Raw genomic sequence first — 72,089 nt, forward strand, 5'->3', positions numbered from 1 at the left:
TCTCCTTCCTCCTCGCTCGGGGAGAAAACAGAGTCATTTTTCCTTTTCCTCAAGTCCAGCTCCTGGGAGCACTGAGGGGAAAGGGGTGCAGCCGATGCACCAGTCTCCTCTTCCCCCTCACCCACCAGCTGCTGCAGATCCTCCGTGATGGACTGGATGGAAGAGAGGAGGGCATCTGTAGCACTTGCAGAGTCTGATAAAAGCAGCTCCGCTGAATCCTGGGTATCCTCGCTGGACCCGCTCCACCGGGGGGCCCCACACTGGCCCTCGTTCTGAGGAGCAGAAGTGGGGGAGGGGTCCTCGCTGTTCTCGGGGGTTTTCAAACCCTCGCGCTTGTCTGGTGCAGACTGCGGTTGTGGGGGCGTAGTGGATTTCTCTTCCACCGGCCCCGGAGCCACAGCAGGACTGATCCTGGCTGGAGGCAAGGAGTCTTTGTCCAACAAGGGTTCTTTGTTTGACTTGTTGTTTGCTTTGGATTTTCGGGCCGGTTTGGCTGAAACAAGCACTGCCTCATCCTTTCTCATTTTGAGTCTATTGGCGTAGGTGTGAGGGCAGTTCTTAAAAACGTGTCCTTCCGAGCCACATAAATTGCACTTTGGCTGCATTGAACAGTCAGAGGCTAAATGTCCCTGTTTGCCACAGGTCTTGCAGCATTTCACAGTGCAGGACGATGCCACAGTGTCCCACAGCACCACAGCGCCGACAGCGCCGACACACCTTTGGTTGTCCCACATAAAAAACATAGCCATTGCAGGCGCCCAGCCGGATTGTAGAGGGCAGGTGCCTTAAGCCTCCATTTACATTGTCCAGTAGCAAGCGAACCTCGAATTTCCTTGCTCCTGTTTTTATACCGTCAACATCTCTAACCTCAGTTCCATGGTGGACAGTGCAGTACTGGTTAAGCCAGGTGTGAATGTCCTCCGTCTTTGCCAGTTCCAAGAACATAACAACATGCACCGTTTTCCTCTCTCTCTGTGTCAGAGGCTGCAAGTCGATCTTCTCAAGGGCAGGAACTTTCCCTCTTTTTGCCTCAAACACATCCACACATTGTTCAAACAGAGGATAGGTAGCAAAAACAACCTCAAATGCTTTCTGACCTGGGAGAGCGAAGATGAAATCCAAGTGCCGAGGTTCAAAGCCAAGTTCCTTCTGCAACACTTTTCTGCTGAACTGCATACGATCCATGAAGAGGTCATCCAAAAGCTCAAAACGCACAGCATTCTTGCGGGATCCAAAAGTTGCCATTTCGTGAACTGCTAAACAAACACTGCTTCCACAAAACAAGGAAAACAATCCAACTACTCCACCTACAGGCTGATCAAGGTATCTCCCCTGCCAAGTAAGTATGAGCTGTACAAGCCCCTGCAAGCGGCCCGCACCCACAGCACAAAGCGCGCAGCCTAGGCCAGCTCCTCGCCCCGCACACCACCGCCTCCTGCTGGGCCCACTCTTTCGCACACTCACACGCCACACTAACACTCAAAAGGGTGGGCAAAACAAGAAAATGAGCGCGCCGTTTCCTACACATCTGCAGTCGCCAATGCCCATTCGCAGCATGTCCCGGGACGCAATTCGGCCTCATTTGCATAACACCAGAGCGGCAGATCGCTACGCAAGCTCGCGTCGTGCGCCTGCCACACACCGAACAAACACTGGAGCCATTTCAGCAATTTCCAAAAAACCTGCTCCCCTGCCCACAAGGCTCCGTCTCTTACCCGCTCTCCAGAGCCTGCTGCCTTCTGTGCTGTTCTCTCGGCACCGCTGCAGCGCACACAACTCCTGCAGCGTGGGGAGAAAGTTTCAAACGCTTCGCCGCAGGGAAGGCTCGCTCCGTGCTCACACGTCCTTTCAATGCCAGTTCAACAAGTGCTCCGCATTAGCAGCGTCGGGGCTCCGGCGTGTCGCACCTCACCTCACCTCGCACAGCCCTCTCCTTGAATGTCTGGCGCTGGGCATGCCCCGCTCTCCTCCTGGGTGAATCTATTTTTTAAGAACTTTATTTTCTTTTCACAAAAAAATACAGGACATCACAAATTAGAAAGCTTTACATTAATATACATACTTAAAACAGTATATATGATCACATCTCATTACATTTTGACACGGTACCAGTTACATAGCAACAATTTCTTTTTTTCTGGTGTAAATCACATTCTTTACTTAAACGTGATAATGTTTTCCACAGTTTCTTGAGATATTGACCTATGCTCTCTATTTCCCACAGATTTTCTGCTTCCTCCCTCCTTTCTCTCCACAGATCTCTGAGGTAATAGTTCTCTCGGGTGATGAACAAGGCCAGGCTACCTGCTGCCTTGACTGGGACCTCGATGCCTTTGAACAGCCCCATGTTCCTCACTCTCCACAGGGCGTCTTTCCCACTGTTCACCACGGCCCAGATCCTGTCAAACACGTCAGGAGGAAGTTTGACAGGAGAGATGCCGTTGTAGCGGCAATGCTTGTTAATAAGACAGAATTAAGCGGTGGTATGCTGTCCTAAATGAGGTGACAACTGCTGTTGTCTGCAAAGGGACTTGGACTTTGTTCTAAGCGCAAGGCCGAGGATCCCGTACTCAGAATTCTACCAACGTGAATGCTCCGCTTGATCAACGGCAGCCTACAGTTGGACCCTCGTCGACAACCTGAACAGCTTATTCAGAAGCAGCGCTGGACCGGGAACGAACCAGCTTCTTCCCAGACAAAAGAGTGACTTGTGAGGACTCGCGGTCACACTCTGTGCATAGAGACTTTCTACTAGCCAGCTGGGCTGCTGGTAGATCTCCTCGGAGCAACGACTGCCCTGCGCGCCGCAGTCAGATTCCTCCGCCCGTCCTACTCCGAGCTGTACTTCAACTGGTTGGCCGGTAGCCAGAGGATGCCGGGACAACGCCCATTGGACAACCGCTGGAACATTGGCTGCAACAGAGCCTGTCAGCTGGCTTGGTGTTCGTGCCGGGAAATTCCAAATCCATAAACAGTGGATAAGTAAACCCCATGTTCTACATTATGTCTCGAGAATTCAATTGTACTTCAACACAAGTTGTTATCAATTTAATTCATGAGTAGTGTATTTACTTCCGAGTTTAGAGTAACAGTGGGTAATAACACTGATTAGCAATTTAGTAACCGAACGATATATATTGACATATATTCTCTGTTGTGTATCTCTTTGTGTTGGCATCTCTTCGAGATTATATACCTTGTATATTGATAACCCTCACAGTAAGGTCTGCCGCTCGTATCCAGGCAGACTAGTATATGTTTGGTGCACAATTTATATGAATAAATGTATCTCGTGTATTGAATTGAGAAAACATCAAAAAGCGAAAGAAGAAGCACTAGATATGTTATTCAAACTAGATCGTTTTCCACAGAGCTCAGATGTCAAAGCACAGCAGCAGCTCTCCACAGCGATCCTGTATAGCGCCCTTTCTCCCGCAGCTCCGTCCTCATTGGAAGGAAGCAAGAGTGAAAGGCTGAAGTGAAATAGAGCGGGGACGAAGGCAGTGAAGAGAGAGAACGTGGGAAGAAGAGAAAAACGCAAGGGAAAAAAAGCAGCGTCGTAAAAGAGGTGACGGAGCTGTCCTCTCTATAAGAAGGGTGCCTACGAGCCCTGTTCTAGCTCACGGCCACACCCCCTTGAGCATGCCTGATCTTGTCTGATCTCGGAAGCTAAACAGGGATGGGCCTGGTTAGTACTTGGATGGGAGACCGCCTGGGAATACCAGGTGCTGTAAGCGCAGGAGGCGCCCTATCCCTGCTCGCTTGCTCATTCCCCTGTTCACACGTGCAGTGCGGCTTGTCCTTTACATTAATATACATACTTAAAACAGTATATATGTATATATGATCACAATTTCTTTTTTTCTGGTGTAAATCACATTCTTTACTTAAACATGATAATGTTTTTCACAGTTTCTTGAGATATTGACCTATGCTCTTTATTTCCCACAGATTTTCTGCTTCCTCCCTCCTTTCTCTCCACAGATCTCTGAGGTAATAGTACTCTCGGGTGATGAACAGGGCCAGGCTACCTGCTGCCTTGACTGGGACCTCGATGCCTTTGAATAGCCCCATGTTCCTCACTCTCCACAGGGCGTCTTTCCCACTGTTCACCACGGCCCAGATCCTGTCAAACACGTCAGGAGGAAGTTTGACAGGAGAGATGCCGTTGTAGCGGCAATGCTTGTTAATAAGACAGAATTAAGTGGTGGTATGCTGTCCTAAATGAGGCCCCATCTCACCCTCCATCTCTGTGGTGCAGCCACAGAGAAAGTATTCATGCAGGCTGATTTAAGATGTTTTCTTTTGATAAGGGACAGCTCCCAGATGGGGATGCACTTAGCTAAGCCTGGCTATCATGATCAATGGTCATCCATTGGCGCCTATCTGTCTAGGGAGTGCCAAATGGACATCTGGACTGCATTCCTAAGTGTCAAGAGTAAGTGACGCATATATCACCTTGATCAACCAATCAGGGACTGGCAGGGTGTGGTAATACCACGTGGGTCTCCAATGCCCGCCAAACTCTCAACCAATCAGCACACATCTGGGTCTTGATCAAAAAGGGAGCGCAAGCTCAGTTCTGGGCTCTCCTTGGCCATTTTCGCGCATCCTCAGAGACAATCATGTGACAACAGAGTAAATTATTTTGGCAGTAATTAATTTACACGTGTATAATAAATATAGTAAATATAATAAATTAATTACTGCCAAAATAATTTACTTTGTGCACTGTGCAGAGTGCCGTATACTCCTAGTTGCGGCACACACGATACATACAGTAAAAAGCCTCAGGCACTGTGTTAGATGTGTTTTCGACGTTATATATGCGTTTATTCATGTCGTCAATTTTACGGTTGCAATTCGACGTTGATTATACGTCGAGGCGACGTATATATACGTATAGACGTAATTTCGCCGTAAATATACGTATATTCGACGAATCAATGCCCACAGCTTGGCATACAAGGGTTTTGCAGAGGGGGTCTTGCCACCTGCCTGAAAAAAAACAGTAAAATGTTTGAGTGCCTATAGAGTTTCTATTTTTATTTTCTTGACAAAAGTTGATACCATTTCCTGGACACCCCGTCCCCCATCAGTGCGCGGTGCCCGGGGAAAAATCTGTAGGGGGGCGTCTGAAATTCTGAGGGGGGAGTGATATTTCTGTTGAAACGGAGCTGTACGGTGCAGCTACCCAAATGAAATCTCGCAGCTATGCCATTGATTAGTGCTTCATGATAGAAGATAACGACTAGCAATCTGGTATTTGCGATGAAGTTCAGTTTCACATTTTTCGTCACTCTCACGGTTTGTATTGCCTGGAGCGAAGAGTACCATAAGCGTTCATTTTTGCAGCTACATGGACGTTCTGAATCGTTAAGAAAAAAATGTTGTAAAACCAACAGAAAGCACAGACTGCTATAACTAGTCCTAGTTATATAACGATTTTAAGTATAATGATAAACTAGTGCAAGGAATCGGTCCACCTGAGCAAACAGGATCGTAATGTTGATACTCAATAACGACACTGATATGTGCAGTTCCTGGACGGATAGCCCTCCTGCCCATCAAACAGACTGAGTGACTGTTCGTGTCATTTAGTGTTGTCTGACCATTGACAAAGTACAACTATTTTTTAGGGCGCAAATTAAGTTAGGTAAATCTTTTTGCCCAAAACTGAAGGGGAGATATTCCCCCCTCCCCCCGCGATGCCAGGACTGTCCCCATCCTATTCCAAAATGTCATTATATATAATACCATACAACAGTGACCGATCCTTACTAACTGCATGCGTTAAAATTGCACATCAGCTCATAGCAGGGGGCACATAGCCGCGATGTATTATCAATGTTAAATTTCAACCATAATATCGACAACATTATTAAACGCATACGTTGAGAAAATATCGAACCCAGCATATTTTCCGGTTATATACCACAATGCATTGCTAGTATTCGTTGGTCACCATTTTGGACACGTTTTTCAAACGTAGAAGTATATCTGCAAATATCTCAGCAATCCTCTTTTGACGAGTAAGTATGAACAATAATAATACTATCTGAATACATACAGATCTTTCTTAATATTATTTTGATTAAAATAGTACGTGAATAAGCAAAAAAATGGCACATAAAATAGTGTGAATGGGGAAGATGACACAAAATCGTTTTGCCGTTTCTCTTATTCTTATTCTATGTTGTACTTTCAAACTTTGGGTACTCTTTAATTAGGACAGACTTTATTGCTCAACTGCTATGATGCAAGCCAAATTTTATACATTTATTTCAGCTTTGAGCTTAGTAAACTGTTCATTTTTTAGATTATACTAAAGAAGATATTAATCATCATTTATTTGGGAAGTAATATTATATAATTTTCTCCTAGCTGCGGTGCTGAAGTCCCACCCTACATCAACAGAAAAAGAAATAAAGGAGCACGCAATGTGTTACTTGAAGAATGCATATGCAAGGCAGGGGGCCAGGAGATCTGGACTCTGAAAATAATAGGTTTTTGGTTCTAAATGTTAGGACAATTAGACAGGGTTTGCAAATAGTGGACAAAAATCGTCTTAACTTCCATTGTAATATTTTTTTTTCTTGGAAATATAGAAGTTCTACATTTTAAAATGTATATTTGAATCAAAATGTGGTTTTGAGTTAGTGTGTTAATGTAATTAGTTTTGTGTTTGTCATTACTATACTGTATATTGCCATGTTACCAGAATTTGTAGCTGAAGTTTAAGACTAGTTGTGTTTTTTTATGATTATTGCCCATATGTTGATTGTTGATTGATTGTATACAATGTATAATTTGAAATACGTATGTTTCAGGTGTGAATGTGTATTTTCAGAATAAATTTCTAAACCTAATCATTGGCTTGGTTTACTTGTTTCTACACCTATAAAATCTATCTTTGATGTATAATAGACCTCTACCCATATATGTATAATAGACCTCTAATGTTATCCGTATAATAGACGTCTAAAGTTATCCGTATAATAGACCTCTAACCATATACGTATAATAGACGTCTAAAGTTATACGTATAATAGACCTCTAACCATATACGTATAATAGACGTCTAAAGTTATACGTATAATAGACCTCTAACCATATACGTATAATAGACGTCTAAAGTTATACGTATAATAGACCTCTAACCATATACGTATAATAGACCTCTAAAGTTATACGTATAATAGACCTCTAACCATATACGTATAATAGTCCTCTAAATTTATCCGTATAATAGAACTCCAACCATTTATGTATAATGAACGTCTAAACATAGACGTATAATTGACGTATAACTTTAGACGTATATTAGAATTTCATTCTAGACGAATTGTAGACCACATTTAGACGTCTAAGGTATGCGTTTAATAGACGTATATTATACGTCTTTTGCCCACTGGGTAAGCTGATCACGAGATAGAAAGATCACCCGTTTTTCGCGCATAAAAAGTGGCAATTAACTGGGTGAACTGTTATTAACTGGAGTCAACTGGGTGAAAACACATAATATGAACATGAAACAAAACAAAAAATAAAAATAAGATACAATCTACAGACATTAAAACCGGTGTCATGGAAATATAACTATCAAGGAAGCCACAAGAGAGAGTTCTCACCTGAGTAAGGTCTTTATTTCAAGATTGGGAGCAACCAGAGACTCAATTTGTTACAAGCAGTACAGGGTTTTTATAAGACGTTGCGCTGTAAAAAAGCTCAGCGCTTTGTCCCTTCTAAAACTTCCACTTTCCCAAAGAGAAAACAGATTACATCAAAAAGCGAAAGAAGAAGCACTAGATATGTTATTCAAAGCTTATCAGTTACTTTCAGCTAATTCTAACGACCCATATTGTTTTGGTACATTGTCTTCTAAAGTAACCTAAACAGTGTACTTTGTTGACACACTGTTTTCTAAGATTCTGCACGTACTGTAGCACAGCAATTACATCCTTGAAATATATTATCTAAAAGCCCCAATATATTTCTTTGCAAAGCTCTCTACATTTTAAGAATCAATTTACTTATTAGATTTCCACTTCAAGACTTGTTCGGCTGGCGTTCGGGGAGTCGCGTTTTTCAGAATTGTATTGAGATCGTTTTCCACAGAGCTCAGATGTCAAAGCACAACAGCAGCTCTCCACAGCGATCCTGTATAGCGCCCTTTCTCCCGCAGCTCCGTCCTCATTGGAAGGAAGCAAGAGTGAAAGGCTGAAGTGAAATAGAGCGGGGACGAAGGCAGTGAAGAGAGAGAAAGTGGGAAGAAGAGAAAAACAAAAGGGAAAAAAAGCAGCGTCGTAAAAGAGGTGACGGAGCTGTCCACTCAATAAGAAGGGTGCCAGCGAACCTTGCTCTCGTTTACGGCCACACCCCCTTGAGCACGCCTGATCTCGTCTGATCTCGGAAGCTAAACAGGGATGGGCCTGGTTAGTACTTGGATGGTAGACCGCCTGGGAATACCAGGTGCTGTAAGCTTTTAAGCGCAGGAGGCGCCCTATCCCCGCTCGCTCGCTCATTCCCCTGTTCACACGTGCAGTGCGGCTTGTCCGTCTGTTTATTTGTCAGCTTTGGCGAGACACGGGTGCTTGTGTATTAGCGTGAGCGTTTTTTATTCTGATCATGAACAGTTTTACAAGTCCGCAAAGGATCGAGGAAAGGTTTATCGCCAGCTGAAAAGAGACACAGCGCTTCGGCTGTGGAGACTTGTTCGGCTGGCGTTCGGAGAGTCGCGTTTTTCAGAATTGTATTGAGATCGTTTTCCACAGAGCTCACATGTCAAAGCACAGCAGCAGCTCTCCACAGCGATCCTCTATAGCGCCCTTTCTCCCGCAGCTCCGTCCTCATTGGAAGGAAGCAAGAGTGAAAGGCTGAAGTGAAATAGAGCGGGACGAAGGCAGTGAAGAGAGAGAACGTGGGAAGAAGAGAAAAACGCAAGGGAAAAAAAGCAGCGTCGTAAAAGAGGTGACGGAGCTGTCCTCTCAATAAGAAGGGTGCCAGCGAGCCTTGCTCTCGCTTACGGCCACACCCCCTTGAGCACGCCTGATCTCGTCTGATCTCGGAAGCTAAACAGGGATGGGCCTGGTTAGTACTTGGATGGGAGACCGCCTGGGAATACCAGGTGCTGTAAGCTTTTAGGCGCAGGAGGCGCCCTATCCCCGCTCGCTCGCTCATTCCCCTTTTCACACGTGCAGTGCGGCTTGTCCGTCTGTTTATTTGCCAGCTTTGGCGAGACACGGGTGCTTGTGTATTAGCGTGAGCGTTTTTTATTCTGGTCAGGAACAGTTTTACAAGTCCGCAAAGGATCGAGGAAAGGTTTTTCGCCAGCTGAAAAGAGACACAGCGCTTCGGCTGTGGAGACTTGTTTGGCTGGCGTTCGGACAGTCGCGTTTTTCAGAATTGTATTGAGATCGTTTTCCACAGAGCTCAGATGTCAAAGCACAGCAGCAGCTCTCCACAGCGATCCTCTATAGCGCCCTTTCTCCCGCAGCTCCGTCCTCATTGGAAGGAAGCAAGAGTGAAAGGCTGAAGTGAAATAGAGCGGGGATGAAGGCAGTGAAGAGAGAGAACGTGGAAAGAAGAGAAAAACGCAAGGGAAAAAAAGCAGCGTCCTAAAAGAGGTGACGCAGCTGTCCTCTCAATAAGAAGGGTGCCAGCGAGCCTTGCTGTCGTTTACAGCCACACCCCCTTGAGCACGTTTGATCTCGGAAGCTAAACAGGGATGGTCCTGGTTAGTACTTGGATCGAGACCGCCTGGGAATACCAGGTGCTGTAAGCTTTTAAGCGCAGGAGGCGCCCTATCCCCGCTCGCTGGCTCATTCCCCTGTTCACACGTGCAGTGCGGCTTGTCCGTCTGTTTATTTGTCAGCTTTGGCGAGACACGGGTGCTTGTGTATTAGCGTGAGCGTTTTTTATTCTGATCAGGAACAGTTTTACAAGTCCGCAAAGGATCGAGGAAAGGTTTATCGCCAGCTGAAAAGAGACACAGCGCTTCGGCTGTGGAGACTTGTTCGGCTGGCGTTCGGAGAGTCGCGTTTTTCAGAATTGTATTGAGATCGTTTTCCACAGAGCTCAGATGTCAAAGCACAGCAGCAGCTCTCCACAGCGATCCTCTATAGCGCCCTTTCTCCCGCAGCCCCGTCCTCATTGGAAGGAAGCAAGAGTGAAAGGCTGATGTGAAATAGAGCGGGGACGAAGGCAGTGAAGAGAGAGAATGGTGGAAGATGAGAAAAACGCAAGGGAAAAAAAAGCACCGGGGTAAAGTTAGCTCGAAGTTCGAAAACGATTTTGGCACGGCTGTAGCGCTTTCACGAAACCTCTTAGAGTTGCGAGAATGCTTGTTTTGTGTATAAAATACATTGTGGATGCTTTCTCAGCCTTTACTCTGTCGTTTTTATGACATTTTTTTGACCAAGCACGAATATTCTTTTGTCCATATCTTCGCGATGGAAGCACAGAACGCTGTCAAACCAAATGCATTTTAAAGACCACGACTTGTGGATATTTCCACACCCTTTATATCAAACTATCAGTGAGCTAATTATCTTTTTTAAAACCTCCGGTTTTTCATCGATGCGTAATTACGCACGAACTGGAACCCGGGGGACCGCTGTGTGCACACGTTCACAACGCGAGAAATACTGTTCAATACGGCTTCGTGCGAAAAACCGGTATATGACCATAGGAAGCAGAACAGCGCGGTCTCCAATTACCCAGACTGTAAGCACGGGAATAAAGCTTTGTTTGATTTCTGAAACCCTTCCTTTACGTCCTGTTTTCATTCAGGTAAGGGTCAACTATATTGAAAATACTACTGACAGCAGGAAGATAAAAATATTCTTTACTCAGCAGCTTATTAAAAACAGCTCCCATGATGTTCATACCGACTTTTTACACAGAACACTGACACAGCTTTGTGTTCTGAATCTCTTTTTCTCTTGCTTTTATTTAATGTGGCACAATGCACTGGGATAGGGGTATTCTGTTCACAAACCAATAGCATTTAAACCACAGCACCCACAATGCTGCAGGTAAGTGTTTTGCACACTAAGCAGGTCATCTGACTATTCCCAGCTTTGTTTTGGGTTATGGAACCTTTATTTTTTTATGATTTTCTGAAGATAACACTACAGGTAATACACTGGGACGGGTGGGTCGTCTTCATGGCTCAATAGCATTTCAAATACAGCACCCACACTGCTGAAACCAAGTGTTTTACACACCAGACAGGCCCCCAAACCTCATACAACCTTACTGTGGCTGTGGCCCCTTTCTTTAATTTTTTATGATTTTCTGAAGATTACACTACAGGTAATACACTGGGACAGGTGGGTCGTCTTCATGGCTCAATAGCATTTCAAATACAGCACCCACTCTGCTGAAACCAAGTGTTTTACACACCAGACAGGCCCCCTAACTTTATATAACCTTGCTGTGGCTGTGGCCCCTTTCTTTAATTTTTTATGATTTTTTGAAGATAACACTACAGGTAATACACTGGGACAGGTGGGTCGTCTTCATGGCTCAATAGCATTTCAAATACAGCACCCACACTGCTGAAACCAAGTGTTTTACACACCAGACAGGCCCCCTAACTTTATATAACCTTGCTGTGGCTGTGGCCCATTTCTTTAATTTTTTATGATTTTTTGAAGATAACACTACAGGTAATACACTGGGACAGGTGGGTCGTCTTCATGGCTCAATAGCATTTCAAATACAGCACCCAAACTGCTGAAACCAAGTGTTTTACACACCAGACAGGCCCCCTAACTTTATATAACCTTGCTGTGGCTGTGGCCCCTTTCTTTAATTTTTTATGATTTTTTGAAGATAACACTACAGGTAATACACTGGGACAGGTGGGTCATCTTCATGGCTCAATAGCATTTCAAATACAGCACCCACACTGCTGAAACCAAGTGTTTTACACACCAGACAGCCCCCAGAACCTTATACAACCTTTCTGTGGTTGTGGCCCCTTTCTTTATTTTTTTAATAAGAATTTTAGTTTTTCAATATGGCACCATTAGACAGGCGGTACATGGGGATTGGGGGGTGCTATTCATGAGTCAATAGCTCTTCAAGCACAACAGCCACAGTGCTGCAACCAGGTGTTTTACACCAGACATTTCCCCTAACCTTATACAACCTCGCTTTGAGTTGTGGAACATTTATTTATTTTTTAATTGTTTTTTTGACTGTAATCAAGTGTTGTGCTCACTAGGCAGGCCTCCTGACCTTTCACAGTCATGTTTTGTTGTGTGCAACTTTAATTATCTTTTTAGGATTTTTTGAACATGGCAACTTCCACCGAGACGGGTGGGGGGTGTGGGGGTGCTCTTCAATAGCTTTTTCATCTATACACACAAACGGATGTAACCAAGACACTCAGAACCTGTCACGCAGGGGCTGACTGCTGAGGATAGGGATCCAATGCGGTGCCCTTGGTAGGGTTGGCGCGAGACGCAGGCGTAGTCGGAGTAAACAGGCAGGGGCCCGAGTCCGGGAAGGCGTAGTACAGGCGTAGGCACAGAATCGACAGGCGAAGGCGTAGTCGAGGGACTGGCAGGGGTCGGAGTCCGGGAAGGCGTAGAAGTTGCGTCGGTAGGCAGAGGCGTAAATGAAGAGACAGGCTGGGGTCAGGATCCGAGAAAGCGTAAAACAGGCGAAGGTACAAAATCGAGTGGCTAAAGCAGTTGTCGGAAAAGCGGGGTCGAGGTCCAGGGGAGAAGTCATAGTAAGGCAAAGGCGTAGTTAGTAGGTAAGCTCCGGGAGAGAATCTCAATCGTGAGCAATGACCGGGGGACAGATGAGGGTTTAAGTAGAGGACTGATTGACATGTGCACGTTTGGTATGGGGAGAGCTCGAGGGAATGCGGGAGCGCTTGCCTGCGTGAGGGAGATTCATGACAGAACCAACAGAATCAACCTGAACTCATAGAAAAACAAGAATGCCCCCGAGACACCTGAATCCCCCTCCTGGACCACTCTGGTATCAACACCCCCAAACCCATCCATACCAGCTTACAAGATTCAGAATCGGTGCAACCCTCCAACCTGGGCCAAGAGCAGGATGGGACAAGAACCTGCACCACACTACGTACACAGGTTTGTATTTTTGGCTGAAGATGAAAATGTCTAACATAGATTGTTTTGGTTCTAGCAAACAATAAAAATAGTTGTTAAAATCCAAACACACATAATGAGATCACTCTCTGTCAGTATGTGTAACATTCTGGGTCTGGGCTCCTCTGTATTTGGGCTAAAGAGAGTTCAACAACATTTATTAAATGCACTGACATCATAATCTGACAAGATCCATTGTTTAGGGGAGACTTGACCACCCACTGTCCCCCTGGTATCGTGAAGCTCATTGTCCTTTAGCTTTCCAAAACCAGAATCACTTGGGACTCCGGGGGGATCGGTGTATGCAAAATATGAATTCCTTATGCAAGAAATTGTATATGGTCAATATAGCGATCATATCTTATCAGCAGATGGTAATCTCCAAGGAACAAGTAATAGGTTTATTCCACGCTGAAAAATGATCAAATGATTGATGAACCCAAGTGATTTGAAAGAAATGTTAAACAACTCAAAGCGAGGTTGTATAAGGTTAGGGGAGCTGTCTGGTGTGTAAAACACCTGGTTGCAGCACTGTGGCTGTTGTGCTTGAAGAGCTATTGACTCGTGAAGAGCACGATGTACTATCCCCATGTACCGCCTGTCTAATGGTGCCATATTGAAAAACTCATAAAAAAATAAAGAAAGGGGCCACAACCACAGCAAGGTTGTATAAGGTTCTGGGGGCTGTCTGGTGTGTAAAACACCTGGTTTCAGCAGTGTGGCTGTTGTATTTGAAATGCTATTGAGCCATGAAGACGACCCACCCGTCCCAGTGTATTACCTGTAGTGTTATCTTCAGAAACTCATTACAAAATAAAGAAAGGGGCCACAGCCACAGTAAGGTTGTATGAGGTTTGGGGGCCTGTCTGGTGTGTAAAACACTTGGTTTCAGCAGTGTGGGTGCTGTATTTGAAATGCTATTAAGGCATGAAGACAACCCACCCATCCCACCTGTAGTGTTATCTTCAGAAAATCATAAAAAAATAAAGGTTCCATAACCCAAAACAAAGCTGGGAATAGTCAGATGACCTGCTTAGTGTGCAAAACACTTACCTGCAGCATTGTGGGTGCTGTGGTTTAAATGCTATTGGTTTGTGAACAGAATACCCCTATCCCAGTGCATTGTGCCACATTAAATAAAAGCAAGAGAAAAAGAGATTCAGAACACAAAGCTGTGTCAGTGTTCTGTGTAAAAAATCAGTTTGAACATCATGGGAGCTGTTTTTAATAATCTGCTGAGTAAAGAATATTTTAATCTTCCTGCTGTCAGTAGTATTTTCAATATAGTTGACCCTTACCTGAATGAAAACAGGACGTAAAGGAAGGGTTTCAGAAATGAAACAAAGCTTTATTCCCGTGCTTACAGTCTGGGTAATTGGAGACCGCGCTGTTCTGCTTCCTATGGTCATATACCGGTTTTTCGCACGAAGCCGTATTGAACAGTATTTCTCGCGTTGTGAACGTGTGCACACAGCGGTCCCCCGGGTTCCAGTTCGTGCGTAATTATGCATCGATGAAAAACCGGAGGTTTAAAAAAAGATAATTAGCTCACCGATAGTTTGATGTAAAGGCTGTGGAAATATCCACAAGTCGTGGTCTTTAAAATGCTTTTGGTTTGAAGGCGTTCTGTGCTTCCATTGCGGAGATATGGACAAAAGCATATTCGTGCTTGGTCAAAAAAATGTCATAAAAACGAAAAAGTAAAGGCTGAGAAATCATCCACAATGTATTTTATACACTAAGCAAGTGTTTTTGTAACTCTAAGAGATTTCGTGAAAGCGCTACAGGCGTGCCAAAATCGTTTTCGAACTTCAAGCTAACTTTACCCCGGTCTTGGACCGAAGCAAGAGTGAAAGGCTGAAGTGAAATAGAGCGGGGACGAAGGCAGTGAAGAGAGAGAACGTGGGAAGAACGTGGGAAGAACGCAAGGGAAAAAAAGCAGCGTCGTAAAAGAGGTGACGGAGCTGTCCTCTCAATAAGAAAGGTGCCAGCGAGCCTTGCTCTCGCTTACGGCCACACCCCCTTGAGCACGCCTGATCTCGTCTGATTTCGGAAGCTCAACAGGGATGGGCCTGGTTAATACTTGGATGGGAGACCACCTGGGAATACCAGGTGCTGCAAGCTTTTAAGCGCAGAAGGCGCCCTATCCCCGCTCGCTCGCTCATTCCCCTGTTCACACGTGCAGTGCGGCTTGTCCGTCTGTTTATTTGTCAGCTTTGGCGAGACACGGGTGCTTGTGTATTACCGTGAGCATTTTTTATTCTGATCAGGAACAGTTTTACAAGTCCGCAAAGGATCGAGGAAAGGTTTATCGCCAGCTGAAAAGAGACACAGCGCTTCGGCTGTGGAGACAAGCCGCCCAGCCCTGTGGTTGAAGCCGATACCCCGGCTTCTCTCCAGACACAGCTGGGTGAGCTCCTCCAGTCAGTACAGGGGGCTCTACTGTACACAGAGGGCGGCGGGGGTGTGGAACAACTCCTTTGTTCGGGGCCTTGGGGCATTCTTGTTGTGAAAGGCGCTATATAAAAAAAACTGAATTGAAATTGAATCTTACAGGATGGGGTTTTTCAGAGATCTTGTCAGAGATCTTGTCTGACGTGCCCGTTTCAAAAACGTAACGACACTCCTCACGTCCGAGCGCCGCCGGTCTGTGACGTAACGTATCCTTACACAACCATGACGGTTTCATCATGGACAGCACGAAAGCCCGAAAAGTGGTTGACGTTTTAATTTGGCAACGCCACGATGGATCCCAGTTTTTTTTTAATTTTGGAGGCCAAAAAGGACAAAAAAGGAAACGTCCGGAGTGGATCGATGGTCATCTCTGCGGTTGTTCTGATGTTCTGAAAAAACAAAACAAAAAAAAAAACGGCTCGTTTGCCCGGTCGTGTCGTGTTTCCACACCCCACGCAAATCAACTTCTCTTCGCCCCCGGGGGCTCGTCGCCCGCCGCACCCCTCTCACGTGATAGGGGCTTCCCCCGGCTGTGACGTACTTACCCTACCCCCTTCGGCCAACGTCATACCGAAGGTCGCGCTTCGGGCCGCGGCGATGTTGATGGACTGTCTTGTAGCGTGAGAAGGGTTTAAATTTCGACTTAAGGAGTTGGCCATCGTTATATTTCGCGAGGTATCATACGGGGAGAAAAAGAACATTTATATTTATCAACCTACTAGTAATACTGGGTGGATGTCACGTTCCCCAAAGTTCAGTGCCTCTCTCTAATAAAGTAGAAACGTGACATTGAACTCCGTTCGAAACGGGAGAAATCACCAGGACACGATACAACTGACGTCCGGAAAAGAAAAAAAGAGCTCCTATTCCCATTTGTAATGACCCCGTCGTGTTTTTCCCGGTGTGCGCTCATCTTTCGGAGACCCTTTTCTCTCTGGTGTGTGTCGTTTTGGGTGGTGGTGGGGGGGTGCATCGGGGATACTGCGCCCCGAGGGGATAACCTCTCACCTTGCTCCAGACGAAGGGAGAAGAGCTGTACCTTCACGAGTCCGGGTTGTGAAAACTTCTTCTGGCAGTTCAAAACGTTTCGAAGAGACTACAGCGCTACCCTGTTTTCCATTTCTATCGTGTATTATTATACAGTCATAAGTATCTGTACTGATCACAGATCCCCCTCTCACTACCAGGACTGAAGCCCAGTGCAGCACGAATAATAATAATAATTAATAAGTCTGGACTCTCCACTCAGAGCTCTTCCCAGGTCAGGGGGATCCCCTCCAGCCCCCCCAGTGTGCAGCCCCTACCTGGATGATGCTCCAGTCCGCTCAGCACACAGCAGCTCTCAGTGGGGAGGAGAGCAGAGGGATGGAGCCAGTTCAGAGAGGGGGGGTGATAAGGAGGCCATGATGGGTCAAGACCAGGGGGGGAATCAGGCCAGGACACTGGGGTAACACCCCTACTCCTCTCCAGAAACACCCCGGGATTGTTAATGAGCACAGAGAGTCAGGACCTCGGTTTGACATCTTATCCGAAGGACGGCGCCTGTTTACAGTCCAGTGTCCCCCGTCACTATACTGGGGCATTAGGACCCACATGGACCACAGGGTGAGAGTTCCCCCTGCTGGCCCCACTCACACCTCTCCCAGCAGCAACCTCAGTTTTTCCCAGGAGTCTCCCCTCCAGGTACTGACCAGGCTTCTACCTGCTGGGCTCCAGTGGGGAGGGGGCTGCTAGCTGGGAGCTGCAGGGTGAGATGGCTGCTGGGCAAACGATTGCTAAAGAGCTTCCTAGGACACCCTGGAGTTCGTGGTCAACTTCCTTCTCTTCAGACGGAGGTGGCTTGAAATCTGTCTCGTTTCAAGGAGTATTGGACACGATGCCCCCCCTGCTTTAGCCCCGCTAACTGGTGGCACGCCGACAACGAGGGCTCTCGGCCTCAATCCATCAACCACAAACTCTCCGGGATGAAAGAGAAAGACAGACCCTGTTCGTTCGTTTCGGGGGGGGGAGGGAAAAAACCAAAAGCTTTTTTTAAAAAACATTTTAATGATGCTTAACAAAAGAACAAAAATTACAATACAGATTAATGTCAAGGGACACCCCCCCCCCCCCCCCATCTTACGATCATCACAGGACCTTAAAATAATACTTAATAATACAAGGTCATGCAGACGATCTGAGGACTCAGGTGGAGATAATGTGAAAGTTTTCCACAGTCCAGTCTGGGGTCCCTCAGCTTCAGTCCAGACTGGGGTCCCTCAGCTTCAGTCCAGACTGGGATCTGGGGTCCCTCAGCTCCGGTCCAGTCCAGTCTGGGGTCCCTCAGCTCCGGTCCAGTCCAGTCTGGGGCCCCTCAGCTCTGGTCCAGTCCAGTATGGGGCCCCTCAGCTCCAGTGCAGTCCAGTCCAGTCTGGTGTCCCTCAGCTCCAGTGCAGCCCAGTCTGGGGTCCCTCAGCTTCGGTCCAGCACAGTCTGGGGTCCCTCAGCTTCGGCCCAGCACAGACTGGGGTCCCTCAGCTTCGGTCCAGCACAGTCTGGGGTCCCTCAGCTTCAGTCCAGACTGGTGTCCCTCAGCTTCGGCCCAGCACAGACTGGGGTCCCTCAGCTTCATTCCAGACTGGGGTCCCTCAGCTCCAGTGCAGTCCAGACTGGGGTCCCTCAGCTTCGGTCCAGCACAGACTGGGGTCCCTTAGCTTTGGTCCAGTCCAGTCTGGGGTCCCTCAGCTTCGGTCCAGCACAGCCTGGGGCCCCTCAGCTCCAGTCCAGTCCAGTCTGGGGCCCCTCAGCTTTGGTCCAGCACAGTCTGGAGTCCCTCAGCTTCGGTCCAGCACAGACTGGGGTCCCTCAGCTTTGGCCCAGCACAGACTGGGGTCCCTCAGCTTCGGTCCAGCACAGACTGGGGTCCCTCAGCTTCGGTCCAGCACAGTCTGGGGTTCCTCAGCTCCGGTCCAGTGCAGTCTGGGGTCCCTCAGCTTCGGTCCAGCACAGTCTGGGGTCCCTTGGCTCCAGTCCAGTCCAGTCTGGTGTCCCTCAGCTCCAGTCCAGACTGGTGTCCCTCAGCTTCGGCCCAGCACAGACTGGGGTCCCTCAGCTTCGGTCCAGACTGGGGTCCCTCAGCTCCAGTCCAGTCCAGTCTGGTGTCCCTCAGCTCCAGTGCAGCCCAGACTGGGGTCCCTCAGCTTCAGTCCAGCACAGTCTGGGGTCCCTTAGCTTTGGTCCAGTCCAGTCTGGGGTCCCTCAGCTTCGGTCCAGCACAGCCTGGGGCCCCTCAGCTCCAGTCCAGTCCAGTCTGGGGCCCCTCAGCTTTGGTCCAGCACAGTCTGGAGTCCCTCAGCTTCGGTCCAGCACAGACTGGGGTCCCTCAGCTTTGGCCCAGCACAGACTGGGGTCCCTCAGCTTCGGTCCAGCACAGACTGGGGTCCCTCAGCTCCAGTCCAGTCCAGTCTGGTGTCTCTCAGCTCCGGTCCAGTGCAGTCTGGGGTCCCTCAGCTTCGGTCCAGCACAGTCTGGGGTCCCTTGGCTTCAGTCCAGTCCAGTCTGGTGTCCCTCAGCTCCAGTCCAGTCCAGTCCAGTCCAGTCCTTGGTGGGGAAGGCGACTCCGATCTTAGCTGGCACAGAACCAGGAAAGGAACCTGGAAAGAATATTGTTATTGCAGGTGTGAGGGACACAGACACGGACATCACCATGACATCAAACAGCAAGAGAAGACTCCTCCTTGAATCACAGACACGACCGGGCGGCGTCCCCCTGTCTGCTCACCTGCACCTCCTCTTCTTCTTCTTGTCCTTCCCGGCAGCCTGCTCCTCCTCTCCCTCGCTCTTCCTCTCCTGACACACGGTCTCCGCCGCCTCCATCGGCTCGTCCTTATCATCTGTCTCCACCGACATGCAGCTCAGGGACTTTAAAAAGACGCACCAGCACTTCTGAAGCAGAGACAGGAGAGTCACGTTAAGAGTCGGACTGGACACTCCAGGACATGAACACTGCACTGAGAGAGAGAGGGGTTCATACACACACACTGACTGGACACTCCAGTACATGAACACTGCACTGAGAGAGAGAGGGGTTCATACACACACACTGACTGGACACTGGACAGGAGTAAAGAGAGGATCAGAGCATTACCCACCTTCTTTTTCTTCTGTCTCACAGGAGGTGGTGATTGGACCTCCTCCAGCTGGAGTCCGAGGAGGGAGAGAGGGGGCAGGAGAGGGACAGCACAGGGAGAGAAAGAGAGAGACAGGTGAGTCAAGTGTCCCAAGAGTACAGAGACTCTGCTGAGATCACACTCGCAGTGAGTGAGCCTGGGTGTAGCCCACTAATACTGACCCACTGTACACCATAGGACAGAGAAGAGGAGGAGGAGAGAGACACACTGCCTGGACACCACAGGACAGAGAGGAGGAGGAGAGAGACACACTGACTGGACACCACAGCACAGAGAGGAGGAGGAGAGAGACACTGACAGACAGGGCTGACAAGACAGACAAGATGGCGAAACTCCACCACAGACAGGACAGGAGGCAGGGTGGGACCAGCACTGACCTTCTTCCTCTCTCCTGCCGGAGGAGCTGTCTCCACCTCCTCTTCCTCCTGCAAGTCAAGAGACAGGCTGAGAGAGAGACGGGCTGGTGGGACATCGGCGAACAGAGTTGAAGGCAGAGAGCCGGGGAGACAGGCCCAGCTGGGACAACGCAGGACAGACAGAGAGACAGACAGAAAGGAAGGAGAGAGAGACACAAAGATGAAGGCACAGAAAGACAGCAGGCAAAGAGAAAGATTGAGATTGAGGGACAAACAAACCGAGAGAGAGAGCGGAAGGAGAGAGAGAGAGGAAGGAGAGAGAAGGACAGACAGACTGACAGACGGGGCTGAAAGAGAGAGAGACAGAGAGGCAGGGACAATAATTTGGTTTCGAAATTTATTCTGAAAATATACAATCATTCACTCCTGAAAAATATCGAGTTCAAATTATACATTATGTACAATATTGTAATCAACATATGGCTAATCATCAAAAATAAAAAAAAAAACTGTACTGGGGGACACAGCTGGCTGTGCTGTTCTGGACAGAACACACTGAGGTCCAGTTTCCACCTCCTGCAGGATCAAACAGCACCTCCACTGGCTCTCCAGTGAACAGAGGGACAGACAGAGAGGCTTCAGGCTGCAGGGTGACATTGTCTCTGTGAGCTGAAAGACAATCAGGACAGAGGATGATATAAGAACACACTCTGTCAAGAATATAGAGCCCTCTAGTGATCCTACTGTAGACCTGCTCACCACCCACAGTGACGATCACAGTGCTGATACTGCTTCCATTAAGGTCCCTCACTGTGTAGTTGCCCTGATCAGCTGGAGTGAGGGAGCGGAGTGTCAGAGAGCTGTTCTGCACTGACACTCACTGTTCGTACCTGGGGCCAGGGAGCCCTGCGCTGCTCAGTAAGACTATACGATTCTGGACAGATCGTGCAGGATCAAACAGCACCTCCACTGGACCAGCAGTGTGGAGGGGGGAGACAGAGAGGCACCAGGCTGCAGGCTGTGGACTTCTGAGTGAGCTGAAAAGGGACAGGTAGAAACATGTTGAATATTTAGTTTTACAACAATACCTTGAGTTTGGACTGCGATCAGCTTCATTTTGTATTTCAGCTGTGAAAATGCAATTTCAAAAATGCACGCCACAGTCATGTTAGGTTCAAGTTACAGTTGCATCACAACTCAATACATTTGCAATTCACTTCTGAGATAATTGTTCCTGGTGTTTGTGTTGTGTATGCCTTGCAATGGAGGGGTGAGAAATAATGGACTTATTACATTATAATGAATAATAATTGCTTACACTTATAAAGTGCTTTTCTGGACACTCCACTCAAAGCGCTTTGCAGGACATGGGGACTCCCCTCCACCACCACCAATGTGCAGCATCCACCTGGATGATGGGACGGCAGCCATAGTGCACCAGAACGCTCCCCACACACCAGCTATGAGTGGGGAGAAGAGCAGAGTAATGAAGCCAATTCATAAATGGGGGTTATTAGGAGGCCATGATTGGTAAGGGTCAATGGGAAATTTGGCCAGGACACTGGGGTAAAACCCCTACTCTTTTCGAGAAACACCCCGGGATTTTTAATGACCACAGAGAGTCAGGACCTCGGTTTTACGTCTCATCTGAAGGACGGCACCTGTTTACAGTTTTTCCAGTGTCCCCGTCACTATACTGGGGCATTAGGACCCACATGGACCACAGGGTGAGAGTTCCCCCTGCTGGCCCCACTAACACCTCTTCCAGCAGCAACCTTAGTTATTATTGTGAAGAATGAAAGAATATTAGGAACATGAAAAGGTTGAATGTTTTAAATGCATTTTTTTACTGAAACATCCGCTACAGAGATGCGCACACACGTCATTACAAACGCACACCCGCACAGAGACGTCCTCAAGCGCCTTGTTCACAATTATGGGCTCCAATAGGAACAAAAAACGCCAGCCTGACAACTCGAGCATTCAAACCAAGAACCCAACACGTACTTACGTTGGCAGCCTGTGCAGAAAAGCAGAAAGAACCACAAGCCTTCTCTATTGGGAGGAAAAACACACACTCCCTCTCTCACACTCCTGATTTCCTTAAATAGCTCATTCTTCATCTCTGGCTCCTACATACAGTATAGCAGCGCTCAGTCTGCTTTGAATAAGCCATAAATCTAAGATTTGTTTTATCTGTTCCTCTTGTCTAGGCCTAGAGCTGCTTTTCATAAAAGAGCTGTTTGCATAAATAGCTAGGGTTACAGCTGAAGACACCAGCTTCATCCCCCAGTGTGTTATACGTCGGGAGCAAGAGAAGAGGGCCAGGCCGTGCCTTTTCATAGATTTTTCTTCTGAAAAGTCGGGTTCTCGGAGGCAGATTTAGCCCCTCATGCAGTGTAGAGAGATAGACACGCCCGCGCTCACACAGTTAGAGCTGCACCCTCACACAGAGTCAGACCCGCACAGACACGTCCTCTTGTTTAAACAAATACACAAACCTGACGGCGCTCACAATGATCCAGACACACACACACACACACACACACACACACACACACACGACATCAGTAGTCACTCTCGCACACTGGACCCCAGCTCAGTCCTCACCTCCAGCTCCTGCAAACCGCTTCGAACAAACTGCATTAAGAAAATTAGGTTGCGTTCCGATAGCAGGCCATCCTGGGCACCAGTGTGAGTTACACACTCATTTGTAAAAGCCCTTCCGCATCGTCGGGCATGCTTCACAGTGCTGGACCTGGGGTGTGGGTGCTGTCTGTGTGGAGTTTGCATGTTCTCTCCCGGGTCTGTGGGGGTTTCCTCCAGGTGCTCCAGTTTCCACCCACAGTCCAGGGACAGGCTGCCACTTTCACTGGGCAGTGCACCGTCACCGTGGCAGCATGGCGGGTCGGATCTGATTTCAGTCTATTTCCTTTTTTAGAGATCTTGTAACCAGGACCTGTTCACTGCCACGACGGACAGGGAAATGCGTCATCACTGGACATCCTCTTACCTCCTGTGGCAAAGGGCAGCTGATGAAGCTTTGTGCTCGCCAGATCATGGCAATCGCCACTCCACCCTGATCCTGGCTCAGCACAGGGCACCTGGGTTCACTCCCTTCAGACTAAAGGTCTTTTTAAAAAAAAGAGGAGTCCTTACCTCTTAGTAATGTGAGCGCTGACCGTCTCTCCTACCGATGGGAAGTTCTGCGCCTTCTGGAGCATCCGCCGACTAAGCCAAATTCGTTGTAACAGAAAGAATAAGGTTCTGGATCCCGAGATGACGTAAAACAGATGAGTGTATTGCATGCAAGGAACAATAAAGCCGAAGTCTTGTTTCCCGCAAGAAACAACAAAACCGAAGTATTGTTCGATGTGCCGGTACAAACTTTTAGGTTATATAGTCCTTCCTTGCTGCTTCAGACGTCATTCGGTGTTATGGTAAGGGGGGGGGGTCATGGTATTTGGCCAGTTAAGAGACCCTGGCCAAATGGTCAGTTTAAGATTATGCCCCCTCGCATCTGGAATCCTTATCAGTTAACCCCCTTTCCTGCCATAAACCCCTGTACTTAGAAGTCTAATTTTCAGGCAGAACTGACTTAAGTTAACCCTATTTACATCTTGTCTCTTACTTCAGCCCTCTTCCATTTGCTAGTTAAAAGTTGTTCAACCCATTTGTATGCGACAAAAGAATCCGGTCTGTTTCCACCCGGTTTCGAACCGAGGGCCTTTCGCATGCGAGGCGAACATGATAACCACTACACTACAGAAACGGTGGTAAGACGTGCCCAGCGGCCCAGTGCTGAGCTTCGCCAATGCGTTTCAGCTGCTTCCAGTGCCTTTATTGGAGTGCGCTGATGGACCGTGCTCTCTCTCCAGAGACCAGCACGCCTGTCATGGATGGAGCAGGAAAGGCGGCGCCACATTCTACAGCCCTTTCCACGCAATCGACGAAATCGGGCTACTGAAGTGGAGAAAATCGCCTCTCCAGAAAGTGCAAATATCATCTTGGAGAGTATAAATCCTATTGCCGAAGGTCAGCCCTGTCTACCAGAGTAACCCTCCCACCTCCTGCAGCGATGATCAGCTCGTCTCACACGCGAGAAGTCTTCTGTTGGAAACAAGCGCCTCCTCTTCTCGCGCGTTTTGCACGTTCGAGTGGTTTTAATGCGGCTCCTTCGTACACGGTGCTGATCTTTTGGAAAGCAGGAGGCAAATCTGACACATTCCCATACCGGGAGTATGGAGTTTTCAACCCGGGGCGCCTGGGAGAAAACCAGGAATCCTAACCGCTAGACCATATGGGAGCACACAACCCCGCTGTTCCGGGCATCATGCAAGCAAACTACATAAATATGAGAAAACACGCAAGAGAGTTGTCACTCAGAGTGTCGAAGGGTCGATGTATACTGGGGCTCAGTTGAAATGCAACGTCAGGACTTTTCCGAATTATGTCACACGAAGAGAGCACAGCCTTTTCCGCCCTGCCACGTGTGTATCGGTAACTTGCCGTGATCGTATAGAGGTCAGTACTTTGCGTTGTGGCCGTCCTGATGTACCCTGGTCTCCCGCGTGACAGGTGGGGATACTCGCCACTATACTAACGAGGAAGACATCGCTCTCTGCTTAGTGTGCAAAACACTTACTTGCAGCATTGTGGGTGCTGTGGTTTAAATGCTATTGGTTTGTGAACAGAATACCCCTATCCCAGTGCATTGTGCCACATTAAATAAAAGCACGAGAAAAAGAGATTCAGAATGCAAAGCTGTGTCAGTGTTCTGTGTAAAAAATCGGTTTGAACATCATGGGAGCTGTTTTTAATAAGCTGCTGAGTAAAGAATATTTTAATATTCCTGCTGTCAGTAGTATTGTGAATATAGTTGACTCTTACCTGAATGAAAACAGGACATAAAGGAAGGGTTTCAGAATTCAGACAAAGCTTTATTCCCCTGCTTACAGTCTGAGTAATTGGAGACTGCGCTATTCTTTTGCCTATGGTCATATACGAGTTTTTCGCATGAAGCCGTATTGAACAGTATTTGTCGCGTTGTGAACTTGTGTATACAGCGGTCCCCCGGGTTCCAGTTAGTGCGTAATTACGCATCGATGAAAAACCGGAGGTTTAAAAAAAGATCATTAGCTCACTGATACTTTGATGTAGAGGCTGTGGAAATATCCACATGTCGTGGTCTTTAAAATGCATTTGGTTTGAAGGCGTTCTGTGCTTCCGTTGCGAAGATATGGACAAAAGAATATTCGCAATCGGGCTACTGAAGTGGAGAAAATCGCCTCTCCAGAAAGTGCAAATATCATAGAGGTAGAGGTAGGGAGAGAGGAGGAGTACAAATTCAAGCAGAGGCCTGAGTGGAGCACTGTCGTATGGCCCTGACATCAATCCCTCAACTCTCTGCATAAAGCAGTGTCTTATGGCCATGACATCCCACCCCCACCACTCTCAATGGAAAGCACTGTCGTATAACCATGACATCCCACCTCCACCGCTCTCTGCGAAAAGCAGTATCGTCAGGCCCTGACATCCCACCCCCACCACTCTCTGCATAAAGAAGTGTCGTATGGCCCTGACGCCCACCCCTCCACTCTCTGCGTTAAGCTGTGTTGTCAGGCCCTGACATCCCACCTCCTCCATTCTCTGTGTAAAGCAGTGTCATATGGCCCTGACATCCCGACCCCGCCACTCTCTGTGTAAAGCAGTGTCATATGGCCCTGACATCCCACCCCCACCACTCTCTGCGGAAAGCACTGTCATATAGCCCTGACACCCACCCCTCCACTCTTTGAATAAAGCAGTGTCGTCAAGCCCTGACATCCCACCCCCGCCATTCTCTACGTAAAGAAGTGTCATATGGCCCTGACACCCACCCCTCCACTCTCTGCGTTAAGCTGTGTTGTCAGGCCCTGACATCCCACCCCCGCCACTCTCTGTGTAAAGCAGTGTCATATGGCCCTGACACCAATCCCTCCACTCTCTACGTAAAGAAGTGTTGTATGGCCCTGACACCCACCCATCCACTCTCTGCGTTAAGCTGTGTTGTCAGGCCCTGACATCCCACCTCCGCCACTCTCTGTGTAAAGCACTGTCGTATGGCCCTGACATCACACCCCCACCACTCTCTGCGTGAAGCACAGTCATATAGCCCTGACGACCACCCCTCCATTCTTTGCATAAAGCAGTGACGTCAAGCCCTGACATCCCACCTCCGCCACTCTCTACGTTAACCCCTGTTAACTCGCTTGCTGAATGATCTCTCAAGAAATCCCTGGTGAGATTCAACAGGTGTTTTCTTCAACAGCCACTAAAAGTCTGATGACCTTCTCTGGATTTCCTGAATATGATGTAAAATTAGTTCAAATCATTTGGTAGTTAACAGAACAAAATGCTTTGGAGGTACATTTAAAACAGCAGAGCAACACTGTAGCACTTCGTGTGTGACTGAATTTAATTGTGTAAACCTGGCTCTCTATGAACACGAGCAAAGAGTTCTCACTCAACAGAAGATTGCGATGTGAGCACAATAATATAAGACATCTGGTGATGCCAGGGATTGAACTCAGAACTTCATACATGAAAAGCATGCACTTTACCACTGAACTACATCCCCTATGGCACAGATGGTGGAACTGACTTAAAGATGTGCATATGTTCACTGACCACAATCCACCCTTCATGAATAATTGAAATGAATAATTTATTTTTATATCCAGTCACAGCGACGGTGGTTGATTCTTCAACGGGGGAGAGCGTTTTTCTACCTCCTTACTCGACTGTCTTTCAATTATGTTTTCTTTGAAATCTTTTTGCATCTTTTAAGTGCTTGCGATTAAATTACGCATAGAAAAACAGCAGTACAGTTGATGTTCATGGACCGATGCACACAACTCCAGTGATAAAGCCCTGTCTGTAAATATTGTAGAAGAACGTTAAAGGGCGAAACAACGCTCCAACCACGGGAATGGTAACAAGAAGGATCGTGTTCTTATTTAATATGTGCTTTTGAATTGCCTTGTCAATACACACAGGCTTTAGAGATGGACAAATAATTTACAGTGGTGTTTGTAAACAAAGATGGAACATGTTTTTTTCTATACCAGGAAGAAAGGAGCAGACTCTTAAACTTTAAGAGACAGAAACAACACCTCATCACAGCTAACACTAATTAAAACAACATCACAACAGAAGAGTGAAGCCTTGAGTGAATCAAATTAGTTTTCATTGGTCGTCTGTGTCTTCATAACTTTGTAGGTGAGAGAGAGGATTGCGAAAATGTGCGGGTGCTTCTTAGAAGTGTGTTGGTAGTACAGGTGACTTCCAAATAATTGAGCCGGGTTTTAATCCCGGCCAGTGCATCCCCAAAACTTTTCAAGATAATCTGTTATCCGGTAGCACATCTCCTGAAACTAACATTCGAGGTAGGAAGCGTGCTCTTAAACACCAAAACACTCAAAAAGGAAGAAGCAGATCTCTGTACACAAGACAGTAGTGCGATATTAGAATTTCTGAGTTCTTGATGGATTCAGGCTCCTTCTCAGAGGTCCTTGCTCGCCAAATAACTTTACATCTGAGGAAGAGCACCACGGAAAAAAAACCCAACTCAACAAGCGAGCGTGTTGGTTGCTCTTGCTCTTAATGCAAGGAGCTGTTTTTTTTTCCTCGCAATAATCATTATTAACCAAAAACAGCAGCACAGGTAAGTCGCATTTGTGATTATGTCACTTCTCTGCTTCAGCAAGGTCAATAAAAGACTCTGAAAGTAGTAAAGCAAAACTGAACTCAAAATCATATTAGGAATTCTGAGCGATATCTCCATACAGGTAATCCAATAAGAACGTTGAAATATTTGAATATAATCTCTCTATATATTTCGCTGCTTTTTACCCGGAGTAAAACTATTGGATTGAAGGAATGCTAACCGCTGGGTTAAAATGTATAGTTGTTATTTGGAGAAATCTGTAAACTCGTGATCTTATATGTTTTAAAAGACAGCACAGGGAAAAACGACAGTGCTGATTATTTTCCAGAGACAGAGCACTGATGACCTATCCGAGCTGATTGATAAAGCCCACCCAGTGGATAGTCTAGCAGAACGTCAAAGAACATTCACCTTTGTATCCAAAGAAACGACAGGAACAACATCAGGAAGCACAATCAATTCCCCTTTTAAATCTTTCCTGTAAGGTATGCTATGTGAATCCATGAAGTTAATCCTCTGATCTCTTTTGATCACGAACAAAGTATTTCTGATGGAGCGCTATGTTCAAAGATTTAATAAGCTTTACCCCTGCCAACGATTCGGCGTGAAGAATTAAAAGTTTCACAGACAAAAGCAGCTCACCACCACAGCCAATATTAAATGTACTTGCCGGTACACTATCATGTGCACTGCCTCAAAAGTGATCTCGGCAGATGTTGTTCCCTACATAAAGCTGAACGTGCCATAGAGAATTTCTGTTGAGAAAACAAAATATTTTTTCTGCCTTGATGTTAAGCCTATCTTTTAGAAAGTCTATCTCTAAACACCTCCCGCAGCCTAACAAAAAGCGCTTTTACTGATTGTATTGCAGGTCTTAAAACATTAACATTTGGCAGCAGTGGAATTCAAACTCACGCCCCCAGAGAGACTGGAGCCTAAATCCAGTACCTTAGACCACTCAGCCACGCTACCTTCCTCCATACCCATCTTCCTCACATTGCCGGCTTGGACTAGGGGGGGCTTCAGCTCTTGTCGTCAGATCTAATGATATCATGACATGTGGAAGTGACTGCACCTTCATCTTCCGAGATGCTTTCAATAACACAAACGCTACTTTCACTGGCACAAACACAGCAATAATGAAGGTGGTGGGATTCATCCTTTGTGCTGTTTGTAGGGGTGCAACTCTACGGTGATCTGCTGACTTGAAGAGCAAAAATCAAAATCCTCTGCTATTACTGTTGCTTTTTTCATAGTTTCTTCAAATCCTTCATTTGAACGTAGATTTTGAAGGATATTGATGATAATACCACATAAATTGTGGTTTTCTTGTGATCGCCAATTTTATTCAAATAACAGCCTTTTTTACAGTTCCTTGCGTGTTTCACAAGGTATAATAGCCCCCTTCGCATCCTCAGCTAACATATTTTAAAATTACAATAGCTTATACAGCATGCATGTTTACATTTATATTAAAATTAAAGTAAATATACAAGAATACATACAGTGCTAACCCAATAATTCTTGTCAGGTTCTCCAACAAATCTGCGTTGTTATTTTAACATGTTTCAGCTGAGGGTGCAACAGGAGTAAAAATGAATTTTCCCGCCAGCCATTCAAAGACCAAATTCCATGAGTGAACATTATTTTCTCAGATGTTGCCGGAATTGGACTTTGCCGGTGGTATTGAATTATGTCCACAACTGTTGTAGTAGTTCCTTCTTGAAATTCGACACGTGCAAAGCACTCGTAATATCATAGATGTTAAAGTTCGCTGAGTCTATTCGAGTCATGGTGTGTATCCCTGCCTATCATTGGGAGACGGGTAGCTTTTTTACACTCAGATTCCAATCTTCAATGCTTTGTGTGAGAGCTTACATAACTTTCATTTTCTCACAATTTCTGACGATTGTTCCAAAGGGGCACCCTGTCAATTCCGAATACTTTTCAAAAATCTGCCTGCATGTTTGATTATTGTCATTTCATTTAGAAAAAGTTCAATATTGATCATAACTAAAGAAAATAATGATCACGAACAAAAAAGGGATAAAGATGCAAGTCGATCTTGAATCAGAGCTGGGTGACACGGGCTTCTGTTCTGATATGGTTGTATGAGAAACAGGAGGAATCGCCAATCTCCTATAGAACATGAGTTGAATCAAGAGTGAGACATTTAGTATACTCGTGCATATGTCAATGCCTGACCTACATCGTAAAACTAACATTAAGTTGTCAGAGACATTCATTTATATACAAACAAGAGACAGACCAAGTAATAATTCTACATTAGTTCAGGTGGGTAAACCTGAACTAACTAACTAATAAACCTTTTAATAACTCTACATTAACGTGTCCTACATTGATCAGACTAATTGACATGGTCGGATTCAGAGCCTGTGCAGTTCGTGCTAATTACAACAAGGACAGTTCTGATCCCTCATCACCGAACTGAACACAAGTTCAGCTGTTCTCCAGTTTTGTTATGCATGGTTTTTCATTGCAATTGAGTTCAGAGCTGGAGCTGATCTCCAGACAGTACAGTGTTTTGGGTAAGTTGTCGAAATTCGCATGAGGCTGCAGACAACTTACCCAAAGTGTTTTCTATAGCTTTCAGGTGGAGTTCATTTATATAAAAGAACGTGAGTGGTATAAACGCAACAAGCCAGACGGCAGTCCAACTTATAATTTTCTGACGCGAGGCCTGACGCGTTATTCATTATCCCACTGACCCTGCTATTGTAGTGCTAAAAAAACACGTTTTCTACATTTATGTCTGTTCACTCTAAAAACTCTAAAAAAGACAAAGGGTTTGTGTGTCGCGCTAAAATTCCGCTTCATTTCGAATGCAAATAAAAACCGTTTTGTTCCAAGAAATCATAGATTTGTCACATCCTTCATACTATACTTCTCTCTTGTATTAGTAAAGCATTTTGATTTAAACTGAACAATATATGAAAGGTTTCATCTATACACTTACACATAATAAGTATACGAATAAATACTCGGAAGAAGCCGCAGCTCAGGTATTAGAGAGATTTAAAATCGGATCGGAGGATTTAGAGTCCAGACTGCAAACCAACAGCTTACACAGGTCTTTTATAGAACCGTTTTGATTCCCTTTGCTTTGTCCCTGTGATGTCATTGTCCTGCTCGCAGCCGAGCCCGACACACGTCTGTTTTTTTGTCGCTGGGCGCACACCCTGCGGTCCATGCGGGTCCTAATACCCCAGTACAATGAAGGGGACCCTAAACGGTAAACAGGTGCCGTCCTTCGGCTGAGACGTAAAACCGAGGCCCTCTGTGATCATTCAGGAGAATGGTGGTGGTGGAGGGGAGTCCCCATTACCTGTAAAGCGCATTGAGTGGAGTATCCAGAACAGCGCTATATAAGTGTGCGCAATAATAATAATAATAATTATTATTATTATTATTATTATTATTATTGTAATGTAAAATGCAATAAAAAATAAAAAAATATCAAACTTTGATTCAAAATAGATTAATATAAAAACTGATAAAGCTATTGCTTTTTTCAGGGCTATAGCTGTAGCTGCGAGAAGGTTAAAAGCGCACAAGTGATCTGTCTTTCGTCAAAGTAATTGCCGGAGCAGTAAGACGCAGAGCACCATCCAGCAGCTGTAGACGATGTTCGGGGAAGAGCTAATTCTGTTTTTAGCACACGGAGTGAGAATGAGCTCAGTCCGGCTCCGAGCAGAATCCATCCTGGTTTGGTTACAGTGCGCCTGAGGATCTTTGGATCGCAACGTAAAAAAAACAATTGCTCACATCGTGTGACTTCCACGACAGGAAGGAAAGATATCACTTAAAAAAATCAGAACTGAAGATTTGGATCCTGGGCCTCAATTTGATCAAATTATTAAAATAATAATTATCAAAATATCAGATTGTGTTTCTGCAACATTTCGTGCACAGTACGCCATTTTAATCTAAAACAGTCACAACGAGGGCTTTACACGCAGTCTGGGGTATTTTCCCCTTTTATATTTTTGCCACTTTATATCGAACCTGTTATACTCCCAGAAGTGCACAGTAGCTTGTACAAATGTACAATTCACCACTGGTATAAACAGATGTGTGCCGTGTTTGCCTTTGTAAGCATTTGTTTAAAAAATAAGTTCACAATACGATAAAAACACAGAAAGCACAAACTTCATAATACAACGATACAAAATCAATACCAAATCATTATGCCAATTAAGTACCTATCCTTTGAAAACAGAGAACACCTTTATATCTACAAAAAACTTGACATTTGTATGTATTTTTGAATTACAAAGCAGACAGAGTAGTCCCTTAATTCAAAGATCGGATCTTGGCCAAAACAAGACAATCAGACGTGGGCTGAATTCGGAACAGGAACCTCTACTTCGTCGTTTATTGAACTTTTGATAAATGTCTGAATGAAACAGATTCGCTTTTTTAACTCTTTGATTAAAGTACACAAAAAGCACCTTCCTTCGAGCTGGAATCGAACCAGCGACCTAAGGATTCCCTGCTAATTCCACTACAGTCCTCCGCTCGACCAACTGAACTATCGAAGGGATGGCGGTAGGCTCTCTGGCACATACTGTCCAATGGAGTGAAATGTTCCGGGTGATTTAAATCCCACTTCGACATCAAGTTTCCAACTCGTTTCCTTAGTCTTGTTTACCTTGAATTTAAGCTACGAACCAGGATTCTACTGTATAAACTTCCAGGGATATTACAAAATGTTTGATGGGGCATCAATCATTCCAGGCGGAAATTGACTCCTTTTTTTTCTCGAGGGATCATATTAAACATTTCATTAGTATCGAGAGGAGGATCACCATGAGACACAAAACAAACAGTTTCTTTCTGTCTTTATTAGAAAGTAGCGTTTGTGCTACATTAATAATATTTTCGTGGAAATAAAGAAGTTTCGAAATGTGGTTTTGAGTTAAATATTAGCGTGTTCATGTAATTAGTTTGTGTTTGTCATTACTATATATATATTGCCATGTTACTAGAATTTGTAACTGAAGTTTACTAGTTGTGTTTTTTTATGATGGTTAGACATTTGTTGATTACAATATTGTATATAATGTATAATTTGAACTACATATTTTTCAGGTGTGAATAATTGTATATTTTAAGAATAAATTTCTAAAATAAATCATTGGCTTTATTTACTAGTTTCTACACCTATAAAAATCTTTCTTTGATGTATAATAGACCTTTAACTATATATGTATAGTAGTCTTCTAAATTTATCCGTATAATAGAACTACAACCATTTATGTATAATAAACATATAATCATAGATGTCTAATTGACGTATAACGATATACGTATATTAGAATTTCATTCTAGACCAGTTACGGAGCACAGTTACACGTCTGGTATGCGTTTAATAGTCGTATATTCTACATCTTTTGCCCACTGGGATGTGCCGATTTTAACTTGGCAAACCAAGATACACATTTTCTAATGAAACCTTAATTAAAAGACAGTTTGTTTCTCGAAAGCGTGTTATGTAAAAAAAGAGAAAAACGAAAATATATGGATGGTAATCTTTCAAAGCTGAAGATTTTACTTTTGAAAAATTGACATTTTATGTACTGTATGCAGATGCATTCGCTGGTTTTAGAACTTTGCTGTACTTCCTGAATCATTTTCAGTATTATAAAGTGGGTGTAGATTTTTCTTTCAGGTTAGGACGCGAGTGTGTACATGTGTTTGATTTTCGTTTCACTGATTCTCATTGAAGATTTGGGAATTAACGACGAAAGAATCAGTTGCCTCGGAAAGCAGAAGGTTTGGTTCTCAACGATATTGAAGACACGCCCATGTAGAGCAGCGGGTGATGATTTGTGCTATAAAAGACCAAGTGCTCAAAGTGACGTCTGCGTTTACCGTTTAGACTTTTCATCTCGGGCGCACTTTTAGAAAGCAAAGATAGAGCAGTTGTGTTGAATCACATTATAACAGCTGTCAGCAGAGTGGCGCAGTGGAAGCGTGCTGGGCCCATAACCCAGAGGTCGATGGATCGAAACCATCCTCTGCTATGTACACTTTATGCACGATTGATAAGCATACCATCAGTTTAATGAAGTGCATTAAAACTGTTTTTTTCTCTCGTGTGTATGAAAGCTTCACACTTAAGGTACTCTTTCATCTTTACCAATAGCAGATGCCCAAATGTATCTTTGGTTGTTCTGCGATCCTTCATAGTTTCCTCAATTCCTTCAAATGAACATCCATATCAAAGCAATTATGTATATATATATATTACAATTAAGGTACATATTAAAAATATCAACGCACATTTGTATAATGCTCATTTAATAATGATTGTCAAGGATTGTCAAGTTCTCCAACAAATCTGTGTTCTAATTTTAAAATATTTTTGCTAAGGATACAACTGGTGTATAAATGAATTCTCCCAACAGCCAGTTAAAGAAAAATTCCACACGTGAAGATGGTTTTCTTGGACATTGACTTAGGTACTTATTTGTTTACTTGTTGTAGTTGCACACGAGTAAAACACGAAGATTTCCTGCCACATTCAAGAGGGTTTGCGAAGAAATCCCTTCAATTTTTAGCGGAGATTTTGTTTACATCATCACAATCTGAAGCACGTCCCTGAGTACGTTTGACCCACCAGCCCTTTGTTTAACAGCTGCACAGGGACACATTCCCGTTGCTTTTCACAACTCACATGTTTGTAGTTAAAGAAAATAAAATACTGTCATTTTCCTGCCAGCTGGCAGTATTTCTTCTGCACTGACCAAGAGTAACCAAGAACTTCATTTCATCTTTCGCAGGCTGTAATCTACAGAAAAGGAAGTGAATACTTGTATTAAGCTAAATCAAGCCGACGGAGTTGCACTGCTGTTGTTTTTCTCCACTTTTCGTTAAAAGGAGAAAAAAATCACTGGCATTTTTTGGAAGCATTTCTTCTGTCCTGAGAAGCAAGATTTGTATTTTATCTTTCAGAAGTTGTATGAATTTCTTGAAGTTCAGAAACAACTTGTTCCAGAAAAGAAATTAACACTTGCTTCAAAGTAAACCAAGATGTCGGTGTCTCTTGCTGTGTGTGCTCTTATCTGTCCATCTCTCTCTCCTCTTCTCTCTGGCAGTCTGTGCAGAGTATCTGAAGGGGATGTAACACCACTTGGAAAAGAAAAAAATTCTCAGGAAAATTCTCAGGCAGAATAAAAAATCATTATTCTCTTCTCAGTCAGATTCACAGCTCAGACTCACACTCAGACAGGATCTCAACTCCGTACTGCTCTCTATCCTCACAATCCAGAACCAGAAGATATTCAGACAATCAGTGCTGCTACATGAACAATATCAGACATTTCCCCCTTTTATCTTTCCTCCCAGCCCTCTTAGAGACATAGAAGAGCTCCTGGTTCTCCTCTCTGTGAACTGGGCTCAGGGGTCACTGATCTGGCAGTTGTGGGCTCTGTTCCAGGTCGGAAGCAAGAAGGATCTATTAACGCTTTCCAGGACTTCCAGCCCTTCAGTATTACTTTCTTTACTGTATGTCAGCCTCCCAAAATGTTTATAAATGTTTTATGAGTGTGGAATTATCTTATTATTTATATACAGTATTTATGTAATAAACACCAGTAGTGACACTATGATCGGTATATTGATTATTTGTAGCCGATGGTCCGATGGTCGTGTCTACAATAGTGACCATTTGACCAGTCTGTAGCTCTGAGCAGTGGGACTCAGATCACACAGAAGACCTGTCTGTGTGATTCCATACCAGCCCTGGGATTCAGCTACTCTCACAAATGTCTCACAGACCGTCTTATAAATTTACAATTAGATGAAGTCATGTAACAGTTTTACAGATAATTTAAATAATCAGACAGCAGTTTTGGCAGTGGATACATCTCCACATGGGGGAAAGAAACTGAAATATATGTGCTCACTGTAAAGTAGGAAGAGGTGGTCAGACAAGCAAAACAACTTTGCAGATAATGTGAAGTGACATTGTTTTGTGTCAATCAGCTCACAGATTTCGCTTCATGTGCCTTAAGCTGTGCAATTTGTATGGTTGTTGAATGAGATTGATTTCTTCACAAGCCCAGTCAATTGCCAGGTGGAGAGCTTGCCGACACACACCTTCATGAAGACTCTCTTTAAGATTTCATTGTCAAGTCGCCTCCTTTGCATACAATAGTAGCACCGACACTAAGAGAAAGGATGAGAAATAGCGTTTATCAAGCGACTGCAGTGTTTGTTTGACTGAGGATCCTTGTGTGCTGAACTGGCCTCTGGAGAAGTGTAGTGCAGTAAAACAGAAGGTTTGTGTCACTCAAGATTGTTACAGAACAGAACAATACAATTACAATACTTTTATGAGAGTAAATATTACTGGTGCATCACAGTTCTTATAATGGTGAAAACAGGAGCACCTTCTCTACATTTTTGACTGAAGTATTTAAATGGAAAGAAATACTATCACTATGCAATTCATAAATGCAATTGACCTCCTCTAAATGTTCTAGTTTGATGAAACAATGTATGGAATTAGGTGACAATATCGGAATTCATTCAAATGCACAGGATTAATTTTCAGCAACAAAAAAAGTGCTCGGAAATATTTTACAAGAATGAAACCTTACATTCACCTAAATAAACATTCACCATCTACATTAGCAGAGAACAGTAGGACAGAAGGTTAGTGTCACTGGACACTGCGTCAGAGAGGCCGATCTCTTCTCCCTCATTATGCAGGCTTACCCACTCATGATGAACTGTCCTCCAGCGATACTCAGCTGCCATCATCGACTCAGACATGACGTTCATGTACATATTATACCTTAATATGGTACTGCGTTACAATAATTTGATCAAAACAACTGGTGAAAAAAAAGATTAAGACTTTGTCCAAAAAAGAAGCATTTATACCTTTCCTCTCCTACCAGCCATTACAAGTCACCTAGTTTTTAATTTAGAGGTGGATTAAAGCTCTAGTCTCTTTGGGGGTGTGAGTTGGAATCCCACTGCTGCCAAATATCTCCAACTATCTCAGTGTTAAGAAGCAAAAAACACACATTTGCTGCAGAAGTAACAGGAGAATTTGTGCCATTCAGCCTCATAGCGTGATGTCATTTTCTCAGGCTCATTTTTAGATGCTTGTGATCGAATCTATGATTCTTATGAGTGTGCCCTCCATAAAGGTAGCACAGATATAACGTGCCAAGTTTTCAGAGAATCGCATTAAATACAGGTCAGAAGAAGGCGACAAAGTGTCCGCTAGGCAGTTCAGCTTTTTCAACGGTGTTCTCTGTTGTTTAGGTCCAGAATGACACCCGTTACAACCAGGAAACACACAGTGTCAGGCATCAAAAAGACTTCCCAAAACCCTGATCCTCTCCTTGATCCGGTGATGGCATCCAGACATTTCCTGCAACAAAGCCAGGATACGGTCTTCAACAACACGAGTGAAAGGCTAATTCCCAACCTTTGCAATCCTTTTGGACCGCATGTGCTCAGTGTTAAATGCGCTGTTCATTATTATTATTAATAATAATAATCTATACATTATATAGTGCCTTTAAAGGTGGCTTTTCAAAGTGCTTTACAGAATGAAACCAATAAAGTTAAAAAATACACAAGATAAGCAGGATGAGAATACACAGTTAGAGGAGACAATAGATGGTGGTATTAAATACAGTAGGAACAGAGGGGTAAAGAATAGTTCATTAAAGGCTCTTCTAAAGAAGAGGGTTTTGAGTCTGGATTTGAAGGAGTTTAGAGAAGGTGACTCTCTGATATCCTTGGGAATAAAGATCCAGAGCTTTGGTGCAAAACAGGAGAAGGCCCTGTCACCCATAGAGTGTAGATGGACTGGGGGACAGATAGGAGACCAGAATTAGAACAGCAAGGTTGTGAGGTGGGGAGTAGGGCGATAACCCAGACAGGTACTGTGGTGTCAAGCCATGGAGAGCCTTATAGGTGAGCATGAGGATTTTGAAGTTGACAGGAAGCCAGTGCAAGGAGTCCAGGACAGGAGTAATGTGATCACAGTCCAGTGCTAATTTCTTTCTTGTGGCTGCTCGTTCATTTTCAACTGTGGACTCTTAAGAAGTCCTTTATTTGACTTGATCAACACTAATCCCTAGAGGATTTTGAAAGGTTGAATCAAAATGATACATGACTCTGGTGGGACTCAAACCCACAATCTTTGAATGACTTCATTCTATCAAAGCCTAGAAGTCCAATGCGCTCTCCATTGCGCCACAGAGCCAACCAATACATCGCTATATAAAACAGCTACAGAAAGCTGTAACTCATGCTTCTCCCGTTGTCTTTAAATTAAGCTCCATAAATATTGACAATGAGTGGCCTGTTGTCTACGAATAGATACCACTGGGATTCACACCCAGGGTCTCCTGGTTTTTAGTGAGGCGGCTTAACCAGCTAAGCCATGGTGCCAAACCTGCTAAATGTTATCCACAACTTCAAACACCTGTGAGAAACGGGCAACTGCAGTGTTACGCCTGCTGGCTCAACAGATAATCCTTTTCGAAGTTTAAGGAGAGGATTTCTTTGTCAATTCAATTAAACATTTTAGAAATGCTGAACGATTGATGTGTTTCACGTGCAGAAATATTTTATCGTTACGTACTTTTTCTGTGCAGTTAGTTCTCCTTCAACTCCGCCCAACAACAGAGGTCGTTTTTAATACAGGAGTAAAGGCACATTGCACATCAGCAAAACATCCCGTACAGGTTTAGGGAGAGCGACATCAGTGATTGGAAGGTTGGAAGTTTCGGGTCACTTTTTTATAATAGATTCAAGCAACCCTAAATACCTTTTCAAGAAACATTACAGAATCCCAGTCACATCCAGTACGATTGCTACACAGGTCTACAGTATACAATCAGAATACTGTTTGTGCATTATATAAAACACACCGCCCAAAGCATTTCTAAAACAGGAATTACATGTTTCTGAATGGCCCTCCTTTATAAATAAAATAAAAGGTCTGAAGCCTGCTCCAAAGAAGCACTATATTCAGAGCTGACAAAGATGTGATAGGAAACATCTCGGAAAACGAAGATGCAGTCATTTCCACGCGTCGCACAACAAGAGCTGAACCCACCCGACTTTCTCCAAAAGAGTAAGGTGTAAGGAGTGTGGCTGGGTGGTCTAAGTGCTGGGTTTGTGCTCCATTTTCTTCAATGGGTTAGGTTTGAATCTTGCCGCTGCTAAGTGTTGGTGGGTTAAGACCTTCCTTCTATTGCGACGTCAATGGGTAAAAGCTTTGCTTGGCAGTCTGTCGAGAGACTGAACTAGGTGTTTCAAGATAGTCTTTGTCAGCTTAACATCAAGGCATAAAAAAGCCTCATTTTGTGTTCCCAACAGCAATGCTCTTTGGTCGCTTCAGCATTATGCAGGGAACAACATCTGCCGTGATCACTTTTGAGTCAGTGTGAATCGTAGTGTGCCGCAATTGTTTTTAAAATTGGTTCTGTAGTGTAAGAAAAACCGGCCGTTCAGGGACGCCAAATATGTAACTGTAGTGGCTCTCTGAAGGCACCAGTTCTGTAGGGTTTGGGCATTTACTGAGACAATTATTAATTGTAGCAGTAAATCACAAAGTTGATTCTTTTGATGGCTTTAGAGTCCAACCATGCGACATAACTCAAACAACGCACACACACAGGTGCTAATACACGAGTATACATTTATTAATACATAGAATATGCATGTAAACCTAATAGATCTTATCGAGAGGGTTATCAGAATACAAAAGATATATATTCAATCAGTTACAAAGTGTTACACATATCAAGAGGACATACGTTCAGTATATCATTCATTAAGACCGTTTCGTAAAGTGAACTTGGTTACAACTTCTACATTAGATACTCAAAACAAGTACATAACTCTTAGGAATTAAATTGATATCAACTGGTTTGGATAACAATTGAATTCTCGAGCTGTAATGCAGTGAAGTTGAATACTCATCCAATTTCTGGGGATTCAGATCTCCTGCGGGCACAAAGAAACAGTTGCAGGCTGTTGCTGTCCAATCCGCGCTCTCTGGCTCGCTGCCAGGCTGTGCTGTGCGGCTTGTGACGGTGCACTGCTGATGCTCACTGTTGGCTTTAACTAGCAAAGTTTGTGCACAGGAGAAAAGACGACTGTGGGTCCCAGCAAGTCAGGAAGAGGACCGGTTCGTTCCTGATGAAGAGCTAGTTCTGAATAGTGATTCAGCTGTCCACAGTTCCGACCTGTTCACGAGGCCTGCTGCTGGTTACTCTCTGGCAACCTCCACTCTAGACTCTTAGAACAAAGGAAAGTTCTGGCACTCGGACATACTGGCCGTTCCGTGGTTGTCCGGGCTGAGTCTCAGGATGGTCAGGAGGCACGCTGCGAGAATGTCCTGCCCTTGGGAGCCTTCTGCTCCTGGGCCGTCCTGCCCTGGAATTCTCCTTTGAATTCCCTTTAGAACAGTCCACAGAATCCTCTCCAGAATCTTACTGAATCTCACTGAATCTGTGTTGCCTGTTTTTACCTGGAGGAACTTGGAGGAGCTTGTTGATTGGCTGAAAGTTCCATGGGCATCAGAGTCCCACGTGGGTTACTCGGCCCTACCAGCCCCTGATTGGTTGATCAAGGTGATATATGAGTCACTTACTCCTGACACTTAGGAATGCAGTCCAGATGTCCAACTGGCACTCCCTAGACAGATAGGCACCAATGGATGACCATTGATCATGATAGCCAGGCTTAGCCAGGCTTAGCTAAGTGCATCCCCCTTTGGGAGCTGTCCTTATCAGGAACCTTAAATCAGCCTGCATGAATAGTTTCTCTGTGGCTGCACCACAGAGATGAACAGAGAAATGGGGCCTCATTTGGGAAGGCTCAGAACACTTAATTCTTTCTTATTAATAAGCCTTGCCGCTACAGTAGGCATGGTGCATTTGTCTGTGAAACTTGAATGCTGTGCTTTTTCACGCAGAATCATCGGCAGGAGCAAAGCTTATTCAATCTTTGCGCACAGCTCTCCATCAAAAATACTTTGTCCAAGTTTTGAAGAGATTGTGGGATTCTCTGCACACGTTCACATCGCGTACCTCAGACAACACCACCATTCGATGGGAAATTGATTCTACTTCTTGCAGTTGTTCCTGTGGTTGCGATAGTTACAAAGTTGCACTTTCCCCCACCTTCTGCTATAGTATTCATTGGGTGAGCTTCATCAATTGGCTCAGAAAGGTCAACTGTGCTTCGGAAAAAATCAGCAGCAGTGTCTTTATTTTGTCGGTGAGTATGGCTGTCTTTTAAAGCACATGAAAAACACGAGTTTGTGGATTTCTCCAAATAGCAACGAATTCAGTTGTGCAGAGCTTTACTGCTTTCAGAGGGTCTTTTACCGACGCTGCTGTAGTAGAGAAGTGACATAATCACAAACGCAACCATTTGTGCTGGCTGTTTAACTAAGTATTAAGCTTTTTTAACTATCACATGATTTTAACTAATTTAACATCATCTCCAGAAGAGCACCTCGCACTGCTCACTGAGCTGATGTATGTGCCCATTTCTCAAAAAATTAAATATCATCTGAACTGATTTTTTTCTACTTTAAATGCTTTCCTACTCTTTTAATATTTCAGTTAAATCTTTTATTTTGAAGTACTTTCCATTGATATTAATCCTAGTCCCGATGAATGATTCGGGGACATGGTGCGTCTTGAATAATGTTCTTATAGGTTTCAGTTTGGAAAAGTGCGCTCTCCAGAAGCTATCGAAACCTCTAATGGTCACACAAAGCTTAATGCAATAGCAACGTTTGGGGTTGAAAAAGAATATAACTTGCTATGAATACGAACACTGTCCCAGGAGGCGTGTAAGGACTATTTTGGCTCAGATCACCAATTTACCTTACATTTCTACTCCATTAATATCGCTATTGAGTGCTAAAGGTAGGTCCTGGCAATACTTCTTGAGATCTTCTTTAGAAAAATTTTAAAAAAATATATTTCCAGTACTAAACAAAAAGTAAAAAATACTGATTACGTGCAACTGATAAAATCTCTCGTTGTAGCTACATGCAAATTACAATGGAAAACTTTATCAGCTTTAAAAGTTTCTTTTGCATTTATAAGACGATCAGCATGACACTCAAAACATACCTGTATTCAGTAAGCGGTGAGTCTGCTGGCTGAGCAAGTTGCCTCCTCTACACACAATAGCAGCCCCGACGCTAAGATAAATGAAAAGAAATTGCTTTTAGTGGGCACTTTTCATATCCGATGAGCTTGGCATCTCCCAAGGGCGATGGAGTTTTTTTGCGACACTGCTTTTCCCTTTTTTCTTCTTTCTGTACTCTGATGGAAAAAAAAAAGAAATCATGTAAGGGAAAAATGTATTTTTTTCATGGAGAAAACGTGCACCAGGAAATGTTTTGTTTTGAAGAAGTGATTTAACATGATATATGACCTAATTTACTAGAGTAAATGCTCACACTGCAAGGTCTGCTTTACTACAAGAGAGAAGTAGAGTGAAAGATGTCATAATTTCACTGCGTTGTTGAAGAAAACATCTTTTTCTTTGAATTCTAAATCAATCAGAATTTCAAAGTAACACACAAACCCTTTGTCTGTATTAAAGAGATGATATTTTAAAACTGATAAAAATGTAGAAAACACGTTTCTCACTTAGAAATTTAGGATGGGATTATTACTATTACTAGTAATTACTAGTTGCAGTACTGAACTCACCATGGTGCAATTCAGTTACATGATTGGCCAGTGGTTTCATGGATAACGCGTCTGATTTTGCATCATGAGATTGTAGGTTGGTTGGGTTTCCTTCTTTCCAGCATGAAATAGCAAATCGTTACAAAAAGCACCAGCTAATGTCCAATAGCATTAGTCATTTTAATTAACATGAATATACTGTAAGGTCTTGGTACATGGGATTGGATTTCATCCACAATTTAAAAAAGGGCAAATTATATTTATAGGCTTCAGACACTTTTTAATACAAAAGTGACCTAAAACTCTGTAACTTTCAGGTTAGTTTGAACCTGTAATGAAAAAGGGGCCTGAAACTTCAATTCTGTGATGTAACTGTCTCTAAAGTCGGATGTGATGTTTCACGGATGTGCGGTGTGCCTTTTCTCTTGTCATGTTCAAAATGACTTGCTGTGTAATTTCCTGAATGCGTGTCCTGTACTGCTCTGTTATTTCATTTAGATTATCTATGTGGTGTACAGATAAAACCAAACGGCATGGTCTAATTCCTGGGTTCGGCACCAGCTGAACCTGAACATACATCATCCGATCTCAACATGATTTGAACACACAACCTTTTGATGTGGTATCAGATGCACTACCATCACACCACTCCCCATAAGTGCTTTTAATTCCCCCAAGGAGAAAAATATTTTTTTTTCATTCTCTCCTGTGAGAAGCGCCGCTCTTCCAACGAGGGTCTCTTCTTCCCAGACCACAGATTATTTTTCCTGTCCGGCTCTCACACAGAGAGCAGACACACTGTCTCCACTAATGTGTTTACTACATCTATAGATCTGACCCCCTTACAGCCCTGATATTCCTGGACAGGATCCCATATTGAGCAGTATTTCTCGCGTTCTGAACTTACAGTGTGTACACAATGTACTTTATACACAAAGTAAGTGTTTTCGTAACTCTTGGACGTTTTGTCAAAATGTTACTGGCATGCCAAAATCGCCCCCTCAACTGAACAGTCCCACCCCCTCAGTTTTGGATAAAAGGTTTGGATAAAAAGTTTTTGAACACTTTCACTTACTTAACTTGAGCCGTAAAAAATAGTTGTACTTTGTCAATGGTCAGATAACTACACTAACCCCGAATTCACAGTTACTACATCAGACTGTTTGATGTGCAGGAGGGCTATCTGTCCAGGAACAGCACGTTACATAGTGTCTATGTTTTGGGGTGTCAACATTATTATGACCTTATTTGCTCAGGTGGACCAATGCCTTGCAGTAGTTTATCCTTATACTTACAATCGTTATATAACTAGGACTGTAGTTATAGAAGTTTGTACTTTCTGTTGGTTTTACAATGATTTCTTAATGATTCAGAACCTCGTTACCGTTGATGTTGTTGCAAAAATGAACACATATGGTTGATGCTCCAGGCAAAAATAATCACGTGAGTTCTGATGAACGTGGAACTGTTCTTCATCACTAAATACCAGATTGCTTGTCGTTATCTTCTAACATGAAATACTAATCAGTGGCATGCTTGCGAGAATTCACTTGGATGGTTGCAATGGCTCCGTTTAAACCGAAATATCACTACCCCCCTCAGGATTTCAGACCCCCCCCCCCTACAGATCATTCCCCTGGCGCCAGTCCTGGGTATAATGATGAACATAGCTGCCTTGCAAGCAGTGAATCTGGGTGTGATTCCCACCTGACCCATCGACAAACCTTTTCCAATGAATCTTTGATCAATTTAAAAAAGTCTTGAAGCTGGTAGGCTAGGGAAGAAGCACAGTTTGAGTTTGAGTTTGAGTGCACTGAGGAAAATGTGCTACTGTGCTGTGCTGCTCCAGTAGCGCAATTGGTCAGGTTGTAGTGCTTTTATAGTGGAGTTATACCGAGGTTGTGAGCTCAATCATCACGTGGAGTAGGTTCCGTTTTCAGCTGCAGAAACGTGCTGTTGAATTTATGTCGGTTCTTGTGTTACTTTTTCCTCTCGATGGAGCTGTATTAATGCAGGCACACCTGCTTCCATGTCAAGTTATTTTATCGTTGCTTACAAACCAACACACTGCAGACACATCTGATATTGTCACTGCTTGTGGGCCACGTGTTCCTGCTGTCAGCCTACCATGATCATACACCTATAGAAATATTACTGCTGTAGTACAGGAGCGAAGAAACAAAACGAAAGCACACCAAGTTTAAAAAGGTCAAAATGTGTCAAAGCCCTTCCTCGAGGAGAATGGGATTCAAACCTACTTGTGCAGAGTATCATGTATTAAGAAGAGATTGCCTTAACCACTAGGCCACCTCCATACACACTTCAGCCCCCTCCGGACATGAGTTGGCTCCTTTCCCCATACTCAAGGGTAATTTTCCTCTTCCACCTACAATTTCAACATTTACCTTGGGAGATGTCAAACCACAGAGCCTGTGCTGCGCTTCAGTGTTAGCTGTAGTGGACACCCCGTTGAACATAAAAAGCATATTGAGCTCCTTGGACATAAGCCATTTCTCGTCACTTGCTCAGCGAGCAGGCTCAGCGCACACTGAATACAGGTGTCTCAGAGCAATTGAGATGTGTCCAAGTGGCTGTAAAAGGGATATTTGATGCCAGTGCCATGGCTTAGTTCTCCGACGGCAGGCGTAGCGGCTCGCCGGTTGGAGTATTCTCGGTCGCATTTAATGGCAACGTCATGGCAACATCAGCTCAAACCACCAAATGGAGATGGGCGTGCCGACAAGCTGACCCTGCTGATGCGGGATTAACACTAGGCTAAGAGAATGCTGTGGTGTAGTTGGTTAAGGTGCCTGTTTATTAAACAGGAGATCCTGGGGTTGAGTGCCTGTCTTGCCACACAGTTTATCATTATGGACAGCAACATGCTTCTACATTAAATTTAATGGAAGTGTTCATTTAATTTTTGGAACAACTTGTTTTTTAAAAAATTAATACAAATTGCGAAAGATAAAATTCTCATCTGTTTTGTCAGTGCAGAGGAATTACTGCCAGCTGGCAAAGAAACGAAAAAGATTTTTTGTCTTTAGCCAAAAACCTGTGAATGTAGAAGAAAGGTGATGTGCGTTAGTTTCTATGGCACAGTCAGTCAGCGTATCCTTCAGTTAAACATAACGTTGGTAAATCAAAAGTCCCCAGAGACGCATTTCAAATTAATCCGACCTCAACACCGTCTCCCCTAAATGTGATGGGGTTTCTTTGTCCTTAAGCATCCTGATAGTTGCAGAGATTTCAAACTTTTGGCTAAAGTCAAACTACAAGAAGTTAATAGTTGAGCAATATCAATATCACCGGGAATGTGACTATGTAAACTTAAATAGTATTCAAAATATTGCAATTTTGTTGTAGTTTAAAAAGATATTTTAGCTGGGGATCCTCAAATGATGAGGGTAGAAAAGAGAACTATTCGACACCATCAGGAGTGCTTAACATGTGATAAAAGTGTTTTTTAATCACAAAGTGAAAATAGTGAATTTGTCTTTCACTTAGATGTTTATCAAAAGCTTATTAAACAATGAAGGAGAGGCTCGTGTTCCGAATTCACTTCGTGTCTCATTGTCTTGCTTTGATTTTTAAAATGTACACTGTTGACTATACACTCTTCCTAACACGATTAAAGAGCCGAGTTTAGTTCAGAGGTAAAGCATCTCATGCATCATATGAAGCTCTGTTTTTTATCACCAGCGTCTCCACTCTGGATTTCTTTTTAAGCGCGATATCTTTTCTGCGATTTCTTTCATTTGAATTCCCTCGTGTGAATTTCAGTGCGACATAAACTCGTTTGTCTGTTTTAAAGAGATGCAATTTTTAAAACAGACAAAATGAAAGACTTATTAACTAAATACACGTAGAAAACGTGCACCTAATTGAGAAAATTTGGACTGGGGCGATTTATTATTGTAGCGGCACAAGCTCACAGTGGTGCACTTGAGGAATGCGGTACAAGGGCCAGTGGTGCATTGGATAACGCATCTGATTACGGATCAGGAGACTGTAGGATCGTAATGCTCTTAAACCCAATACCATAACCATAGTGTGTTCAGTCCTACACAACCTTTCTATCGACTGAATAAGCCTCCTGTTCCATCTCCATCTTCTTCCCACACATTCCGGCTATTTCAGCACTGTTATTGTTGGACTACAGTCACAGATACAGTGCCTTGCGAAAGTATTCGGCCCCCTTGAACTTTTCAACCTTTTGCCACATTTCAGGCTTCAAACATAAAGATATAAATTTTTTATTTTATGTGAAGAATCACCAACAAGTGGGACACAATTGTGAAGTGGAACGAAATCTATTGGATTTTTGAAACTTTTTTAACTAATAAAAAAATGAAAAGTGGGGCGTGCAAAATTATTCGGCCCCCTTGCGTTAATACTTTGTAGAGCCACCTTTTGCTGCGATTACAGCTGCAAGTCGCTTGGGGTATGTCTCTATCAGTTTTGCACATCGAGAGACTGAAATTCTTGCCCATTCTTCCTTGCAAAACAGCTCGAGCTCAGTGAGGTTGGATGGAGAGCGTTTGTGAACAGCAGTTTTCAGCTCTTTCCACAGATTCTCGATTGGATTCAGGTCTGGACTTTGACTTGGCCATTCAAACACCTGGATACGTTTATTTGTGAACCATTCCTTTGTAGATTTTGCTGTATGTTTGGGATCATTGTCTTGTTGGAAGATAAATCTCCGTCCCAGTTTCAGGTCTTTTGCAGACTCCAACAGGTTTTCATCCATCTTCCCCTCAATTTTAACCATCTTCCCTGTCCCTGCTGAAGAAAAGCAGGCCCAAACCATGATGCTGCCACCACCATGTTTGACAGTGGGGATGGTGTGTTGAGGGTGATGAGCTGTGTTGCTTTTACGCCAAACATATCGTTTTGCATTGTGGCCAAAAAGTTCGATTTTGGTTTCATCTGACCAGAGCACCTTCTTCCACATGTTTGGGGTGTCTCCCAGGTGGCTTGTGGCAAACTTTAGACGAGACTTTTTATGGATATCTTTGAGAAATGGCTTTCTTCTTGCCACTCTTCCATAAAGGCCAGATTTGTGCAGTGTAAGACTGATTGTTGTCCTATGGACAGACTCTCCCACCTCAGCTGTAGTTCTCTGCAGTTCATCCAGAGTGATCATGGGCCTCTTGGCTGCATCTCTGATCAGTCTTCTCCTTGTCTGAGCTGAAAGTTTAGAGGGACGGCCAGGTCTTGGTAGATTTGCAGTGGTCTGATACTCCTTCCATTTCAAGATGATCGCTTGCACAGTGCTCCTTGGGATGTTTGAAGCTTGGGAAATCTTTTTGTATCCAAATCCGGCTTTAAACTTCTCCACAACAGTATTACGGACCTGCCTGGTGTGTTCCTTGGTCTTCATGATGCTCTCTGCGCTTTCAACAGAACCTTGAGACTATCACAGAGCAGGTGCATTTATACAGAGACTTGATTACACACAGGTGGATTCTATTTATCACCATCAGTCATTTAGGACAACATTGGATCATTCAGAGATCCTCGCTGAACTTCTGGAGTGAGTTTGCTGCACTGAAAGTAAAGGGGCCGAATAATTTTGCACGCCCCACTTTTCATTTTTTTATTAGTTAAAAAAGTTTCAAAAATCCAATAGATTTCGTTCCACTTCACAATTGTGTCCCACTTGTTGGTGATTCTTCACATAAAATAAAAAATTTATATCTTTATGTTTGAAGCCTGAAATGTGGCAAAAGGTTGAAAAGTTCAAGGGGGCCGAATACTTTCGCAAGGCACTGTACGTAAGGGACACTGTTCCGAAGACCGGTCTTAAATAAATAACGTTGCAAAAGGTAACAATAAGGGTTTCTTAATGTAACCTTACATTTGGCCGTACAATACAATTTTCTGTACCCTCAAAAAACTAAAAAAAAATATTACTCCTCCTGAGAAACACAAGTGTAGTGTCAAATCACAATAAATAATACAACAAATATACTAAATTAACACCCAGATATGACAACACACAGCTATGACAGAACACATTGAAGACTTAAAAGCCCTTTAAATTTTTATTTCCTTAATCTCCATTCTCTTCCCTCCCCAGGATAACTGAAAACTAACTATAATAAAGACTGTATATGCATTACTTGTAATACAGCTACTAATAAAGATATACATGGAACTTCATTATTAATAAATAACACTTTTATTAATAAATACGTGTAATGATAACATTCATTGTGAATATAAGTTTATTGCAATTGACCCATTGTAGCTACCAATCAGCAGCAAGGAAAAACAAACTTCACTTGTGCCTTTTAAAAAAAAGGAAACAGAGTAGTAGTTTATGTGGTAATTTCAGGTACTGTACAATGTAAGAACTAATGTTAACTACTCCCATAGTAATGCGTGGGGTCCTATCAATAGAAAAAAAAAATTGTTGTAACCTGAAAACACAACAAACACAAAACAAGAAGTCTTCCAGGAACCTAGGTAAATCCCTGTAGTAGTCTAACAACTACGAAAAAAAAACCAAACGCAACAACTTCAAAAGAAAAAGAACATTAAAAACAAATCTGGGGAACAACAAAAACACAGAGTCTAATGCGAGAGCTTTTTCAAGTCTTCAGTGCTCCTCTCGTCTCAGTAGACCTCTCTCATATATTTGTGTACAGGTCAGCTGGAGGTACACAGCTGATGGTAATTTAAGTAGGGAGCTGCGTCAGCATGCATGGGCTTCAAAGGAAAAAGTCAAGGTTTATTCCATGCTGAAAAGAGAAGGAAACACAATGTTTCAGCTGTGGAGCCTTATTTGATTGTGACTCGAAGTAAACCTTTACTTCTTCGTTTGATGTTAATTTATCTCCATCGGATACCTGATAGTATCTAAACGTAACAGTTGCTTTCAGTAGCTAAAGACACTACTCTAGGTGAGGCTTGAACTCACAACCTCGGCATGACTCTGCTGTGCACTGCTGTATAAGTGCCGCACGCGAACCGATTGCGCCACTGGAACTGTGCAAAGTGTGCAGGAACAGGGTGAAAACGGTTTCGGTTGTGGATCCATCTATACATGGGGAACACTAAAATAGCAAGGAAAATACAAGAAAAGAAACTGAAAGAATTGTGCTAACAGCAAAGGGGGACGGAGGGAGGTGGTCGGACAAGTAAATCAACCTGGCAGATTATTTGTATCGACATTTTTTGAGTCAATCAGCAAACAGATTTCTCTTCATGTGCCTTAAACTGTGCAGTTTGTATCTTCGTTGTAGATAGGTTTCTTCTGTAATCACTCTGTAAGGTGATTACACGTTTCATTTTCAAGTCGCCTCCTTTACACGCAATTGCAGCCTGGACACTGAGAGAAAGTATGAGAAATGGCTTCAATTTCAATGTGAAAGCGCAGTACAGGCTCGATGGCTTCACATCTCCCATCAATCAAATAAAATTGCAGTAAAGCGATCTAAATATGACTCTGAAGTACTGGGAAAGATGATTATTTTGAGTGTGCCTCCCAGGTTCTGCTACGAGGCTGAAGTTACAGTAGCTTCTTATTCGCCAGCTTCTTATGCGTGTTTTTCGTTCCACCTTAAATGGTGCTGCTGTGATGTTATGTCGCCTTTCGCCTGTAGATGGCTCTCTTCGATCAGTACTAATCCGGCTGGAATACTGCAGACATCTTCACTGAAAGGGAATATCCAAATAAATAGCAACTGTCCAAATTATATTTTTGTATGGAATATATTTCAGAAAATCGCAAACCAATTTTAAAAACTCACCACAACACGGACTTACACTGGGAAAAGGTGATTGCACTTTCTGCTTATTGCTACAGCCTTCCCCCCGATTATGAAAATGTCTCACAGTTCTGACACCGACGTGTGAAAGACAATGTTACAGACTATCAAAATCCTGAAGTACAAGAAACTTTAATGCACCAGTTTTTTAAATATGACCCTCTGATCCTGGCATGTCAGAATACATTTAGAAAAAGTATGGCACGAATTACACGAATTGCAATGGCACAAATTGTTGAGAATATCACTGACCTTGCCGATATTTGCAGGGGATACGAATGTTTTGCTCATGTTGAACTACAAGAAGTAAAAATTGAGCTCCTTAGTCAATATCACCGGGAATGTCCAATAATGACGAACATCAGTAGCTTCAAGGAAACTTAGACTCGCACATGGAGTTTTATCTTCGAATGGAGGGTGGGAGAATTCATTTGTACTCTCGTTGCTGATTAGCTAAACTATTTTAAAAATATGACACAGATTTGTTCGAGAAACTTGTAATCGCCTTAAAGAGAGTCTTCTTGAAGATGTGCACCAGCTAGCTCTCCACTGTCAATTGACAGGACTTTAGAAGAAACTGTTCTCATACAACCAACATACAAATTACACATCTTAAGGAACATGAAGAGAAATCCGTGTACTAAATAACATAAAACTGTCGCTGCAAATTATCACCAAGCTGTTTTATGTGTCTGACCACCTCTTTCCTACTTTGCAGCGAGCACAAATCTTTCTGTTTCTTCATCGCTATTTTACTGTCTCCTTCCCCTATGTGGAGATGGATCCACAGCTGAAACTTTAGGTCAGTTCCTGTTACTCTGTCCGATTGAAAGCGCTGTATTAAAGGCACTCCCATCTCTACAGGAAAGTTATTGCTGCTCTCAACACAATATACTGCAGCCAAATGTGATAGCGATACTGTCACTGCCTGTGGGCCACGTGTTCCTGCTGTCAGCCTATTATGTCATGTTCATCCACACCCAGAAACATTACTGCTGTAGCACAAGAGTTATATAGGCGCAGTCCATAGAGCAAGAATCTCTTAATCTCAGAATTGTGGGTTCAGCCCCCACATTGGGTCCCTCTGTGTCAATTTGATCCCCCCAATCCTTCTAGCATGACCTGATGGCGTAACAGTGATACCCAGTACCCAGCGTAATTCAGCTTTCTTTCCACTTGATTCAGATTTTGATCTGAAATCATCGGCCGAACAAGAGTTTGTCTAAATCGAGGGAGATCTGCTCACAAGCAAGTATTAAACACTTCAGCATTTACTGTTGGAATACCACACTTTGTCAAAACACTGCCGCTTCTTAAGCTAATAAGTAACGTTTTTTGAGCACGCATTGTATTGTTAATGCTTATATTAAAAAAGCATAAATTCATATAATGGAATTTGGACTGAACAAAGTAGTCCAGGCCCTTTACAACATTACATACCCTCTGATTAAAGCTTAAAACTACAGTAGCAGGACTAATAATAATGGCAACAACATGTTTGGAGTTCGGCATTTCATTTATTCTGCGGAAACATCGTATCGGAATGAACTGCCCGCGATCAAAGAGTAATTGCGGCTTCAGATCATATTTTCTAGAGCATTGCGTTGTTCTGTTCATGATGACTACACGCTTTAAATTTGTCATTTACTGCAAGCGTTGCTTTTCCAGGTTTTTCTGAAATTCCTCGCATTTGAGCCAGCACTAAAATATTTCATTCCCGTCGCTTGAATACATCGTGGAAACGGTATTTGCAACGGAATGCTGTCACACATGAAACCTTTTTGTTATTCGGTTCTGAAGTTTGAAAATGAAAATAAAACGGGGGTCACCTCATAGGCTTGAAAGAAGTCCAAGCAGCATAAAAACCCACGAATTCTCACAAATTGTGCTGCATTGTGCTGCACCTTTCTTCTGCTGCTTTTTTAAATCAGCCTTAAACATTTGAATGCATACCTTCCTGCTGCTAATCACATTCACGTGTTTACGAAGCTTTTTTCTGTCCGTTATGTTTTTGCTAAGCAGTTTCTCCATTTCCCTCGTACTGTGATTGTCAGAGAGCACAACAAGACTGAAACAGTGTAAAGGCAGGTAAAAAAAGTCAGGGTAAAACGCCTGATTGTCGGGAGTGGGATTTGAACCCGTGCCTCTATTTGGAGATCGAAACACAAAGCTTAAAAGACACGAAGCTGTGAATTTGCTGTTTTAAACCGCTTGACTATCCTGAAAAAATGGGTACTGATTGCACCAGTTGCATCCGATTTTCCGTAACTTTAGAACGATTGATACGACTGGACGAACACAATTTATGGCGTTTAGCATGACATGGAAAACGGTACTGGAGCATTCGGGTCCGGACTACCAGACTCAGAAACAGTTTTTACCCCCGCACTATCAAACTATTAAACTCCCAGCCTCTCCCACTCTCTCCTCACCTCTCACCTATGATCTGAACCTCACAGTGCCTTCTTTCTTACCAAAAACCCAAACACACATTGAAAATCTATCTCTACCATACATGTCAAAAGCTCACTCCCCATCATTTCTATCCCTTTATTTAATTCTTTTGATGCATGTTTTTGCACATAACCTGTTACCTTTTTGTTGTTTTGCACACTGCCTGTTGTTGTTTTTTGCACATCAGCTGTTGTCTTTCTTTTGTTATACAATTGTATTGTTGTTGTGTTTTTTCTTTGTACTACTTATGTCCGAGAGCTAGCTAAATAGCATTTCGTTATACCATATACCTGTGTATGAGTATAATGACAATAAACTTGGACTTGAACTTGAACTTGACATAGTCTTGCAGGCAGTATATTATTTTATCGTTTACTCGTATAAAAAAACACGGTCTTCTCGTTCCTAAGTCAGATTTTTAGTGCTTTCGAACGTTACTTCCAACCTGGACTGACAGCTCACCAGATCTGTTTGTGATCAGACCATGGAGTTGGGGGCTGTACCAAGCGCATGTTCCTTCCCAATGCTGAGGCGATCATTCAGAAGATGGGTGTGAAGAGAGATAAGCTTTGTCGACTAAAAAAAGAAGGCAGGATATGCACGAATACTAATCACTGGCGACAGTTATGTTCTCTTACTATTGAGATCCCTACATTGCAAGTTTTTTTAAGACTTTGAAACTAAAGGAAAGCGGTGACAAATGCAACAGGCATGGGTGGGGTTTGAACCCACACTCTTCAGTTTACAAGACCGACGCCTTACCACTTGGCCAACGCACCTTTGAGTAAGCATGGGAATAAGGTTGTTCAAATTATTTTTTTCTGAATCTGGTTTACATCGCCTGGATGCAGCAACAACAATAAAAGGTATACTTGTCCTTAAACTCGGACGTGATGTTCTGCAGACATGTGCACAATGTCCTGTTTTCTTGCAGTGTAGACATTTTGCTGTTCACGCTCCGCATTCATCTGCTTTGTGCGTTGTTAGTCCGCACCTGTAACATGTAATGTCAGCCGTCCCCTGTTCTATTTCTCTAGCATGACTGTGTCCTGCTGCTCGGCTTTTGTTTGTAAAGTTTGAGCGAGCGCCCCGTTCAGTGTCACTTTGTCACTGTGGTCAGAAAGCATTCTTGATTCTGCTTGAGCTGCTTCATGAATTCTAGCGACTGTAAGAGCTCTTTTTAAAGTCAGCCCTTCCTCCTGCAGCAATTTATAGTCTCTTATGTGCACATTTTTCCACAAGTTGATCTCTTAACATGTCAGTTTCCAATACTCCAAAGTCACAAGATTTAGCCAGTTCTCTTAGTGCAGTCACAAAAGCATCAACAGATTCGTCCTGAGACTAAGTTCTCTGCCTAAATTTATGCCGTTCCAAAACCACATTTCTCCGCGGTGTAAAGGAAGCGTCTAAGGCAGCTACAGTCTTTTTCTCCAGGGAGGTTGGCAAAAATCCGCTGCACGGAAGCCCCGATACAGTGCAGTAATGTAGCACGTCTCACGGCATCCTCAGCTTCTGTAGATCCACCGGCTATTTAAAAAAATCTGTACGACTCCATCCATATCTTGTATTCCGTATACAAATCCGGGGCTCCGAGGTTCAGTAGAAGTGGTGGAAAAAGCCGGGCATAAGCAAAGCTTCTCGGCGCGGCGGCCATATCTTCCAATGCGCAAGCTAAACGAAAAGTCCGAAAATTCAGAAGTTCGTTTCTACCAGCAAGAGAACTAAAATCTGCAGTGTTCTGCTCGCTTTGAGTCCGTCAAGCACTCATCTCTCGTCGCCATAAATGTTGTGTATCTTAATAAAGAGATGTTTTTATATTATTTTAACTATTTTGTTAACTACACAGATCACGCCCTTACACCATATATTCCCGCCTTCTACTCTCTCGTTCTGTTGTCTCGCGATGTCTACTCACTACTACATTTAGCATGACTTCTTGTTGCAGTTGAGCTCAAAGCTGGAGATGATCTCCATATTTTACCGCAGTAACTAGTCCGAAACGTAGTATACAGTACACACTTTTTAAGTGAACTCAGGTTGTTAAAAAATTAAACCAGTGCCCTGTCACAGAAACGTACCCCAGTCTCCCGCGCAACAAGCGGGGGTACTCAGCACTATACTAACGAGGAGCGCTTGTCTGCAGCTGAGCATCAGCTCTGTTTACTGTCAGCAGTCATTTCCTCATTTCCAAATACTTTTTCACCTGCTCTCAGCTTTTAAAGACGGTCATAAACGCTCAAGAAGTAATTCATGTCAGTTTGAAGTCTGTTTCTGTTGTCTCAGCTCTTGATAAAGAAAAGCCGTGCGTGGGAGACTCCCTCTCTGAAGAAGTTTGCCGTCACCCTGCGAGGGAGAAGAGCCATCAATCACTGAGGCAACCAATGAGACAGTTAACATTAAACACGTGAAATGCGAGAAAGGCTTCTATCGTTTCTACTCTAACGAGAAAGACCTCTTTATTAGAAGTGAGATTTTAACAAACGTCTCCAGGGTAAACTGCGACCTGAACGCAACGCCTTAGACCACCAGCCATCTTGCCTGTGGTACTTAGAGCAGCGCTCATTAAAAATGATCAGAAACCGAAAGCGCTTCTTATGCGGATCAGTATATTCCGATACCACTGGTTCTGCAGAAGAAATAAGAAAAGCCGAACTCAAAGCAGTGTGTTGCCATTACGGGTATTCTGTCTGCAGCTGCTTTAAGATCTACTCACACCGTGTTGCCATTAAGGCTACCTAGTTAAAAAAAAACTTATCGTCATCTTTTTGAACGTGATTATTAGACACCCGTTAATCTCCACCGAGGTTTCTTGAGAGATCGTTCAGCGAGCGAGTATTAAAACACTACGTCGCTTCCAACCTCTGCTGTCACTGTAAACTCGGACGTGATGTTCTGCAGATGTGCAGTGTGCCTTTCCTCTTGTCGTATTCAAGAGTACTCACTGTGTGAGTTCCTCACTGCGTGTTCTGTGCTCTACTGTGATTTAATTTAGATGATTACGTGGAGTAGAGTGACAAGATCTACTTGAACATTTTCGGTTTGTGAAATGAAACACTAAATACACTACTGTAAATACAAGTAATGGACATTTAAAATAACCACAGTAAAGCTAGAAGAGTGAAAGATAAAAGACTATTTAGAATGACATTCACAATAGAATTAAAAACGGCACAGCCGCCCGAACAGGGACTTGAACCCTGGGCCCTCAGATTAAAAGTCTGATGCTCTACCGACTGAGCTATCCGGGCTCTGAAAGGACGCCGACACTGTCGGGATCCTCGCAAGTCACGTGTCTCTTGTGCCGAAGAGCAGTCATACCTGACCCGTCTGGAATGACCACTGACAGACTTTATCATGAAGCGACGGCACCACTCCCAGTAGAATGAGTGAGAAATACAGCATGACATGGGTAGTTAAGGGGCTCCCACAATCCATTTTTCCTCACATTACTGATTTTTTTCAATAGCATTTTGACCTTTTTTCACATTCAGATTTTTTTCACATTTAATAAAATCTTTTAATCAACAACATTAAAAAGAAAACAAATGGAACATTTTTTGGAACAATAATTAAAAAAAACTTTCAATGCCTTGGTTGTATACGTTTATAAAGGGAGTTGCAACATTGCTGAAATGTAAAGAGCATTTCTGTAGAGAAAACAGCATTTTTTCTGCCTTGATGTTAAGCTTAGGGAGCCTGTCTTTTGGAAATTCTATTTTATAACACCTTGCACAGCCTCCCGGCAGACTAACAAATATTTTTTTGGAGAAATTGGCTCACACACCGGAAGACACTAACGTTTATTTACGTTAGAGTATGTAAAACTCAGGCTTTAACAGATGTTCATGATGTTTCACACGGGGTGTTACCTGTTGTAGTGTTTCAAAAGATGTGTTAGCGGACCACAAATTATCTTTAAAAGATTTGGGTTTGTACTGGCTGGGATTCAAACCCGACTCAATTATTTGGAAGGCGCCTGTACCACCAACGCACTTCCGAGAAGCACCTGCAAATTATCACAATCCTCTCTCTCACCTACAAAGCTATGGAGACACAGACGTCCAATGAAAACTAATTTTATTCACTCAAGGCTCCACTTTTGTTGTGATGTCATTTTAATTAATATTAGCTTTGATAAGGTGTCGTTTTTGCCTCTTAAAGTTAAAGTCTGCTCCTTTCTTCCTGGTATAGAAATAACATGTTCCATCTTTGTTTAAAAACACCACTAAAAGTAAATTATTCAGCTCTAACGCCTGTGTGCATTGACAAGACATCTCAAAAGGACTTATCAAATAAGAACACGATCCTTCCTGTTACCATTCCTGTGGCTGGGGCATTGTTTCACCCTTTTATTTTCTTCTACATTACTTGCAGACAGGGCTTTATCACTCGAGTTGTACAGAACAAGTGTGCATCGGTCCATGAAAATCATCAGTAGTGCTGTTTTTCTATGCATAGTTTAATCAAGAGCACTTAAAAGATGCAAAAAGCTTTCAAATAAAACAGAATTGAAAGACAGTCGAGCAAGGAGGTAGAAAAAAAGCACTTCCCCGTCTGGGAATTAACCACCGTCGCACGTGTGACTGGATACAAAAATAATAGATTAATTTGTTCCCAGTCTCTTGAAGCTTTAATGCGATTATTTTTCCTTCCTTATTTCTTCATTCCCATGAATTTACTCTGTAGTAGAGGAAACGCGAAAGTGGGAAACTGCAGGCATTCTTCGTGAGTGGTGGATTGTGATCAGTGAGCATCTGGACAAGTCTGTTCCATTACCTTTTCCATCGGGGATGTAGCTCAGTGGTAGAGCGCATGCTTCACATGTACAGATGCAGCCATTCAAAATGCGCGGGGGATACCGCATTATTTTGCGGTACGCTGTACGCAGTCTACCGCAAGCTACTGGTAAATACCGCGAGTTACCGTAAATTCTCCTATAATATGACAAGCAAAATAATAGTATCCGGAATTTCGGCAAGGTGGAGCTAATAAAGCTCAACCTCTCATGTTTGAGCTGTGGCCATTAAAGTCTTTAAAGAAGATATTACTAATAGTATTAATAATGAATGACCTTGGACAAGCTGTAAGTGTAAACTCAAAGTATTGCCCTGGTCAACATTCTTTTTTTCATTGACCGTCTTGTTAAAAGTAACACCACAGCATTTCGCAATCACGCATTTGTTTCCAATCATGCAAAGTACAGTAATTTTTGAGAATCTCCGATTCACCATGCCTTTCACATGCTCATAAAAGAGATTGATTTAGGAACGTAAACATATTACAGTATGAAAACTGTACTGTATACAGTATGTATATGTATATTTAATGTCTTAACTGTGGCCGTTTAAGTATTGAATATTCATATCTAATTTTACCACTGAAGGGAAATCTTAGTAGCTGAGCATAAAAAGAATAGGAGCATACTGCAACGCGTGTGAAGGCCATAAACGATATTAATTTTGGAACATAAACATACAGTACATGGCTGGTCTCGGTACTTTAAAGAAAACATTCACGAAACATGGTTTCATTATGACCAGAATCGGTCTTGAGATATTTTTAACTTGATTTACAGTATTTGAGAGGTATGTCTTAACACCGATACTACAGTGCGTAAATACTGCTCACGTATATGTTTCTAGGTTTATATTATGTATTTCATACGGTCAAATTACTTTTGAGCAACTAATAAGAAGCCCAAAACGGTATGCGTTTTAGTTTCGTTTTGTGCTGGGACTCTGCTTTTAACAATGTCGCCGTGGATTGATTAGAGATATCAAGTACATACAAGTCATTTTTTAAATGTTGTAGTTCGTCTTGTAAAAATGTTACGAGTACATCATCTATCAACAATTACACAGGTTCTGTTTCCATATTGCGGATTTTGCGGATTTTAGATTTCACGTTGTGAATATATGATTTGGGCAAACAGAGCCGCAAAGAAGTACATTATGGGTTGTTGTTTTTTTTTTTGCAGTTTTATCTAGAACAAGCGATGCTTAAACCTTTGTCTGATTCTTGTGAAACTATCCACACGACAGTTACAGTACCTAGGAGTTGACTTCAGTGATGTCACTGATGGGATGTTTCTAAAAATCCATCATCTGTAAAGCGTCTTCTCTAGTTGTCCTGCATATGTATTCGCTAATGAAGCTGTGTGTTCTGAGCCTGGATCTCTACATTTCTGTATGAACCAGCTTAGAGGGCTAAAGACAGCTTGTGTTTAAATTGAGTGTAAGGCAATTTATGCTTCTGAAGTCATGATCAGCATTTATTATTGTACTGTGCTGTAAACTTGTTTTGTGCCTAGTCACATTATTTTATAGTGTTTTTATAGCGTTATTAAATCCGGTGGCGCTGTGTGTTAGTTTCCTGACTCCCATGTCACATGGTCTGTGATTGAATCCCTTGGAACTATGACTTTATTTTTTAACAAACATTTCTTTGAAAAAATGAAACGTTTACCTTGGTCAGAGATTAAGGTCGCTGCCTTTCATCTAAAACCCTACTTGAATCCTTCTAAACTAAAAATCAGTGTTAGTGAGTTAAATAAAGAGGTATCCAGGTAACAGTGAAACGGGCAGACAGTCTGGGGAGATCGCCCGTTTTCCATGTAAATAGTTCCCTGGTTCTGCACCCCTTGGTGTTTCTCTCGCTCTCTCTCGGGTCACCTGATCATTAGCTCGAAAGATTTGAGTGCTTTGTGTATATTCTAATGGTAGTGGGGGCAGGGTGTGTGGGAACAGGTTTGGTTGAAATTGCATTGGAGATCTATGTTCTTCACACCTGAAACATTTTCTCTGAAAGCATTTTCTTCGCAGTTTAGCCGATCTTGTTACAGCATGTTACAGTTTACTATTATTAACCATATTAATTTTAAGTGCTTAATGCCATTTTTTGACCAGGCACGAATATTCTTAAGTCCACATCTTTGCAAGGGAATCAGTGCGAATTGCAATACTAATTAAATGACCGCAGGCACTTTCCACCCCCTCTGCCAGCAGGAACATTCCTATTCTTAGCTCAGCAGCTCATTACAAACCGGGTTTTTTTACACAGCAATACAGCTTTGCGTTGTGAATCTGTTTTTCCAAAGAAAGTGGAATACAGTGATACTACCTGCTATACAGATACATATGTTTAGATATTTAGACCCTTAAATTAATATCATTATTAATAATAATGATTATAATGATAATAATGATAATCGGCCAGTGAAAGCTCTCTTGTCCTTCACATCAATGCCTGAAACATTTTTTTCATAATGTCGACATACACAGTCGTGTAACTGACAGTTTGAGGTAGCCTATCGTGTAAATTTCGCTTTGTTGCTGATAGGTTAAGATTTCGAAACTCTGCCCCAAAGTCATGTGACTGATTTTTCGCCCTGTTTCGTTGGTTAAACGCAATGATCACAAGCACCACCATGGTAACTGGGATGTATAGTTTTTAATTCCGTTTGAATTATAACTGTACGTACTGTCTTCATATTTGGCCAGGGCTTTAAAGAAAAGGCACGCCAAAAAATTTCGGTGCCGTCGTCTCCGCTTTAAAGGTACCCCCGTGCTGGAAGAATTTGACCTCGGAACGTTTGCCCAGCGTAGTTATAGTGGACATAAAAACAAGAGTTTGCTGGCATTATATAATTATGCGAATTACACAAATATAATTATATCTTATTAATTTCTTGAGATACGCGATTCTTTTAATACAGTCTTTGCTGTGCTCTAGAGGATCCTTGTGATAGTCGAGCTCTAGTTGAATGATAAGTGTCGCAGTTTAAATAAATTTTGTAGTTGGCAATTATGAAACACTCTGTTAAAAGCAAGGGAGTTTTTATGTCCGTTGCAGTTCTTTTGAAACTGAACTTGTTTGAATTGACTGAGCTCCGTGCTGTACCACACAATGTCTGTTTTTTTTGTGCTGTCCTACTGTACTTCCTACTTTGAAAATACCTGTGAAACCGGTTTAATTCATCACAGCCAGCCCTCCCGCAGAGAGGGGGGTTGTACTTGTTAATGTCTTAGCACAAAGCAGAAACTTCTTGGAAAGATTACAGATTTTAATCGTCTTTTTTCTGAACCAGGGAAAATCTGATCATGTTTCTCTATAACAATAATAAAAAACTTTATTTTACATATCACCTTTAAAAGTGGCATCTCAAAATAATACAGTAGATGTAAACCACAGATTACAAAGTAAATACCCAGACAAAAGCAAACGCGTTTTTAATAAGATGCTTTTATTCGTTCATAATCCGACGATCTCAGGAAGACTAATGGGGGTCTGGCTTTTTTTCTGGAAAACCATAACTCTGGTCTTGTCCAGATTGACTGTCAGCGCCCAGGTCTGACAGTGCTGCTCCAGCCTCTGTTCTGTGGGCGACAGCAGGACCAGTTCCTCTGCAAAGAGGAGGAACTCGATTTCTGTAATTAATGCCGATCAGTAAATCAGGGGACGACAAAACAGTTATTGCGCCCGGCTCCTCAATGGGCTTCGACGTGCTAATGCGTTGGTTTAACAGTCCGGGTGTGGCAATGTTTTTTTATTATTGTTATAGAGAAACATGATCAGATTTTCCCCGGTTCAGAAAAAAAGATCTGAAGTACTGTACCGTATACTAGTTTGTCACTCTTCTCATCCCCTCTTTGCTAAATGGCTTTTGAATCGAGTCACATGAAGACAGAGGTGAAACAGCCCTACACAGCCCTGTCGCAGTACACAAATATAATTATATCTTATTAATTTCTTGAGATACGTGATTCTTTTGATACAGTCTTTGCTGTGCTCTAGAGGATCCTTGTGATATTTCGAGCTCTTGGTGAATGATAAGTGTCGCAGTTTAAATCATTTTCGTAATTAGAAATTATGGAACGCTCTGTTAAAAGCAAGGGAGTTTTTATGTCCGCTGCAGTTTTTTTGCAACATGAATATAATTATATCGTTATTAATTTCTTGAGATACGCGATTCCATATTATATTCCCTTTTAATCAAATTCTAAAAGTATGCTTGTTGTCTCCGGTATCACGTTAGTTAAAGTCTTCGATGCTTAAAATGTTTAGGGAGAAATGGAATACTGGTGTGTATGTTTTCTTTAAAGTACCGAGACCAGCCATATACTGTATGTTTAAGTTCCAAAATTAATATCGTTTATGGACTTCACACGCGTTGCAGTATGCTCCTATTCTTTTTATGCTCAGGCACTAAGATTTCCCTTCAGAGGTAAAATTCCATATAAATATTAAATACTACAATGGACACAGTAAAGACGTTTACTGTAAATCTTTCTACGACAGACCAACGGACCACGAGTGCCCCTGTCAGTCAACCAATCACATACCGCGGTACCCCGCGTCATCTTGTGTCACGATGCGTGACGCCGTAGCCAATTACCTCCAGTACGTGTCTGTACCGCGCACTTTGAATGGCTGCATCTGTAGATGGCACAGCTGTTACAACAAACAGGCAAATAAACTTTTTTTATTATTCCATTCGAGCTGTAGTTTTGAAAATGTTTTTTTCCATTCATTAAATAATACAAAACACAAACCCACCATAAACATCTGACCATTGTTATTCCTGAATTATAAGCTCGTACCCACGTACTGCGAAATTCGTGCAAGAGTCACAGCTGGTAGGCAGTTCAATGAATATGATGCTTTTCAGGGGCCGAGTATTAGACACGTGTTATCGTGCGGAGCTTAGTCTTCCTCTAACGCAGTCTTTGCCTCGGACCACCCCTCTTGGCACATTAGCCCTTTAATTTTCGATTTTCTGTATAGAACACCGAATATCTTGAGGAAGTCTGTCAAGCAATGACTGCTGGATAATTGAGGTGAAAACATTGGTTCAAAATCAACATCCTCTGCTATTGCCGTTGATTCTTTGAGAGTTTCTTCAAGTTCTTCATTTGACCTTCAATATTGAGGGATATTGAGCATAATACCGTACTATTTGTAGCTTTCTTTTGATCGCCCGTTTTATTAAAATGCCAGCCTCTTTTACAATTATTTAGATGTTTGGCAAGGTGTAATAGCCCCCCTCGCATCCTCAGCTAAAATATTTCAAAAGTACAACAAAATTACATTATATTGAACAGCATTTATGTTAACATTTATATTCAAATTAAAGTAAATATACGAAAATATTAAAATACAACTTCGGCGATCTGTCGTTTTTGCTTGTCAAGTTCTCAAACAATTTTGCGTTGTATTTTAAATTACTTTAGCTGAAGATGCAACGGGAGCATAAGTGAATTCTCCCGCCACCCACTGGAACATATAATTCCATGGGTGAATACTAACTTTCTCGCAAGTTGCCAATATCGGAAATTATTGGAAATTCCCGGTAATGTTGACTCTGGTACTCAATTGTTTACTACTACAAATATCAAAATAGTTCAGGTTTTGCGGAACAATTAAATTTTTGCGGTGATGATGTTTACTATAGGAAGAAGTGCGTCCCTGGGTGGGATCAAAAAACCCACCTTGGGGTTAATAGCTAAACACGCTAACCGATTGCACCACAGAAATGCTTACACCTTGATTTTTTTCATTTACATACTTTTGGTGAACAAAAAAATTCACTCGCATTTCATCTTTCGCAAGCTATATGATTTAAAAAAAACAAGTTGTTCTTCAAAGGAAATGAATAAACGCATTAAACCAAATCAAGACCTCTTTGAGTGTCCCAAATTACATGTTCTGTAAAACAAGACAGGAAAAAAAGGTACCGCTGGAATTCGGATCCAGGATCTCCTCTTTATGAAATAGGTGTTTTAACCAGCTTTACCACAGCACCGGCAGAACACTATTCTTATACAGGTGGGTACCCACCCTCAAACCTTTGTTCTCCCGCTACTTTACCTTTGAATACTGCCCTGTCTCTCTCACACCTGAAGAAGGCTCCACGGCCGAAACGTTGTGTTCTCTTTCTTCTTTTTTTCAGCATGGAATAAACCTATTACCTATTCTTATACAGCCGCTTGGACACACCGCTCTGAGACATCTGAGGTCGATGTGCTGAGCCTGGTCGCCGAGCAAAATCATGCCCGGGGGGGGGCAGCTTTCATGATGTGGTTGCCGAGTGGTTAAGGTGATGGACTGCTAATCCGTTGTGCTTTGTACGCGTGGGTTCGAATCCCATCCTTGTCGGTTTATGTCTTCGACTTGTGATCTGTTTCTAAGTTGTACTTGCTTTCTTTAGCTACTGTAGTAGAGCAGTAATATTTCTAGCATTGGCTGAACATGGCTTACAGCTGTTAGGAATCCCTGGTGGGAAGATACACGGATCCTGTGCAGACGCAGGCACGGGTGATAGATGAGGCAGGCGAACAAACCAAAACGAGAGGCAAGGTCGTAGTCAAAAGGCGAAAGGCAAGTCGTAATCCAGGAAGTTCTCCGGTAGCAGACAGTCCGAGGCGAGAGGCGAGGTGCAAAGTCGAAAAGGCAGAAGGGGAATCCAAAATCCAGAATAAACGAGGTACGGGGAAAAACGCCAGGTAGAGCTCTCAAGGAGTAGACTCAATACCGAGCAGAGGGAAGCAGGTGAAGATGGTTTAAATAGCAGTGCGCACCGCACAGTGAGTGTGCGCAGGTGGTTTAACTCGTACGGCGGTGTTTGTTAATAATCACCCGCTGCTGGGGCTGATTAGCTCGCTTACGCTTTGGTCTTGACTGCCTGGTGGTCGTGACAACAATTAAACTTAATGCAGAAGCATGTTGTCTATAACAGTAAACGATGCAAGAAGACAGGAAGAAAGGCACCGCTGGGATTTAAACCCAGGATCTCCTGTTTACTAAAGAGGCGCTTTAACCATCTAAGCCACGACACCGGCAGAACTCTCTTCTTTTACTGCCACTTGGACACACCGCTCTGAGACACCTGCGTTTAGTAAGCACTGAGTCCGCCGGCTGAGCAAGCTGCCTCCTTTACACGGAACAGGAGCCCTGACCGTAAGAGAAATGAAGAGAAATGGCTTTTATTGGGCACTTTTCATGTCCAATGCACTTGACATCTCCCAAGGGGGACAGAGTTCATTAACGACACTTTTCCTTTCTTTCTTCTTTCTGTACACTTTGATGAAACAAAACGAGAAATCATGTAAGGGAAAATGTCTTTTTTCATGGAGAAAACATGCACCGGGAAATGTTGTGTTTAGAAGAAGTGAGTTAACATGAAAAGTGACCTAATTTACCAGAGCAAATGCTCACCAAGCAAGATCTGCTTTACTACTAGAGAGAACTAGAGTGAAAGACGCTTTTGTCTTGGAATTCTAAATCAATTAGAAATTCAGAGCGACACATAAAGGCTTTGTCTGCTTAAAAGTGATGATTTTTTAAAACTAAAAAAAATGTAGAAAACACGTTTCTCACTTAGAAATTTAAGATGGGGGTAGGGTATTACTAGTAACGGCACTGAACTCACCATGGTGCAATTAATTTACGTGACGGGCTAGTGGTTTAATGGATAACGCGTCTGATTTCGGTTTATAAGATTGTCGATTCGACTTCTACCGGGGTTGTGTGATTCAAATCAGGCTCCTCAGAAATAGATGTCTGTTATGTAAATGAACCCCACCTGAAAGCAAACGTTGGGTCTGGGTTCCTTTCTTTCCTGCATGAAATAGCAAATCATTACAAAAAAAAAAACACCAACTAATGTCCAATAGTCCAATAGTTAGTCATTTAAGTAAACATGAATATACTGTAAGGTCTTGGTACATGGGAGTGGATTTCAACCACAATTAAAAGAAGGGCAAATTATAATTACAGGCTTCAGACACTTTTTCATACAAAAGTGACCAAACACTCCCTAACTTTCAGGTTTGCTTGAACCTGTAACAGAAAAGCGGTTTGAAACTTCCATTCTCTGATGTCACTGTCTCTAAAGTCGGACGTGATGTTTCGCGGATGTGCAGTGTGCCTTTTCTCTTGTCGTGTTCAAGATGAAATGCTGCATAAGCTCCTGACTGGGTGTTCTGTACTGTTCAGATTACCTAGGTGGTGTACAGCTAAAACCCGACTGCATGGTGTGAATTCCAGGTTCAGCACCAGCAGCACCTGCAAACACATCAGCTGACCTCGACATGATTTGAACACGCGACCTTCTGATCTGGAGTCAGACGCGCTACCGTTGCGCCACGAGGTCACTTGCGACATGTGCTTTTAATTCACCCAAAGAGAAATATCAGCGTCCCTGAAAAACATTCTCTCCTGTGAGGAGCGCCGCTCTTCCAACGAGGGTCTCTTCATCCCAGACCACAGATTATTCCTCCCGCCCGGCTCTCTCACGGAGAGCAGACACACTGTCTCCACTAATGTGTTTACTACATCTATAGATCTGACCCCCTACAGCCCCGATATTCCTGGACAGGATATTTACCACCAGCCTGGTGAACTTCTCATCTTGACCTCTCCCAGGAGGAGCACAATTAACACAGAATCCTCTCTCCATTTAGCAAATAACACAAAAAACTGTTTACCTGTCAAGACAGAAAACCAGGCTGCTCCAGGTGAGGCTTAAACTCACAACCTCGGCATGAGTCCACTGAATATGTCATTTTACATGGCCTGAACCAGGAAAGAGATTGGAAGTCAAGAAGTTATGGTTTTGTTTTAATACTTGCCTACTCTTTTAATTTTTCGGTCAAATCTTTTATTTGGGAGTACTTTCAATGGATGTTAATCTTTGTCCCGATGCACGATTCTGGGCCATGGTGTGTCTTGAATAATGTTCTTATAGGCTTCAGTTTGGAAAAGTGCGCTCTTCAGAAGCTACTGAAACCGCTAATGGTTTCATAACACTTAATGCAAAAGCAACGTTCGGGTTTGAAAAATAATATTTCTTGCTATGAATACAAACACTGTTACAGGAGGCGTGTTAGGGCTATTTTAGCTTAGATCATCAATTCATCTTACATTTCTTCTCCATCTATATCAACAGCGTCATCGCTACTGAGCGCTAAAGGCAGGTCCTGGCAATACAATCTTCTTTAGAAAACATTTTTAAAACTATTTCCACTACCATACATTAAGTAAAAGATACCGATTGCACACAACTCATAAAATCTCTTTTCCAGGGACGTTGTAGCTAGATGCAAATTCCAATCGAAAATGTATCAGCTTTAAAATTTTCTTTTGGATCCACAGGACGATCAGCATGAGACTCAAAATATACCTGTGTTTGATTGTACAGCATAGATTGTACAGCATGTATGTTTACATTTATGTTACAATTAAGGTAAATATATCAAAATATCAACATCCAACTTCACAGTGCTAACGTACTGTAACAGTGCTTGTCAAATTCTCAAACAAATCTGCGTTGTATTTCTAAACTCTTTTAGCAGAGGACGCAACAGGAGTATAAATGATATCTCCTGCAAGCCATTCAAAGATACTTTTCCAAGAGTGAATATGGATTTCTGGGGAGTTGCGGTGTTGATCACTATTGGACTTCCCCGGTCTCAAGTGTTGTTGTTGGACACGGGCAAAAGACTCGCATTTTCTGCAAATATAAAGAGGGTTAAGGTTTCAGCTTTAGCGGAGACAGTGTTTACATTGACAATAATAAGAAGATCGTCCCTGGGTGGGTTTAAACCACCAACCTTTCAGTTAACAGCCGAACGCGCTCGCCAATTGCGCCACAGAGACTGATGAGAGAAGCTTTTCTCCATTCGCACCTTTCCGGTCAAAAAATAAACATTGCTTGCATTTTCTTGCCAGTTGGCAATATTCCTACTGCTCTGATAGCAAAGAATTACATTTCATTTTTCACAAGCTGTATGAATTTCTTGAAAAACAAGTTGTTGCAGAAAGGAAATACATTCATGCTTTAAACTAAATCAAGCCCTATGCGGTTGTCCAAGATGGTAGTTTCTGCACAAAAAGACAGGAAGAAAGGCACAGCTGGGATGTGGAGCTAGGATCTCCAGTCAACGAGACAGGTACTTAAACCAACTCAGCTACGGTGCCGGCAGAATTCTCCTCTTTTATAGCCGCTTGGACACACCGCTCTGAGCCATCTGCATTCAGTAAGCCCTGAGTCTGCTGGCTGAGCAAACTGCCTCCTTTACACGGAACAGGAGTCCTGACCGTAAGAGAAATGAAGAGAAATGGCTTTTATTGGGCACTTTTCATGTCCAATGCGCTTGACATCTCCCAAGGAGGACAGAGTTCATTAACGACACTTTTCCTTTCTTTCTTCTTTCTGTACACTTTGATGAAACAAACGAGAAATCATGTAAGGGAAAATGTCTTTTTTCATGGAGAAAACATGCACCGGGAAATGTTGTGTTTAGAAGAAGTGAGTTAACATGAAAAGTGACCTAATTTACCGGAGCAAATGCTCACCAAGCAAGATCTGCTTTACCACTAGAGAGAAGTAGAGTGAAAGACGTGATCATTTCACGCCGTTGTGGAACGAAACGCTTTTGTCTTGGAATTCTAAATCAATTAGAAATTCAGAGCGACACATAAAGGCTTTGTCTGCTTAAAAGTGATGATTTTTTAAAACTAAAAAAAAATGTAGAAAACACGTTTCTCACTTAGAAATTTAAGATGGGGGTGGGGTATTACTAGTAGCGGAACTGAACTCACCATGGTGTAATTAATTTACGTGATGGGCTAGTGGTTTAATGGATAACGCGTCTGATTTCGGTTTATAAGATTGTCGATTCGACTTCTACCGGGGTTTTGTGATTCAAATCAGGCTCCTCAGAAATAGATGTCTGTTATGTAAATGAACCGCACCTGAAAGCAAACGTTGGGTCTGGGTTCCTTTCTTTCCTGCATGAAATAGCAAATCGTTACAAAAAAAAAACACCAACTAATGTCCAATAGTCCAAAAGTTAGTCATTTAAGTAAACATGAATATACTGTAAGGTCCTGGTACATGGGAGTGGATTTCAACCACAATTAAAAAAGGGCAAATTATAATTACAGGCTTCAGACACTTTGTCATACAAAAGTGACCAAACACTCCCTAACTTTCAGGTTTGCTTGAACCTGTAACAAAAAAGCAGTCTGAAACTTCCATTCTCTGATGTTACTGTCTCTAAAGCCAGACGTGATGTTTCACAGATGTGCAGTGTACCTTTTCTCTTGTCGTGTTCAAGATGACCTGCTGCATAAGCTCCTATCTGGGTGTTCTGTACTGCACTGTTATTTCATTCAGATTACCTATGTGGTGTACAGAGAAAACCTGACTGCATGGTATAATTTCCAGGTTCAGCACCAGCAGCACCTGCAAACACACCAGCTGACCTCGATGTGATTTGAACACACAACCTTCTGATCTGGAGTCAGACGCGCTACCGTTGCGCCACGCGGTCACTCGTGACAAGTTCTTTTAATTCCCCCAAAGAGAATAACAGTAATGCTAGAATAACTAGTATTAAAACTAATAATACTACTGTTAATTCTCTAACAGTAACACTATAATTATAAATAATATTTACATGAATATTAACATTAAAACTAAAACTATCAGTAGCGCTATCATCATTAATACTCACATGAACACTAGCATTAAAACAACCAGTTGTACTCTCATTAATATTGATATGAATACACTAGTATTAGTATTTGTTGCTACCCATGACGTTACATCGCTCTTTGTGATGAACGAGATACACCTAGACGCGCACAGTGACGTGGCGCCTGTCCCCGTGGTTACCATACTTATGATTTATAAACACGGGAAAAAATACATGTAAACTGTTACTTACAGTGCCTTGCGAAAGTATTCGGCCCCCTTGAACTTTTCAACCTTTTGCCACATTTCAGGCTTCAAACATAAAGATATAAATTTTTTATTTTATGTGAAGAATCACCAACAAGTGGGACACAATTGTGAAGTGGAACGAAATCTATTGGATTTTTGAAACTTTTTTAACTAATAAAAAAATGAAAAGTGGGGCGTGCAAAATTATTCGGCCCCCTTGCGTTAATACTTTGTAGAGCCACCTTTTGCTGCGATTACAGCTGCAAGTCGCTTGGGGTATGTCTCTATCAGTTTTGCACATCGAGAGACTGAAATTCTTGCCCATTCTTCCTTGCAAAACAGCTCGAGCTCAGTGAGGTTGGATGGAGAGCGTTTGTGAACAGCAGTTTTCAGCTCTTTCCACAGATTCTCGATTGGATTCAGGTCTGGACTTTGACTTGGCCATTCAAACACCTGGATACGTTTATTTGTGAACCATTCCTTTGTAGATTTTGCTGTATGTTTGGGATCATTGTCTTGTTGGAAGATAAATCTCCGTCCCAGTTTCAGGTCTTTTGCAGACTCCAACAGGTTTTCATCCATCTTCCCCTCAATTTTAACCATCTTCCCTGTCCCTGCTGAAGAAAAGCAGGCCCAAACCATGATGCTGCCACCACCATGTTTGACAGTGGGGATGGTGTGTTGAGGGTGATGAGCTGTGTTGCTTTTACGCCAAACATATCGTTTTGCATTGTGGCCAAAAAGTTCGATTTTGGTTTCATCTGACCAGAGCACCTTCTTCCACATGTTTGGGGTGTCTCCCAGGTGGCTTGTGGCAAACTTTAGACGAGACTTTTTATGGATATCTTTGAGAAATGGCTTTCTTCTTGCCACTCTTCCATAAAGGCCAGATTTGTGCAGTGTAAGACTGATTGTTGTCCTATGGACAGACTCTCCCACCTCAGCTGTAGTTCTCTGCAGTTCATCCAGAGTGATCATGGGCCTCTTGGCTGCATCTCTGATCAGTCTTCTCCTTGTCTGAGCTGAAAGTTTAGAGGGACGGCCAGGTCTTGGTAGATTTGCAGTGGTCTGATACTCCTTCCATTTCAAGATGATCGCTTGCACAGTGCTCCTTGGGATGTTTGAAGCTTGGGAAATCTTTTTGTATCCAAATCCGGCTTTAAACTTCTCCACAACAGTATTACGGACCTGCCTGGTGTGTTCCTTGGTCTTCATGATGCTCTCTGCGCTTTCAACAGAACCTTGAGACTATCACAGAGCAGGTGCATTTATACAGAGACTTGATTACACACAGGTGGATTCTATTTATCACCATCAGTCATTTAGGACAACATTGGATCATTCAGAGATCCTCGCTGAACTTCTGGAGTGAGTTTGCTGCACTGAAAGTAAAGGGGCCGAATAATTTTGCACGCCCCACTTTTCATTTTTTTATTAGTTAAAAAAGTTTCAAAAATCCAATAGATTTCGTTCCACTTCACAATTGTGTCCCACTTGTTGGTGATTCTTCACATAAAATAAAAAATTTATATCTTTATGTTTGAAGCCTGAAATGTGGCAAAAGGTTGAAAAGTTCAAGGGGGCCGAATACTTTCGCAAGGCACTGTACATACATTTATCAACTTGGAATATATTTTTTTAGCTCTAGGATACAGTTACCTAAATAATAATAAGAATAATCATTGTTTAATTTCGGTTTGAACATTTTTTACACTAAACGCACTGTGGTAATTGATCGATACAGTCTTTATTGACTGTTTTCTAGATATTTAAAACAGGATCAAAAACAGAAAAAGAACCAGTACTCACCAATCGGTGAAGTTAATCGTTTATTCTACGGTTTTTCAATTGAATTAATTGGTTTTCGATAGATAAATGATCAATAACTCTCCTCCGTGCGCACCCTCCCGCGGTCTTGCTCTCTGATCCAGGTGCTCAGGCTGGTGTCTGTGACATTACAGCGCTCTTTCTAACAGAGCAGAGCGCGTCTCCGCTGGAGGAGACTCCTGTCCGGAGCCTGGGGGGCTTTTCTTACAGATATAACATCCCCCCCAAAAAAGAATACACCGGGCTGTGAAGAGAAGCAAATCATAACAATTGTAAAAGGAGAGTGACAAACCAAGGAATGAAATTCATTAAACAGGAAAAAAAATAGTTTACTTCGCAGATGAATGTGTTACAAGGCGTACCTGTGTGGAGCAGTAGAGAACGAGTACAAGTCCCTGTAATAAGTGCATTTAAATGTTTTAAACGAATCATCAGAGTATAGAAGCCAGGAGGATCAGGAACCTGATCCTGGAGGTTAAAATGTGTATCCTGGTTTTATTTCCAGCCTGCTCTCAGTTCCATAGGTAGTCTGATTATTTAAATTAAATGTATAACTGTTACAATAATTCATCTAATTGTAAATTTATAAGACTGTGAGACACCTGTGAGAGACATATGAGAGCTGGTGATTCCCTGGGCTGGTGTGGAATCACACACAGACAGGTCTTCTTCTGTGTGATCTGAGTCCCACTGCTGAGAGCTACAGACTGGTCAACTGGTCACTACTGTAGACACGGTCATTGGCCCATCGGCTACTAATAATCAAT

The 72,089-nt window shown here is 42.9% G+C and overlaps 9 non-coding genes and 3 pseudogenes across 9 annotated transcripts; 5 read left to right on the forward strand and 7 right to left on the reverse strand.

The window, feature by feature from the left end:
- Positions 1–3,618: 3,618 nt before the first annotated feature.
- LOC148670455 (5S ribosomal RNA) lies at positions 3,619–3,737 on the forward strand (annotated as a pseudogene).
- A 4,628-nt stretch (positions 3,738–8,365) lies between these two features.
- Positions 8,366–8,484, forward strand: LOC148670456 (5S ribosomal RNA; annotated as a pseudogene).
- Positions 8,485–9,020: 536 nt separating this feature from the next.
- On the forward strand, positions 9,021–9,139 carry LOC148670457 (5S ribosomal RNA). Its single transcript, XR_015937805.1, has one exon. It is a non-coding gene; the product is annotated as a 5S ribosomal RNA (ribosomal RNA).
- A 5,999-nt stretch (positions 9,140–15,138) lies between these two features.
- On the forward strand, positions 15,139–15,257 carry LOC148670458 (5S ribosomal RNA; annotated as a pseudogene).
- Positions 15,258–23,811: 8,554 nt separating this feature from the next.
- On the reverse strand, positions 23,812–23,884 carry trnaa-cgc (transfer RNA alanine (anticodon CGC)). The gene has a single exon. It is a non-coding gene; the product is annotated as a tRNA-Ala (tRNA).
- An 8,410-nt stretch (positions 23,885–32,294) lies between these two features.
- On the reverse strand, positions 32,295–32,382 carry trnay-gua (transfer RNA tyrosine (anticodon GUA)). Its single transcript is given in 2 exon segments — positions 32,295–32,330; positions 32,346–32,382. It is a non-coding gene; the product is annotated as a tRNA-Tyr (tRNA).
- A 1,413-nt stretch (positions 32,383–33,795) lies between these two features.
- trnam-cau (transfer RNA methionine (anticodon CAU)) lies at positions 33,796–33,867 on the forward strand. The gene has a single exon. It is a non-coding gene; the product is annotated as a tRNA-Met (tRNA).
- Positions 33,868–37,982: 4,115 nt separating this feature from the next.
- Positions 37,983–38,075, reverse strand: trnar-ucu (transfer RNA arginine (anticodon UCU)). The gene is made up of 2 exons: positions 38,039–38,075; positions 37,983–38,018 (listed from the first exon to the last, which is right to left on the reverse strand). It is a non-coding gene; the product is annotated as a tRNA-Arg (tRNA).
- A 17,869-nt stretch (positions 38,076–55,944) lies between these two features.
- trnak-uuu (transfer RNA lysine (anticodon UUU)) lies at positions 55,945–56,017 on the reverse strand. The gene has a single exon. It is a non-coding gene; the product is annotated as a tRNA-Lys (tRNA).
- A 9,830-nt stretch (positions 56,018–65,847) lies between these two features.
- Positions 65,848–65,919, reverse strand: trnaw-cca (transfer RNA tryptophan (anticodon CCA)). Its single transcript has one exon. It is a non-coding gene; the product is annotated as a tRNA-Trp (tRNA).
- A 1,431-nt stretch (positions 65,920–67,350) lies between these two features.
- On the reverse strand, positions 67,351–67,424 carry trnan-guu (transfer RNA asparagine (anticodon GUU)). Its single transcript has one exon. It is a non-coding gene; the product is annotated as a tRNA-Asn (tRNA).
- Positions 67,425–69,031: 1,607 nt separating this feature from the next.
- Positions 69,032–69,103, reverse strand: trnaw-cca (transfer RNA tryptophan (anticodon CCA)). Its single transcript has one exon. It is a non-coding gene; the product is annotated as a tRNA-Trp (tRNA).
- Positions 69,104–72,089: the final 2,986 nt, after the last annotated feature.

This window comes from Lepisosteus platostomus, chromosome 5 (genome assembly GCF_059453375.1).
Source record: "Lepisosteus platostomus isolate fLepPlt1 chromosome 5, fLepPlt1.hap1, whole genome shotgun sequence".
NCBI classification, from domain to species: domain Eukaryota; kingdom Metazoa; phylum Chordata; class Actinopteri; order Semionotiformes; family Lepisosteidae; genus Lepisosteus; species Lepisosteus platostomus.